The sequence below is a fragment of the Rhyacophila brunnea genome, unplaced genomic scaffold (genome assembly GCF_057557595.1).
Source record: "Rhyacophila brunnea isolate RB1 unplaced genomic scaffold, BYU_Rbru_1.0 scaffold_10, whole genome shotgun sequence".
NCBI classification, from domain to species: Eukaryota; Metazoa; Arthropoda; class Insecta; order Trichoptera; family Rhyacophilidae; genus Rhyacophila; species Rhyacophila brunnea.
Genome location: NW_028232752.1, coordinates 26,663,335 through 26,722,627, shown reverse-complemented (window position 1 = coordinate 26,722,627; position 59,293 = coordinate 26,663,335). Strand labels below are relative to the sequence as shown.

The 59,293-nt window shown below is 33.6% G+C and overlaps 2 protein-coding genes across 4 annotated transcripts; one reads left to right on the top strand and one right to left on the bottom strand.

The window, feature by feature from the left end:
- Window positions 1–10,565: 10,565 nt before the first annotated feature.
- dgt2 (dim gamma-tubulin 2) lies at window positions 10,566–13,897 on the bottom strand. The gene is made up of 3 exons (XM_085948778.1): window positions 13,289–13,897; window positions 11,813–12,185; window positions 10,566–11,190 (listed from the first exon to the last, which is right to left on the bottom strand). Exons 1-3 carry the CDS (start codon window positions 13,503–13,505, stop codon window positions 11,013–11,015), a joined length of 768 nt encoding a protein of 255 aa, XP_085804904.1. The 5' UTR covers window positions 13,506–13,897; the 3' UTR covers window positions 10,566–11,012.
- Window positions 13,898–17,259: 3,362 nt separating this feature from the next.
- Herc4 (HECT and RLD domain containing E3 ubiquitin ligase 4) lies at window positions 17,260–56,491 on the top strand. 3 transcript variants are annotated; one of them, XM_085952720.1, is made up of 18 exons: window positions 17,260–17,576; window positions 20,458–20,620; window positions 22,276–22,338; window positions 30,308–30,544; window positions 30,898–31,054; window positions 33,843–33,951; window positions 34,545–34,676; window positions 35,519–35,698; window positions 36,399–36,587; window positions 41,022–41,201; window positions 41,828–42,130; window positions 46,216–46,392; window positions 47,838–48,104; window positions 50,079–50,256; window positions 51,381–51,559; window positions 53,507–53,698; window positions 54,075–54,326; window positions 55,429–56,491. In XM_085952720.1, exons 1-18 carry the CDS (start codon window positions 17,514–17,516, stop codon window positions 55,579–55,581), a joined length of 3,174 nt encoding a protein of 1,057 aa, XP_085808846.1. In that variant the 5' UTR covers window positions 17,260–17,513; the 3' UTR covers window positions 55,582–56,491. The 3 variants fall into 3 exon arrangements, with proteins under 3 accessions (XP_085808846.1, XP_085808862.1, XP_085808855.1); XM_085952736.1 differs by lacking the exon at window positions 22,276–22,338; XM_085952729.1 differs by lacking the exon at window positions 22,276–22,338 and having other exon boundaries at window positions 20,458–20,635.
- Window positions 56,492–59,293: the final 2,802 nt, after the last annotated feature.

The window sequence follows — 59,293 nt, the reverse complement described above, 5'->3', positions numbered from 1 at the left end:
CCGTGGCTAAAGAAGTTTTAATTCAAAAATTGCATAACAGGTCATAGCCACTCGAGGGTCTTCTTCAACTAAAGAATTATCTAGGTAACGTGCGATAAAAAATGAAAGTGTTTTTACTATAAGAGTACGTTAGTAAGTAGTAAAAAAAAAAACTCGTCAAGTGCATGAAGCTGTACTTACATCAATAATACTAGCATGTAATTTGTAATAAGCCAGCGGCTGTATTCCACCATAGACTTGAAGATAATATTACTTAACGTTGCAATAATATTCCTTTCAAATCTGTAAGCCGGCAGTGGTTTTCAAACTTTTTCGTATCACGGCGACGTCGGTGTAAAAAAATCTTTTACAGCGCCCCAAATATGTAAGCTCTGAAAAGGCAATTTCGAAATCTTTTTATTTCCTTTTCCGATATGCATAAAATTTTCCTATCAGAATCCTTTTCCGGCCATATCCGATCCTAATAGGATCATATGGGCCTCCACAGAGTAGAGGTTTGTATTAACAGATTTTTGTTTTTTACGAGAAATGGATGTCAGCCACTTGCTCAACCTATTAGGTCCTTACCCTGACTCACACAAATTGAAAAAGAATATGTGTACTTGCCAGACCCAGGATTCGAACCTGGGACCCACGACGTTATAGTCCAACGCTTAAGCCGCGCGGCCACCTTGGGTGTATCAGAATCAATCTTAGAGATTTTTCTCTGTATATGTGCACAGTATTTTGACGTAGAACTACGTTTTTGTGTTAAAATAACGTATAACAAATTGAAAAAAATTAACATATTAAAACTAAAAATATACAAACACAGTAAATAGCTTTAAACCGCTCTAATACTCAATGCCGGCTAGTAGAGTAAGGAAAATAGACACGATCGTTGCGTTCCAGCAGTCATTTTATGCGAACAGTTCCATAAGATCTCTACCTACCTATCCGGTCGTTTACATCATACTTTGTAAACATTTCATTCATTCTTTTTTGATTCACTCAATAAACAAAATAAATTATAAAACCATTATTTTCTACGAATTTCTAGAAATAAGACAAATGTAGTTTTATGAAAGAAAAAATAATCTTAAGGACACAACGCTAAAATAAAATAACGGTCATATAAAATAACGGGCTTATAATGTCTTGTGAAATCCACATATTGTTTTTAAATGTGTGTTTGAAGTCAGAGTATGGACCTAATAGGTTGAGGAGGTGGCTAACATCCATTTCTCGTAAAAACAAAAATCTGTTAATACAAACCTCCACTCCGTGGAGGCCCATACCTAATGTGATCTTATTAGGATAGGACATGGTCAAAAAAATAATGGACACTTGGTCACCGTAGCGATAAGCGAAGATAAATTTAAATTGAGTATGTTGTCGTCCGAACAAAAACCCCATCAAAGCATACAAATCTATCAACATGATATATCAGCGGCAAGTTCGGAGCTATTAGCGATACCTACATTTAAAAAAAAAAAATTTAGTACTCCATTTTCACCGACATTGTATGACAAAATGCCCGTTACAAAAAAAAAATATTAGGTAGGTTGTGTGTTGATTCTCGTAATTGGATTAAATTTGCTGGCATAATATTACGAAGTATTTCTGTATAGAAACGCTCCATCGGTGTATTTAACTTAAATTAAGATTAAGTACCTATATGGAATTAATGTTTTATTCGAATAGACTGCCGTGCCTCTGGGAAGTTCTAACATCGCAGTGCGGCGCCCCAGTGCGCCGCGGTACAAACTTTAAGCATCGCTGCTGTATGGCAAAGCGATGAAGATAGTGTGCGTGTTCTCGTGCCCCCAATTTCGCAAAGCGTTGACTTGCTATTGGGCCCTCCTGTAGTAGGTATGCTCATAAGATGGAAGGAGTACTCAAATATTTCCAATAATAATGATTATTGCCAACTAATAGGTACTAGTCATTTTTATATGGCGAACGAAGCAGTTATTTAGTAATAACCGTTTGCATACTTCGGTGGATGGTGGTATTTCAAAATCTCTGCGTCCTTGTTGTTTTACAATCATTCCAAATTTCACAAAGCTTAAATTTATTATTGTAATATTGTAAACAAACCTACACAACCGTAACGTAAGGCCCGCTCTAATCGTGCGATATCCAAAAACCGCCCTCTCTTCGATTCCATTAAAAATATGCAAATTTTAGGAACGAAAAGTCAAATTTAAAATTTGTAAATTCATCTTCTTCTCCGTTAAGTATTACGTTTACGTATGATTATGTATCTGACATCCACCGGCAGTAAAGATTCGGGAGGCGGCAGGGAACTCAGAAATAATGGGAACTGAAATACCTAACGGGTAAGGAGTGGCAGGCAACCGATCTCGAGTAAGGAAGAACCGAGATAAACTTAAACACGTGTCAAGAATACGCCATACGTCGAATACTGACAACTGCTCTCGGTTTATGCATTGACGCTCATTTAATATTGGTGTATTACACACACTATTGCACGTGCATAATGCGTATTTCATTTTCGTAGGACACTCACATATTCAAAACCCTGCATCAAAATGTAGTGTATTGAATATAGCCTATCGGGAGGGTTCTGTGGGAGGCGGGTATTTTGCGTAGGTATGTCATGCGCTGTTCAGGGGCGGAAAACTAAGGAAGATAATTGGAACATAAACCCTCACCTCTCCATTTGCGAAACGCTGCGAATATAGTGTCGCGCGACCATTTTCCATACACACGTCAGCGAACAATGCGATAAGTTTTGTTTTCAATTTCGTGATGATTTGTGAACACCTTATAGTCATGGTAATACTAAACCAGCATCCACAATATTACGTCGCAGTGTCACACAACACCAGAGAAATTCTGCAATAGGTATAAAGCTGTCCGTCCGATACATTATTGCGTCAAGGAAATGATAACAGACCCAGCTCTCGAATTGTAACGAAGTATGAACCGGAATACCTGGCTAGATTACTGATATAGAACTTGATAACACATGTAAATAGTTTACTACACTAAACCCAGGGTGCCAATAATTTCATCAACTGGTAGAGTAGTTTACTAATCGACCGATGTGCAAAATTAAACCATGACGTCTTCTGTATTCACAGTGGTTCTTGAAATCGGCTTCAATTTTCTATTTGTAGTATTTTTGTATTGAAAGAATCCATCTGCTTATTTAACTTAATCTGAGACCCTAACAATGCATATCACGCTATAGTATCGTGGTTGGAACTAAAATTCACTAAGAAGTATGTACTTACTTACTTATACTCTGGCATTGATAGGATGAGCATTGTCATATTAATGATCGCAGGATGGTATGAAAAGTCACTAGGTATATTTTGTTAAAATGATTATACGAATGGCAAACAAGCAGTCTTCGTAAAGTCGCTGTTAAGATGCCTAGATAACTCCACATTACGACAGCCCGTGGGCATTATCCGTACTCTTGAAACGGAGATGGTGATTTACCTTAAATATCTGCCTAGATAGGTACACAAGAAAAAGTGTTTTTGAACAAATTACCGTAATAATGTGGATATTCGCGTGTCCCGACCCAACGCTACTTCTGTTGGTTTATATAATACATATTTTAATAATAGTTTTGAAACCGGTTCCATTTCGATCACTGATCACTAAAATAGTATTGATAATCGATGCAATTCTGAGTAAATTAATCGACTGAGAGATAAAGACCTTTTAAATTGTCATTTTTCTCGCGAGGGAAGTATTGGAGATATTCAATACACACAATTATTGCTATTTATTAATGTGATGTTTATGTGTTTAGTTTATTGTGAATTATAGATACAAACTATTGGCAAAAAGTTTTCTATAATTATATTATACATAATAATTTTATTAAGCACCTACCTAACTATGTAGTATTATTATAAAAATAGTCTTTGTTGGTCATAAAAGAAATTTTAATTTAGTGTTTTTCTTACACATTCAATGTTATAGGAATCACCGAACAGATAGTATACCTCTCCCAACCATTTGCGATATATAATAGACGATAGCTCAACTAATGAAACATCTTCTGGTGAAGATTTTGACAATGGACAAGGATTTGGGTGGGCATCCCCTATGCGCTTATATTTAGATAGATTAAGCTTCAGCTGGGGCATGGTTTAAAACGATTGTGACTACGCGACGCGAAGATTGCGCAAATGACACGTGCAGAACAAAACATAATTTGTCATAAAAAGTCAACATGCGTCCATTTCATGTTATGTTTATTGTTCTATTACTAATAATGATAGTATATTCATTGACATGTTTTCTTTTTCAAGTAAATGGGTAACGTTTTTAGTCATCTTTACACGATTTATGAATTAATTCCCCCGTCGCCATCACAAAACAAATTGACGTGTTCACAGCTCTACTTTCGCTTTCCGATTGCCAGCCAGTCCGAAATTTCGTCGCACCTATATGTAGTTGAAAATTATTTGCCGTTTCACTGAAGTACCGTCTTAATCTATCGTATACCTACCCAACTGATAACTTTTAAAATAGTGCCTGTAAATTTACTGACTGTGAATTAGTTACATAATATTATTATATTGTGCATTGTAAGTGAGATAAATCATTGAAGTGAACATTTAAAACTTATTAATTACTCACAGATTAGAAAATGATTTAAAATAGTATGTACTTACACTATATTCATTATTCAATTAGGTATATACGAACGGCAATATCGAAATCATATATAAATAATAAAACACTATGGTATATATATATAATAATATATAATAAATGTATGTATATAATATGGTATGTATTCTGTATATACACTAATATATAATAAATGTATGTATTCTGTATATACACTAAAATATGGTTTCAAATATGGTATCCTATTCTTTTATATCCATAAAATAATAAAATGTCGCACAATCCAAGGAGGGAAAAAGACAATGCTACTGCAGTGAAACCCCGATTCTACGGTTTTCAATGGGCCGTAGAAAAACGATAAATGCGGGATATACAAAAAAAAAACTCGTTTTTCTTCTGGATTTTTTCGACGTCTTGAATTATTTTCTGTTTCTCTTTCTCAATTTTCTTGTCATTTGCTCCTGCAATGACAATGCGAGTTTCCGCATCCTGGTCTCAATCAGCGCTTCCATAAGTTCGCTGTTACTGGTTGCGGCGGGGCTGTGGGTGTTATCGTATCCTCTCAGCATTGTCTTGAATATGTTGAATTTGCGGTTGCGTGGAACGTCGGGTTCACCACTGTAGGGAGTCGTCGATGTGAGAGCCAATGGTGTTGTGACGAGGAGAGATGAGAAGTCGTTGTCGTGATTATTCGATTTAAGTTTTCGACCGAAGCACATCGCTCTGTGCCGGGATTCACATTATTGTAACAATTATACACCTGTACTTACGCACTTTAAATAAACTCACACCCTTCATAATCACGACAACGACTTCTCATCTCTCCTCGCCACAACACCATTGGCCCTCACATCGACGACCCCCTACAAATATATATCCACATTATGAAAAGCTTAAAACTAAACAAAATTTAATTTCCGTTTTCGTTTTCCAATTCACCCCTGTCATGTGAAAGTTTACGACATCATACGGGATGCAGGTACGGGCTGTGAAATGCACGTAAATTAAAATATTTGCGAGTTAAGTAATAAATTCCTATTAATTAAATTTAATAATATAATAAACGAGAAATTTTTATTGTTAGATACCTTCTCGTAATATGCTAAATACACAAATTAAGATACCAAAAAAGCATTTTTTTTTGCAAAATTTGCAAAACTGAATTTTGCAAACAAACGCGCATTCAGGTACCTACAGATGGCGCAACTATGAATCCCTCCCTCCTTCCCCATTTACGTAAAACCGACAGCAGACAAAAATATTACAGAAACCCTTCCTAAACCAGGTCGCACATTGAAAATCGTCAATCGACGTTGCAAGAATTGCAACTTCCGCGCGCACAGGCGAGGCCTGCCGGGACAATGACGTCACACGGTTAGCCGAAACAAAATGAAAAAGCAGCTTCTGCACTGCACCGAAGCAACATTTTGCTATTATATCTACACATGCCCATGTCGAGTGAAATATTTTACAAACAGAAGTTTTTTTCCACCAAAAATGTCCCAACTACATGTATTTTGTGAATGACAAAATCACATCGACATGTTGCAGTCTGGATGAGTTAACACGTATTGCAATGCGGCAAAAAAAAAACCCTTCAGACCACTAACTTTCATACAATCCTTACAAATTAGTAAGTAGATACCTACTTCTGTATTTTATGCATACAACAATGGCACTTACAGCAAACGATATACTTATATATTTAAAATTGAAGGCACCCCCCCCCCTGAACAATGATAAGCGGCACATAATATTTCGCATATTGAGTTATATGTATAGAATAATGATAAGTAGATCCCAGTGAATGTTTTAATGTATCGAAAAGGTTTATCATTCACTCCTAGATGATGCTGTAAGGTTTTGAAAACTGCTTAACCCAAGAACGATAAGTAGAACATAGATGGCGGATGTTAGTGGTGTGAGCTTGTAAAATAAATGAAGAGCAGTAGGTATTCATATCATATTATTAACCTCGCACTCTCTTGAAGCTTGTAGGTCACTTCTGCTCTTAAAACATTATTCCCTGATCACACATGCTATAATTTCTAATTTTGATAATCAGGAAAATTTTAATTTACACCCGACAATTACATGCATGGTCAGCCATGACCTCTTTTCGATGATAACTGTTTCCTCGTGTCAGGCTAACCAGGCACCAATATCAAGAGCTACACGGTTGGTCAATACGCTTCCTAGAGACATTAACATTTTTAGTGATGCGCTATGTATTTTATTTTTAAAATTCTACTTTATTGTTTAATTTGTTTTTTACTAGAATTATTTTTATTTAGAAAAATCATTTTCATTGTTCATTTTTTTTGGCTTGTTTTTCTATTAAAATGATTTACCTGTAATTGATGTTCATTGTAAATGTAATGTTGTGAACCTCTTGAATTAATAATTTGTAATGTGAAGCGCCTAGTTTCAAAAGTCCCTAAAACGATTTTAGGTAGTTCTGAGAAAAATAATTTAGGTAGTTTTGAGAAAAATGAGAAAAACTCATCTATTAAATCTGTGAACTTTATGTATTTATTTTTTAATTCGTTACATTCTAAATAGTATTTTGGCTTTCCATTTTACGGGTACTTGAAAAGCACACCCATCCATTTTACCAGGTTTTGAAATTTACCCTAATTTTTCATCATTCGTATTCATGGTTTCTTTTTTTTCTAAAGTTAAATCTTTGGCCATCATACTGGTAACAAAATTTCTATTTAACTCAAAAATTTTCAAAAACCATCTTAGAGGAATTTGAAACTAGGCGCTTCATGTACCTATCTAATCATTTTTTTTTCAAAATAAATTAATATTCATTAATAAATAATAAATTTAAGATGTCAAATATTAGTATATAATTATTCGAATAACCATTTTCATTTTGTAGGTTTCTTTTTGGTCGTTCCCCCATGGTCGAGGATCGTGCCACCTTGAAATTCCGATCCGCACCGAACAATAATATGTCTAAAAAACTGTAGAATGTGTCTCAAACATATTGTCGAAGTATCAAGCTCCAAATTAATAAATTTATAATTGGTTTCAAGTTCGAAACTATCACTTGCTCTCATTCATGACTCAATATATAAAAAATATATTATTGCTTATGACTTTCATGGTTAGTCGGTACTTATTGTATTTGATTTTTGGGATATCACAATATATTCTACCTTCTTCTTTCCTGGATGCCTCAGGCAAATTTAAGAGACTATTCTCATGTTAAAAGATTATATTTTTTGTTCAGTAAACATTTGATTTCCAGAGAAAGTGAAAAAACTAAACGCAGCAGGTTCTGGCAATTCAGGCTTGCACTACAGAATTTTACCGATAAACATCTTCTATAGTTTATCATTAATTCTACAATATTTGAGTAATTTATGTTGACAGCTGTTTTGGGTTATATACCTATCTTCAGAATGACCATAAGATAACTAATTTTCAAAACTCACATTAAACGTTTGCAAATTCTATCTCCAGATTCATGACAGAGAGTAGATTTACTTATACTGACTTTGATGAAATATCTTTGGGCATTAAAACAGCTTTAAGGTAGGACTATTAAACAAGTTTAAAACCAAAGCGTTGGAGTGGAGCTTGGAGCAGGAGCACGGAGCAGTGGAGCAATGGGGTTTTACCCGGAGCAGGAGCACCGAAAATTTGTAGTGCTCCACTGCTCTGGATGTTTTTTTTTTATTAGAATTTCGTCCTGTAATCCGATGAAAATATTATATTTGACACTTTACAACACTGGAATTATTTGAAATACTGCAACACTGCCGAGTGATAAATAACCTTACTTTTTTTGAAAGAAGAAGCAATGAAAGACGATTTGATGTTGGAAATTTTGTTTAATAGAATTAATAATGAAAAGTATGAATAGTAAACCTTATTTCAAAACTAATTTTGTATACATATAACACCTATTAAAACTTTTAACCCGGAGCTGGAGCGGAGCAACTCAAAAAAGGGTCTGCTCCAACGCTCTGTTTAAAACAAAATTAATTGGGTCATCTCTGGAATTTTTGCATTTATTTATCTTGACTCGATGTTAAGTAGAAATATAGATACATAATATACAATGAAAATTCATCACAGCATCTTTCTGCTTGTTTGCTTAAAGGTATACAGGAGGACCTCGACTTTCGCACATAATTGGTTCCTGAAAAGGTGTGCGAATGTTGAATGTTCGAAAGTAGAGGGAAGTAAAAAAAAATTTAATTGTGTGTATTTTGATATATGTATTTATCAAGTAAATATAAGATGTTTAAGAGACATGTTTAAGTGGGGTATGCGGGTGTTTCCATTAAAAAGTTATCAAGAGTTAACTGTTTGCCACTCTTCTTTTTCTTATTTAAAATAAAATATTTTAAATGGTAAATCATTAACTTTACAATATTGCTTAACTGCTGGCACGAAATGTAAAGTGAACCAATCTTTTAATATTAACGCAGTAAACCCAGGCTTTTTTATTTGATTACTGGAAGCAATTCTTTATCCTTCCCTTTCAATGCTCTGGGATTTTCTGGTTGATAAATTAACATTTGCATCAATTTTAAATCACCAGCCAAGTTTCCACCAAGAAGCAATGTCAATCGGTTTTTAGAAGGTTTATGCCCAGGGGCAACTGATTCTTCCTTAGATAAGAATGTACGACTAGGCATTTTTTCCAAAATAAACCTGTGTCATCTACATTAAATATTTGGCTAGAGGAATATTCTCCATCTTCAATAATTTTGGATAATGAGGAAATAAATTCTTTTGCAGCATCTTTATCCGCATCAGCCGATTCTCCAGTGAATTTAATATAAACCAACCGTTACTTGCTTGAAAAATCGTGTTAGAATCTTCTTTTTCTAGCCTTCCAATCTTTGTACAAACTAAGAGCCTTCGCTTGAATAATTGAAATATTCAGAGGGACATCTTTTTGATGTTGGTCGTCGATCCATGATGACAAATATTTTTCCATTTCATCCATAACTATGCCGTGTCTTTTGGAAACAACCTTTAAAGATAATATATTTCCACAATTTTGAACGTATTCCTTAAGTTCATTTTTATTTTTCAAAATTGAACATATCGTAGTAGACCTATTTGTATCATACGAACGTCCGATTGAAGCAAAAGATTCACCGCAATCAGAACGTCATGTGAAGTTTATATGTCCTTGATTTCTTTTTGTTCGTATCAACACTGCAGTTTTTCCGTTTCTCACTCATGTTTATAAATTTTTAGGGTGAAATATTTCAAATGAAGAAAATTAGCAAAACGCACAACACGACAACGCCCGCACGCGCTCCTGCCGAAACCTATCCTAGCTAGCTCACAAGCAAAGTGACGGGTGCGAGCAGGATGCAAGTGACGCAAGAAATGCACTTGCTTGTGAGCGAGCGAGAAAAGGATATCTTAACCCCCACGGCCAGCGCGACGTTTTAAAAAAACGATTTTTTTGAAATGTGCGAAATAGCGAATTGTGCGAAAGTCGAACGTTCGTAAGTCGAGGTCCGCCTGTATTTTCAAACACCACCAAGTATTTTTGGTTTATGAAAAGGGGGCAACAGGCCAAATAAGTTTAGAATTTTAGAAGTCTCTGTTCAAAGATAATGGTGTTTGAAAATAATGCACAGATTCTCATTTTACACAGATTTTTTAAAATGTTACATTGATATGAGCGGCTTACGCGTCGGTTTATAATGTCGCAGGTCCCAGGTTCAAGTATGTACTGGGTCTGGAAAATTCACATATTGTTTTTCAATTTGTGTTTCGAGTTAGAGTATGAACCTAATAGGTTGAACAAGTGGCTAACATACATATCTCATAAAAAAACATTTATATAAAATTGAATTTTACAGATCAATAAGTAATCAATACAAACATTCCTATGTAGAATATATTAAAATAATAATTAATGCCAGAAAAAAATTATTTCATATAATGACATATTGAAGAAATTTTTGATATTTTTTTTTACTGAATTATAAAGAGAAAATCTATATCAATCGGCATCATTTACTCATAACCCTGCAACTTTGAGTTGTTTTCGTATGTAGACCATCAACTATAACTTGAAGCATGGCACTAGTGTCGTGATGTAAATATTGCCGGTGGAATGCAAGCTGTTAATTCTTCAAATCACCACATCTAAAGTTATAGTTGTCGGTCTATAGAACAGGGTATCACATTTCAATATACTTCATTTTGATTTACGGACAAGAGTTGAGTGTATTGCCTTCTAATGTTTTAATGAATTTTCTTGCTGCCAGTTTTCCATATTCATCCAAGGTGCCATATCTCTATCAATGAAAGTTTGTCATTTTTAGACTGAATAGTGAATAATGGATACTTTGTGTATTCACAACAAACTATCAACAAAAACCATCCTCGATCATGTCACACGCAAAAAATATTATATTAGTTCATTCCATACGAGCACTATCATGTCCATCTGGCTTTTCAACAATATTTTTATACACTGAGATCTCTCCTTTGAGTTTTTCAATACTTTTTGTTATATCTTCGTGAATTTTCATATAGGCATTTACTGTATTATTGTTTTGACTATATATGGTGTGAGAGAGTTGATTGTTGACGATTCTGAAATAAACAATGAATAAAATATGAGTGTTGACAGTGCTGAAAAAGAAAAACTTTTCCGGACATGGGTACTACTATTGTTTGTGCTACAATCACCACCTGTCTTGTCTCCATACCTCATCAGGCATATATCATAGTGTAACCGACCAGATGGTGGAAGAGAAGAAGAGCGAACATCTTCTCCTACCCCTCCCCTGGGGCTTTCCAAAGATTCAATCCTCTTCATGCTGTTATAAATCCTAAATATTTCACCAATCATCAGCTGCTCGTTACATATGTGTAAATAACATTTTAATAATGTCCTTGCTACTAACAACATTTTGGTTGCCGTAAAAAAGGCCTCGGCAGTACCTAACAGGCCAAATATAATTTGCAAAAAAAAAATCAAAAAACTACTAAGTACATCTCTAAACAATCAGTCGTAACACTTGACAAAATTCAAGGTAAATCGATGGTAAAATCATTATCTAATATGGTAAAATGTTTTAGGAACATTCAGATAGATGTCAGTACGTGTTCTATTTTGAAATTATTTGTTTTGACCGAATTATTAGTACTACCGAAATATCTCATATCTGGCAGTGATCGGGCAACTTGAACAATGAACTTTACAACAACTTACTTAGCCTTTAATTCCAAGAGTTTATTTTTGGCATCCAATATCTCCACAGATTTTTCTCCATTAGTTACCACAGGACCCAACCGTATTTCAACCCATTCCTTCATAAGTTTATAAAACTCAACATTCATCATCATAGACTTCGACATGCTAGTATGGTACGTATTGAAAAGGTCAACGAGTAAAACTTGTTCTTGCGTGAGGCCATCATTGAACGGTGGAGGTTTCTTTAACAACTTCTCTATAAGCCCATCTGTGATGCTATCATATTTCTGCAGAGTCTTCGGATAAATTGCGGTGATGTGTTTTTCTAATTCTGCCTGCAATGTCTTTTGTTCGTTGTATGATAGTTTCTCAATTTCGAGAGGAGCGAGTCCTGCAACAAGAAGACGATCATTTAATTTTATTTATCAGTCTCAGCTAAGATTTATTTAACTGTACACTAGAGCCTCGAATTGCATCATTAATGCGTTCCACGAGAAGGCGACGCATCTAGAAATGACTTAACTCGAAATTCCATTTTGGATACATTGAAATAAAAATAAAAAATAAATTCTTACTGATTAGGAATTAGAAAATAATGTTTATTGTAATAATTATGAAAACAAAAAAATAACAACATAAATATGTAATTAATACTTCAAAACACCAAAAACATCTTTTTCTTTAGAAAACATTAGGAAACCAATCCCCGAAAAATTTGGGTTAAAGTTTCACTATATCGAGGGAAAACCCCGAAAAATTTGAGATAGACCACTTTTTTTACTTGCGTCAGAAAACGACGCAACTCGAGGCTCTAGTGTAAAATGATGTAAATAACAATCAAAAATGTCAGTAACAAGTGACTGTAACATACGACCCAAAACGGGGAATGATAGAATACAGTGGACCACCGTGGTTAAAGCAATCAATCGCGTTGTGTAAACTTGGGCTTGGAGACTGTAGACGCATCTACAAAAAGAATTGCTCACATGTATCAGTACATTAATATTCATTTCAATGATTGCCATCCATCTCTGTAATTAAACATTCTTAAAATAAATTTAATTGTTAATTCTAATTGAATTTTGAATATGTATTTCAGACATAAATTTAAATGTAAAACTGAGTATTAATGTACTAAAATAAAACGGTACTGAAGAAACTACACACAACAAGCGTGAAAATGTGAATTCTCGGCGCGTAAAATTGGGGTTCCACTGTAATATTACATTTTGCCATCAAATTATAATTTATAGTTGAATACACAAAAACGTCTTTAGTGGTTCTCAACATTTCAATATTAAGTGTTTAATATTGAGTTATTTATAGCATTTTACAAATTAGTTGTGCCGTGAGTGAATACAGTCGACATGTTGCAGTCGGGCGAGTTTAGTGTGCGACCCGGCTTAGATTAGGTAAAAAGATTGGTAGATAATTTTAGACACAATAATGTTTAGTAAGTACCTATATTTATATATTTCCACAAAATTTACTTACCAAAGATATTACTAGAACGATGATCAATATCGTTTCTCTCGTCTTTACTCATATATAGAGACAATTCGACATCGGCTTGATTTTTTGTTACTTTTTTCTTCAATAATTCGGATAAATTTGAATGGTTTGAACAAACTTGTGAGATTGCTTCCATGAAAAGGTTTTTTTTGTAATACAATACATCAAGATCTGCAGCTTTTTTAACATTACTATCCATTTCTATTTAAATTGTAAATGGTGGAAAATTCGTTAAATTATATTAGGTACCTACAAAAAGTATAAACAGCTAGTAAAATAATAATATAAACCATCAGCAACCAGCACCAACTATTATTATTCAAACGAATATGACAGTTACTACGAGACGAGTGCTGCCATAAGTCATAACCATAGGGAATAGACTATAGACAATAGATAGTATTTGTCTATGGTATACTAATTTCACTTTCGTTTTTTTCACTAACAAAAGAATACAAATACCTACCTACATTTGAATAATTCTTTATCGTTGACCTTTTATTTTATACCAGACATATTATATGAGCACCATCTAACCCCTTTGCGTAGCTTTATGTATGTATATACTAGCTGACCCGGCGAACTTCGTACCGCCTCAGAATCAATAAGCTTGTATTAACTTATTAGCTGAATTAAATTCAGTTTTTTATTAAGTTAAAATGAATACTCAAAATGAATTAAGTTCAATAAATGTGCAAAAATTAAATCAAAATGAAATAGATTACATAGTTTTGGTTGGTTCAGATTTCGAAGCATGATGACTACCGAGCCAACCTTCAGTTGAAAATTGTGCGGTGGCAAGCCAGGCCAATGCAGATCCAATGAGTTTAAAAATTCAGTTGGATAGTTGATTGCTTGGTCTTCGTTTGTTACACAGTCGATAGATTTTAAGAAATGCAGTGGACAAACGATTTGATTTTGAATTGTGAAATTAAAGTGATCCACATCTTTGATGTTCGGTAACACTTTGTTGATGAGGTCGTCCTTTGCTGAGACGAAATTGCAAAAATTCAGCGGAAACGAAATCAATCCGTTCGATTTGTCGACAGGAACACGGCCGTTACCGATAGTCAGCAATTGCTTAGAGAAATCTTCGGCAGATGGATCGTTTAACAATGCAACTCGCATGTTTGTCGTCAACTGAAGTTTCTTCACATAGTCTATGATTTGAGGCAAGCGCTTATATTTCATCGGCAGCCAGCGGTCTATCTTGAAATGAATGGTAGTGTTTGGCAGAAATCGCCAGATAGTAGAATCATTGCGCCTCCAAAACATCTTGAGTCATTGCATCTTTCATAGTTCGATTGAGTGCTTCCAATGCTCGTTTGTGCGCCATTGTGCATTCATCCCAGGTCATGATTTTACTTGCTACCAAAACTTTGGCCATTGCTGAGTGTTTCGCATTGTTGCATGTCGGTTTTTCAGTCGTTTGAAGGTTTAACGGCAATTTCAACGCTGAATGAGCCATTCGGCATCCTTCTAGCAACGTAGCCGCTATCCTAGAAGAAGCAACCGCTACAGCAATTTCGGATCTCGCACGAACAGTGGCCAAAATCAATGACATGATGAATGTCTTCCCAGTTCCACCGGGCGCATCGAGAAAAAATAAGCCACCATTTCCATCATCAATTATTGCCTTCATTAACGTATCGTACACTTCCTGTTGGGGGTTTAACATTGGTACATTCGTTTGAACTGATTGGTTCAATGCATCTCGATCATATTCACGTTCACGTTCAAATTCTCGAATAAAAGCGTCATTCATTCTACGATGTGGCGTTGGCATTCCTAACTTGACTAACAAACTGCCGCACATGAGGTAACACATTTCTTCGATCAAAAGCAAAGCTTGGTTATGTATCTCCTCATTCACCTCGAGATCGGGATTCCCTGGACTGACACGAATTCGATGCAATATGTCTTCTGACATAATGTCCTTGTACTTGTTCCACAGTTCAGGTGGATTCGATGGGAAGCATGTCGAAATAATGAAAGCAAATAATATGTGTATCTGACTTGGAGATGCAGAAACAATTGCTTTAGCGATTTTCATGTCCCAATGAGTATCGTTTTCAAGAAAATTGAGCTATTGACATGCAGCACGAAATGTTGGGCACACTACACCATTGACAGTTCAAAGTGATTCAAATGATGTCGGCCCACGAACATTTACCAGTAACAACCGCAAGTAGAAGCATTCGTCATTCTTCGGATGAACCGCATCGCCTTGCTTACGACGTTGAAATTTCTTCGATGAAGCGTTCCAAGTGTAATAACGTGGCATCTCAGAGTAGAGCAACATTCGTGCAAACGGATCGCTTTGGCAAATCGAAAAGAAACTGGTCAATGTTCTCGCTGGAGGTGTTTCATCAAGTTGAGCAACATTTGATGCGTTGAAATAAACTCGTTGACCATTCTCCAGGTGCACCGCCAAATGTACAGCAGTGGGATGACGTTTATAAATGGGGAATGAGAAAATACGCCAAATCGCTTCATTGCAGCTCACATATCGACCAACTTGATAGTGCGTGATTTCATCGTTGGTATTGGGAGTTTGAATGCCAAAAACCACAATATCGCTGTCTTTGGTAACATATTTGCAGATGTATTTGATGGATTTCACTGAATTGCAAAACTCCACGTTGCAATGCGCCTTGAATATTTTGGAAAGAAGTGGCGAATTAAGGAACAATCCAAGTGTTGTCGACCAGTCGACCAGTCGATGGCAGTGATAGTCTCCGCCGTCAACTTTCGTGGATAACGCTTGGAACACTTGCCGTCGACCATGCACGGTGATTGGGGGTTGATGGGCGCCACGCGGTCCGTGAATCATGTTAGTAATTACAACATCATGCAGGTCTTGATCGGTTTCTGGATCAGGAATCTCGGCACATAATATGATGTCATATATTTGGTCTGGTCGAATTGTTTCGACTAACCAAATAAGAATGTGTGCATGCGGCAAGCCTCGTTTTTGCCATTCAATCGAGAACATCCCGCATCGAGTATCCCCAAAGACGCGATGCTTAACAAAGTAGTTCATCAGCGACAGGATTTTTTGTTTGAAGACACGTGTAGTGATGTCGAGCCGATCACTTGATGATTATCCGGGGAGTAGCAGTTGAACAATTTCTCTCCATTTCGGATTGCACGTAAAGGTGATGAATAGATCTGGACGACCGTAATGATAAACATATGTTATTGTATCTTGCGCATATTCATACATATGACGCGGGCTGCCAATGTACATCGCCGGTAGAATAGTCAATCGATCAACATTATCTGCACCTCCTTCGGTGCTGATTACATCGCGTAAATGAAAAATAATATACTCCTCCGAACGCAGTTTATTATTAGTTGTATACGGATATATTAGTTGTACCTAAACGGATTTAAATTTGTTGTGATTTTCTTACTTTTCCACAATGCGCGAGAAAACTTCTCGAGGCCGAGAAGAAAAAAAAAATTATCCAAATCAGTCAATCGGTTCTCGAGATATAATAAAAAAAGCCGTTCCATACGAAATGTTTGAGAAAATGAATTTTCTTCATATTTTTTTCCGTGATTTTTTCGGATGTTTTAATAGTTATTCTGCTATTCGGGGCTGAGACAAATCCAACAAATCAAAGATCGTAAAAATCGGTCCAGCCGTTCTCGAGTTATAAATGGTGTAACTAACCCGACTTTCTTTTATATATATAGATTAATATAATGGAGTAGGTAAGTACATAGGTGGATTCAATAATTATTATTGTTCTCTACTTGAAATCTATTTAATTTTATTAGTTACTTTTATTGTAAATAATCCAATAATATTTTATAAAGCAACTATTTAAGAAAGTCGATACAAATTCCGCATCGACGTATTTCAAATTTATGGAATTTTATAAAAATATTTTAATTGTTACTGTCCGAATAAATCACACGAGTAACAGCCAAAAAAACTCTTAATTGACATAAAATATGTCAGTCAAAGTCAGATGCAGATGTCAGTTGTATTTTGTTTTGTATTCGATTGTTCTAGATTCATGTTAAGAAATTTATGTGAAACAAAAGTTAGATTAAATTTAGACGTCATATAAATCTTTGGGTTACTAAATGATTCTGAAAGATAATGCTTTAATAATCTTTTTTAATTTGAACGATCTTTTCGTTTCTTCACGAATTTTCATTGACAATAACAAGGTTATGACAAAATAGTGAAAACATGTACTGCTGGGGAAGTAGCGCTCACGGCGAACTTGGCTTAGGAGGCATAGAAGAAGAACAGGTATTTCTTTCCCTAACAGAATAATAATGAGTACTTTCCACCATATTTACAGTGCTAGATACCAGTGGCGAAGGGTGGAGGTAGGCTGTTAAGATCCGCCATAAACAGTGCACATTAAACTTTTTCAGACATACCTATTTGTTTTCATCGAAATAAAACTACAATTTACAGATAGTGTTGGTTAGTTTTTAAAATTCAATTAAACCCTGAGAAACCAAGCCATTATAGATAATAGTCAAAAAATACATGTCTATCTATAAAATATCTAAAATTATGCAATTAAATCATACATAACTTTGAATGTTTTATAAATAGAGTAATATTTTTTATTTATTATAGTTTGGTTTAGGCAGGGCTTAATGAATTAAAAAAATTAACCAACAATATTATGTGTAATATGTATTTTTAATCCAACGAAAACAAATAACTATGAATGAAAAAATGTGCACAATTTTGTCGTATTGCCCAAATTAGACCAAAACTATTATGGTTTCGTTTAGGCAGGCTTTAATTGATTTTTAAAAACTAACTAACACCATCTGTAAATTGTAGTCTTAGTTCAATAAAAACAAATATATATGACTAAAAAAGTTTAGTGTGCACTATTTATAGCGAATCTTAACAGCCTACCTCCACCCTTCGCCACTGCTAGATACCTACCTATTATAAACTCTAAAATCATTAGGCCTTCTGGATATATCATTTCTTAAAGCCCTAAAGGGGCCTGCGAACGGGCAACATTTTTTGGCAATGTGTGAAAATGTTGATGCAACATGTCCGTATGGCCCCGCAATGTATCTGAATATAGTCGAGAGTTGCATATACTGGCCGACGAATGACAGTGATGTTGATTTTCCATTCTGCCAACGTGTCTGACATGCCATAGATAATATAGGCAAGAGTACATGTTATTAAACTGTTCTCTCTCTCTCGTTAACTTTGGTGTTTGGATATAAACCTTTAAAAATGATTAAAAACATTCTTGTTAAACAACATTAACAATGACTAGGTACTTACTTAAATGGTCAAACGAAAAAGTTATTGACCTTATCAATGAAGTTCATGTACATCATCCTGAATTACGGGATGTGGAGACCAATATAAGCAAGAGAGCGCTAGAGTGCTGAACACGCAACACCCACTCAATTTATGCGAAAAGAAAATATTTTTTTTTAAATATTTAATTTATTAAAAGTGTTGATGACGATGTTTATGACATTTGAATGGTCAAAGACATAGCTTATAATCAGTATCTTTAAATGTGTAAATCTTGCCCATTTTTTGAATAATAAAATGCCTAATTCTTGTCAAATTTGGGATCACAGAGATTATCAATATAATTTTTTATTGTAAATATTTCACTATAATAATGTCGACATAAATTTTACTAATGGTTAAATGCTTTTAAAAATTAATAAATATAAAAAATCTTAACACCACTTCATATGGACGTACTGAAATATGACTATATTCTAAAACATTAGAGCGAGAGGTTTAAAAGAATACTATTTATGTAATAAAAATACTTTATGCAGTCATCAAATGTGTAAAATAAATATAAAGGATAATAAGGCTTCAAAATTATGTAAATAGATTATCTACAACGTTTAAGGAATGTCCAGGATCATGCTTTGAAAATAGCATAAAAGCTCCATTTTGACGTACGCTGAGCATGTCCCCCTTAAGTTATATAACCTATCATAAGATATTGGCTTTAAAATTACAGATTGCTTTTATTGTGATAGCTTTATGATTACATATTACTTAGACAGCTGATGTTAGGCTCGAATCTTTTTTATATATTAAAGTAAATTTTTTTTGTATTAAATTTGGTAGATTTTAGTAGGGCTGCTTCTAAAATTAATCTACTTATGTGAAAATCCATATATATTGTATTAATAACTAAAAAAAATTCTATGCAACTTTTGATGTTAAAAGTTGTAAAAAGGTGACTATAACCTTGCTGATATTTATGAGTCCCCCAATAATGGTTACGGGCTCTTTAGGGTTCTATAGGAGTTGGATCCTTAGGGATGACACCCTTTGACGGTGTTACTATCCACTTTCTTTTTATTTGGTTAGTGTACGTATAAAATACTTCGGCTACAGCAATGTTGCCTAGATATACTCTGCTCGATATTGTATCAGTATTGCCGTAAATGTTGCCTGGCTATAGGTTTCAGAAATATTTCCGGTAATGTGCAATTTCTATGGCCTCCTTTAAGAGGAATCATGAGGAAAATACAAACAATCTCAGGGTTACGAGATACCATACTTGTAAGAAATAACTTAAGAATAAAACGATGATGATACGGAATACTGTATAACACCGGACATCAGTTAGCATCAAATCAAATTCTTCATACGTTTGATAGTAATTGTAGTAGTAAAATTATAAAAGCATGATTAAAAACTCTATGCTTGCATTCGAAAAAGAAAGCATTCCGACGAATATAATGTCCCAGTACTGCTGTTCCATCATATCCTCTTTTTATTATTTTTATATAAAAGGCTTGTATCCACCAGTCGATCCTGATGTGTAAGTAACAAAGTCTCGATAACTAGTCAAAGCCGCGTGGTACCTTGGGTGGTTAAATATCTGTGTACACAGAGATATTGAAGAAATTTTTTCAAGCATTTCTAATGTGGTTAAATTGGTCGGTAGCCACAGAAAAAAATAATATTCTGTACATTGGTGCATAAATAACTATAGTTTGTAGCTGATTTCTTTGGCAGGTGTTTTAATTTTTCTGTTTTATGTGTATATATGTGATTTTTGGATTTGTTTGTCTAAATATTCTAAATTGGGATTGTTCGGTGTATTTGGCCGGCTGCACAATAGTATAATGTCACAGGCGATCATAGCTACATTTGCTTTTAGATCTTTACGCCGATCGCATCGACATGGAGTCAGGCGAGTGGAGTGGTGTCAGTGGCGTGCGGCGAGAACCACTCGCTGATCGTCACTAACGACGGAAAGATTTACTCGTGCGGAAACAACGACCACGGGCAGCTGGGTCACGATAAGCCTAGAAAAAGGCCACGTATGTCTTGCTTTAGTATGTGTGCTTTACAAAATCCACTCTTTATTATTTATTTTACCTATACCCTTCATTCTGCTTTCAATTCATGATCGTTTTTTGTATCTTTCGTCATTTTCTACTGTCAATCACTAAAAAAACCATTACCAAAATATCAATCACTCATGAGAAATGAATCCAATTTCGGGATTCAATTTATATACTTAATCCCATTATCAGTTCTTAGATTGGGAAGTTCTCGTTTGCTCATTAATATAACAGTATCTGCCCAAATATTAAGCGGCCTCAAATAATAACGAGACCCATATATTTTGGACAGGTAATAAAAAGAAAGCCTTTGTTTTAATCATCACCTGTGTTATTTACCTCTTGTAAAATATTATCTTCACTCCCATCGGGATTGTTAACAATGTATCATTGATTCTTAAAACATTTTTCGATAGACAGTGCTAAAACTAATTTTCTATTTTCGACTTTGAATATAATGCGAATGCTTTTACAGAAAAATATTTTTTTGTAAAAAACATCGCATTACATTTGGTATATTTATAAATTTACAAGTAAGTAATTAAGGTAGTCTGTGCCCGACATGGGTTAGTGGTCGTGTCCGTCTCTGAAGCTGTGGGTCACGGGTTCGAATCATGCATCTTTAATGCACATGTGTTTTTTTCGTTGATTCAGAGGAAGGACTTGCTGTATTGAGATAACGATTAATAATTATTTCTCATAAAAAGCCTGTTAAGATAACCACCACCCTGCGGAGGCTCATATTCTCCGGTTAAATAGCGATAATAGTAATCCATCTTTTCTAAGTAAGATAACAAAAATAGTAATTTGAATGTGAAACAATTTTATTATTGGATGTGGATGCAATGTGTATCTCAAGTATTATCATGTCGGATGTTATTATTGTCAAAAAAAAAAATCAACCCTGAAAGTTTCAGATGTGATTAAATGATATACAGTATAACCCCTATTTTACGTTTTTTAAGGGACTGAAGAAAAAAAACCTAATCGGAGGGAAAATGTAAAAGGGGGGTATTGAAAAAAAGAACATTTAAATTTTATGTTTCTAAAAAAATAACGTTTTATTAAAAAACAACATTCAATTAAGTAAAATTTTTATTGAAAAATCGTTCGAATGTCACGACCCAATCATTGTCAAGTGCGCGTAACTCGCATTTTTGAATATTTCCGACGTAAATCGCGGGAAAGAAAAACGTAAATGCGGGTATTAAATGTACTGAAATACATCGGGACTGAAAAAAATACGCGCAATTGCCGGGAAAACGTGAATTCCGGGCACGTAAAAACGAGGTTATACTGTATAATATTTGGTAGTTTGACTGTTTTTTAACCAACCCTTTATTACGTATAAATATTATTTTATGAAACATATGTATATTTATTTCGTCATATTGTGTGTTTTTGAATAATATAGATTCATATTTAGATATCATCGTGTTTTTACCACAGTTTTACGTTATAATAATATAAAGGCACTTGTTGCATATTATTTTGTGGTAACATGTTTATGTTATTATTTTATTTTGTAAACCACATCACAAACACTTTTTATGATACATTCTCGTCGTTGGAGCATAATATAATGACTGTTATGTGGAATTTTTCACCTGTCTAACGCTTGTATATTTCAGAAGATGGGGAGAGATACCCTCTCGTGACCAATTCACAAGGGCCATTGCAGGCAGAGTGCTTTGGTGCGACATTTTCATTTGCGTATCATATTTTTTTTGTCATTTTGTTTGCCTGCACATTGTATTAACTGTGTTGTAGACTCTTGTGATTTACTGATGATTGGTCAATACCTCACGCATGCACAGTAGATTGTTTTATTATCCGGATCCACAAATTCTTGAATTGCTTTTTTTATGTGTCAATTTTAAGTCAGATTTTTAGAAATTGAACACTAAAAACTTATCCAGATGTAAATATATGAATAGTTAGTTTATGGTCAATCCGATCAAATCGGGTGTCGTCTACAGACTGCCTGATTTTGTCAGTTGATGTATCCTTCCTGAACAGAATGTATTCATCCATACGTCCAATTTTTATCGTAAAACAAAAAAAAATGGGAACATATTAGTGACTTTGTTAGCTATTTACTGTGTGTGCGAAAAAAAGAAATTGTTAAGTCTAAAATCGCTACTAATTAGGAGAAGAAAAATAAGATTGATTTTTTGACCATTTTGTATGAGAACTGCAATATTTATGTGTGGAATTTATTAATTCAGAGACGTTGTTTAATTTTTTTCTTATTTGAGTATATAATTTATGGTTCATTTGGCATATATATAAGATTTTTAAGACTTATCACCCATGAATTTAAAAATAATATAAATATGGACAAAAAATGAAAAAATACATCTATTATGTATCCACATGTACCTACTCGCAATGACGTTAAATCTTGACCGATGGGAAACCACCCACCATCCTGCCTATCTAAAGTAAATATAAAATCAAGATTTTTATAAGCTTTCAAAATTTCTTCAAAATCAAAGTTCATATGAATACGTTTGTTACTGATTAATATAAGTACTGAATATTTTGTCAATAAAATGTACAATTTATTTAATTGTATGTGTTATTTTATTAATGTTTTCTTGGGATGTTTTTAAAAGAGTTAAAAAACCCTACCATAGACACTCCTGTATTGACCGTCTTTGTCAAAGCATGAACTGTATTTTGCTGATGTCAACTAGATTGCATTATAAGTTTTGGTAGGGACTCAAGATTGCATGTGCGAACTCACTCAAATATTCTTTGATGATGTTATTTCGATTATTACAGAGTGTCAGCTGGTATAATCGACCTAGGTTCTTGATACTTTCCTTGGATATATTTATTTACCAAATTAAAATCATTATATCATCTCATTATTTTACTTTTGATAATATATCCTATAACAACTACAACGACAACGAGGTCAATAATATCACAACACACGGTAAAAATTCAAAGAATATTGCCAATGTATATATTAAATAGAAATGTGAAAGCTTGGTGATTCTAAAATGTTCTTAAAACTTATTAAATTTTGTAAAATCTGTGGCATGATATTTTTCATAATGATAAATATTAGAACTGGCTTAAAGTCTGTATGGAGAAATTATTTTAGCCATTAGAAAACAGATCACTATATGTAAACAGTTATCTCATCGCAGGCTACTTGTTGTGCAACATTATGCTGTGTCCACACTGGCAACAAGTTGCTGGCAACGTCATTAAATTTCACGATAATTATCAAAATTTGTTTGACCAAAAAATATTTAATTTAAATAATTAGCTATTTTTTGATAATGGCTAAGGCCGAGATGCATAGAATGTCACGAATCACTAAACACTATTTAACCGTTTATCGGATGAGACTAGAAATTAACTAAATAGTTTTCAATGTCGTTTACTTGTTTTTGACAAAGGAATATTAGTTTTAGTACTGAATACAGACTAGCAGTATTGAATATGTAAAATGTGTGCACCTAGCATGCATTTACAATAATGGAAGGCATCTATATCCGAAAACTAAACACAAAAAAAAACACTAAACACAAAATAAAAAAATCGGTGTGTGTACGCGCGTTAGAAGTTATACTTCTTTGGCGTAACAAAACAAAAAAAATATTCAACATTTATTAAGTAAGTAGGTACATAATACAATTATGATACATTAGGTATTATGAGGGTGGGTCAATAATTCCTTTGAAAAAAGCATTAAAACAGTTTTTATTTTTGTATTTTTTTTTATTTCTCAACATAATCTCCTTGGAGCTCAATACACTTGGTTAGACGTTTCTCAATTTTTTTTAAACCGTCAGAAAAATAAGTTTTCGGAAGGTCCTCAAAATAAGCATTTGTCCGATCGATGACTTCTTCATTTGAAAAAAACGTTGTCCACTTAGCCATTTTTTTAAGTTTGGGAAAAGGAAAAAGTCACTGGGGGCTAAATCTGGCGAATACGGTGGGTGGTCGACCAATTCGAACTTCAATTCTTCAATTTTAGCCATTGATCGTAAACATGTGTGAACACGGGCATTGTCCTGATGAAAGAGGATTTTTTTCCTGTTTAAATGAGGCCGTTTTTCTTCAATTTTGTTTTTTAGCTCGTCCAATAAAGATGCATAATAATCCCCTGTTATTGTTTTTCCTTTTTCCAAATAGTCAACAAAAATAATTCCACGTGCATCCCAAAATACAGTAGCCATAACCTTACCAGCTGATTTTACGGTTTTCGCCTTCTTTGGACATGGTTCGCCTTTCGCAATCCACTGCTTTGACTGTTCTTTCATCTCGGGAGTATAGTGGTGTATCCATGTTTCATCTACAGTCACAAAGCGACGAAAAAATTCATCCGGATTGCGTTGCATGAGCGACAACAGGGCTTTAGAGGCCACCACCCTATTGCGTTTATTGTCGACTGTGAGCAAACGCGGCACCCATCTTGCAGAAATATTTTTCATGCCCAATTTGTCATGTAAAATAGAAATGACGCTACCTTTTGAGATCCCTGTAACCTCAATTATCTCACTCAACTTTAATCTTCGGCCACTTAACACCATATCGTGGATTTTATTGATCATTTCTGGTGTAGTCACCTCTACAGGACGTCCTGAGCGTGGTTCATCCTTTGTTGATGTACGACCACGTTTAAATTCATTTAACCAGTTATAAATAGTTGCAAGTGAAGGAGCAGATGTGCCGTGAACTAAATCCAACTCATTTTTTATTTCCTTTGCTGTTAACCCTTTTATATTAAAATGTTTAATAACAGCTCTAAACTCAATTTTCTCCATTTTTGTAAACAAGCAAATTTTTTTTTTAAATGTACGAGAAACACACAACAACCCGACCAATCTGATTGAAACTTCGCAGCATACTGAATCGGTAGTGCCGCTGCATGAAAACAAACCGCTTACAGTACTAGTCGCGCCACCTGTCAGCTTTTCTAAGGACTTATTGACCCACCCTCGTATTATCAAATCAAAATTTGGAGCCCCGACCGCCGTACGGATTCCCTGTTAATGTTACCTAGGATTAAGGCTAATAATATTACCTCTACTATTTATATCGTGTATTATCTCTGTTGGACCGGCTTTATAAATTTAATAATTTGAATAGCGCAGCTTTAGTTCGCAAACCACTGCCACCTGTCGGAATCGTTGTCGTATTTATCCGAGACGCAACCCTGCCTACCAGGCTTCGATGGAATGTATTGATCTAAATAATATTTATCTTTTCTTTTCTTTCTAAGTTTGTTTCCCATGGCGATCTCTATAATTTAGTTATAATAAATAAATAAATAAAAACCCATGCCAACAGATGTTCATTTCAATTTTTATTCAATTACTGCAACTTACTGCGATGTTGTGAAATTAAATTTATTTATTGTGTAACCACTCCAGTTGGCAACCGTTCGCAGGTAATATTTATAACATAAATTTGTCAATATCGCCGCGGCAATCGATAGCACGAAGACAGCGCGTTCGGCTGCCAAGCTAAAGGTCGGCGGTTCGAATCCACTCGTGGACGCGTTTTTTTTCATGTGAAAAGAAATGATTATTAGCGGGGCGCAGTATATTATATACATCTTTTATCTAGGCAGCATATATATGCACGTTGGTATACCTTGATTACGCGGCCGACGTCATTTCCACTTCCGTAACGGTTTCTTAATACGGTTTCTCAATTTCACTACGTCCCAAGAAGAGGAATACCTTCAATAATAAAAAATTCAGTATTTTATGGTAAAATTTTCAGTGTTTTCCTCTATCCTGTAAAATTTTGGTTTTCATATATAGACCCCTTTTATAGGTTCAATTAAAACAATCTGAGAAAGTAACTATTAAGTTATTTAAAGTTTATATTATATAATATTAATTAAAAAATATTTGAATAATAATTATCTAGTGATCAAAATTTAAAAAATTGTAACAATTCTGACTGCGGAATGCGATGTTGCCTCACTAACTCACTACTATCGAAACTGTAATTTTATAATTGATCTATGTATGGCATTTTGTCATTATGCTGAATTAACGTAATTTGATGTTCTATGTACCTCTGCCTAAGCTTGCAGCTTCAATCAGACAAAACGTAATCTGTTTTTGCACTTTGGAGTGGCTTCTAAATTTATACAGTCTATCAAGCAATTCCAGTTGCATAAACTGTTGGGTCATCTGTTTACATTATGCAAGCTTAAATATTGCTTCATTACAGATAACATAATATTCCATTTAGTGCATATACAGGGGTCCTCGTTATCTGAGGGTAATTGGTATCGAAAAAATACCTCTTAAAGCGAAATCAGCTTAAAATGGGGACCAAAATTACTTAGTAAATGGGGAAAATCAGTTTAATTGGGACACGTTTAGAAAAATGAAACAATTTTTTATTATTGTAAGTTTATTTTTCATTAAAATTATAAACCTATGTTTTTGTTAAAACAAAATAAGAATCAAGAGTGGATTGCTTTTTTTATTGTTCTTTTTGCGTTAAAATTGACTTATTGCATGATACCTCATCCTTAACTTCCCTTTTGACCTTCGCTGAACTATCAAAATGTGAGTAGTATCAATTTTTCAAGTCATCAATCCTTTGATGACTTGAATCCTGGTGCAATCTTTTCTTTTTTCGAAATTTAGGTTTTTGATGGCATTCGCTTCCATTGCGGGACGGATTCATCAACATTAGATTTGCTTAGAACTGTCTCCACTTTATTTAACAAGCTTTTTAAATTCCACGGGAAATGTTTCAGCAGCATTTGTATCTGCACTAGCAGAATTTTTATACATATTTTTAAACTCATATCTCTTATGAAATCGGTGAAACCGTCCTTTGGAAGCAGCAAAATCTTTGGCATTACATCTTCTATTTCGTCGCAAATATCTTTGTATAAGCTTAATGCATTTCCTGGATGTGTGAAAGACTCACAGGTGTGTGTTGTTGATAGAGATCTTCTATCCATAATTTTTATAACATCATTCCTTTCACGAGTTAATTTAGCTTCAGATTGCCGTATTGTCATGTTAACCCTGTTTTCAATATCTGAATCCTTTCTCAATATGGTATGAATGGTGGTTTCAAGCATGCTAAGTGCACATGCGCTATCAATTATGCGTGAAAAAATTAACGATGACACATCCACGCCCTACAAAATCTCAGCAGCAAAAGACTTGGGCTCGATTCACACATGGCGGATTCCGCTTGGTTTACGTCCAATCCAGTCAATTCGTATTAGCTTCTATATCTGCTAGTCAACCACAAAAAAATGGATCCCGCGCGGAATCAGAAAGATAGTACAAATTGACTCCGCACGCTTAAAAACCGCGCGGAATCTGCCGTGTCTGAACCTGGCCTTAGAGGAGCGGGAGAACTGAGAGGAGGAGGGAGGCACGTGAGCAACAGAAAAATAGCGTAGGAGTGTGGGATTGAAAGATTGATAGTGACAGTTGACGACTGTGCGCTATTGTGCTTGTGTTTTATATTTTTTTTGCATTTGCCTGCAAATTCGTAACTATGGGGACGACTTATAACGAATACTCGGATAACTAGGCCTCCCTGTATTTACATTATCTATATAAGCTAAAATATTCATGTCAATGTTACAAGATGAGTATCTTTGATTAAATTAATATTGTCAATATTATCACTATTACAGATAAATACTGTTTACATTTATATCTTGTCTTATCTTAAAAGAAAGGTTAAAGGGATTTATCCCCTTTTTTCGGTGTTGATAAAAATGTGTTAGTATCTTTTAAGCATGAAACCTATATACATAATATGTAGTCCTGCTACTATAATAATATTACCAAATAGTTATTTATAATGTGGTTCTGTTTTATTAGTAGGATTAATCTTGTTTTTTTGTTATATATGTGAATTTGTTATATATGCAGAAGTATGCAAGCTACATAATATTATATTGTGTTATAGTAGAAATGTTTGTTATTATTTGCATAACTTGTTTATAAATGTTAAAAATAATATATATTCATTGAATATCATTATCATTCATTACGTATTTAGAATGAAACTTGTCGGATATAAAATAATCATTTGCGTTGGCATATTTTTTTTCATGTTGAATCAAAACATCACAGTACATTCATAAAATCATCATTATTTAAAGATCTTATGTATGCATAATCTTCCTTCATGTTTAAATGAATTGGTTTTCTAACATCATCATCGAATTTATTTCTACACAATAACATTATGCATTATCAACTTGTACTCCACCTCATATTTTCATTATGGTATTGTTATATATCTACTATTTATTATTCATACAATATTCCTCATTTGTATCCTGCTCCCAATTTCTTTGTATTTCTTTTCCTTGCTTCGTAAGCGGATAAATTAATTTGAATAAGTAATATGAAATTATGAGACCTGTAACTTCATTTTGAAATCACCTGCAGTGATTAAGTAATATATGTTGGTTTTATTAAATATAAGTTAAATATTTTTGCAGAACATTAGCATGTCCTGAACTGTGAACTGGATTCTGCTTTGTTACAATTTGTGAATTAGACTGATGCCATATAGCAGGGATGGCCAGTGCGTCGATCGCGGACATAATAATATATTGTACCATTACTTGTTCAAATGAGTCAAAACTACGTTGCTAACGGAGTTTAACGTGAGATTTAAGGATTTTTCTAAATTAGAAGATGTTGCTACATTTATGCCGTTCCCATTTAATGTTAGTATAAATGCGGAAGAAATAGCCATAAAAATTTCTGTTTTATTAGATATCGATTCTACACTCCTTGTCACACTTGAAGAAGAAATATTGACACTAAAATGCGATGTGCTCCTGAAAGCCATAGCTTTAAGTCTTGATAAATTTTGGAGCCTAATTTGTGAAAACAAATATCCACATCTTTGGAAAGTTGCAGCATATTTAACATGTTTTTTTGGTTCTACATATCTGTGCGAATCGGCTTTCTCTTCAATGAATGCAATCAAAACGAAGCATCGCTCACGGTTGACTAATGATAATTTGACTGCGTGCTTACGTCTAGCGGTAACTTCATATCACGTACAATACGACAAAATTGCTGAAAATATGCAATGCAAAGTTTCGTATGAAAAAAATAAATTTTAAGATTTCTAATATTCGATATAAGTACAGGTAAATTGTGTAACTATATCGAAATTACAGTTTATGTGTACTTATATTTTTTTAAAAGTGAAATAGGTACATAATAATTATATTATTGTCGTTAATTTGATTTTTTCGTATTATTATTTTTTATATATATAAAATATCTGTTTTCAAAATACATAAATACGTGTTTGAATTATAAAAATTGGGTTTTTATTGTTCTCACATGATATGATTACAAGCGATATCATTCAATCGCCATAAATAATTTTATCTACTAGTCAATCCTAGAACAAAAAAGTGTGGCCAGCCCTGCCATATAGTTTCAAAGGTGCTTTCATTTATGAACCACACAATCTTTACCGATCGACTACTGGCATACAGATCTTAGTACATTTGTCAGCAGTATCAAAAATACTGACATTCTTTGCATTCGCTGCGGGAACGTAAGTGACGTGGGAATTTTAAGTTCTGATATAAATTTCATCACATCGGTGTAGGTATGTAAACTTGTAAGTATCGTTAATCAAATATTGCCGACGTCATGTTGTTTTCAGAGCCGGTATCGACTCTGGACGCATACCACATGAGTCTGGTGGCGTGCGGCATGACCCATTCTCTGGCGGTGAACGCGTGGGGGCAGACTTTCAGTTGGGGCTCCAATTCTCACAAGCAGCTGGGATTGGCAGCCGGACAGCCCGAGCAACCCACACCCAAGATCGTGCGGCCCCTTGCCACTCACTGTGTCGTACAGATCGCTTGCGGCAGTTACCACTCTCTCGCCCTCATGAGCAGTAACTTGACACACTTATTATTTTGAGTATTAGACAGATGGGGGGGGGGGGGATCCCAAAGAAAGAGACTTTCTCTCTGCTCTCTTCGATGAATGAAATATTATTATACATGGATACCAAAGACATTAAACTCTTAGACGGAGCCGAAATATATGAAAGTATTTAGGATCCTATCCATCCATCACTATTTATGATATTTAGATAAAAAATTATACGGAGAATCAACTTTTCTATATTTACCAATTCAATTACGCCGAAATTATTTTAAAATTGCTGTCTAATGTTGTAATTCCAAAAGTTCGCATGGATCCTTTCTAAACTCTGGGTCTAATTAATGATCATTGTAATTTCAGACGGCGATCTATATTCATGGGGTGCGAATTCCTTTGGTCAGCTGGGTTTGGGAAAGTTTTCAGTGTATGAGGACAAGCCCACTTTGGTTTCTTCGTTAGCCGGCGTGCCTTTTGCTCACATCGCATGCGGGGGTTATCACACGTTTGCCTTATCAAAGTAAGTACCCACCTACTCATCTCCCCTAGTTTCTTTTGTAGGTGCGATCAGCCATGCTGACTTGCCGGTTATTCATGATAAGTTTAATGTAATTTAACAGTAAATTTGCGTTTACCACATGACATTCATATATTTGTATGACTCATATTTCATCTACATATCTATAGTATTCATTTTGAATGTTTTGTCCTGATTATTCCTCCTTCAAAATAATATAATTTTAAAAATTTCAGAACCACCATTAAACAATCATTGAATTTTGTGTATATTCATTATTGAATAAAAAAAATAGTGTGATTTATAATATTTACCACAAAGTCGTTTAAATCCTATCTACACCAATTGAAAATGTCCATTGCAGTCTGGTGTTGTGTTATAAGTACAAAATAAATTATAACTTATCATGTAGGTATTATTCAAGAGTGTCTGTTTTTATACCATATCTCTTCATAAAGTTTTAATATGAAATTAATCCCTAATTATAATTAATTAACCCATTATAATATATGAATATTTTATAATGGATTATTTGAGAGCTTTAGAGAATGCTTCATTTACAGAATGTTGAAAACATTTATGTGGGGGTAACAATTTAATATTTCGATTTACTCAATTTGGTTGCAAAACATCAAAAAGTGTATTTTATAATATTTTGGACAATGAGGACATAAATTATCTTCACTGGCAACTTCTCCAATGAATTAAATATTATGTAAAGAATACCTCAGTTTAAATTGGTCAAACCAACCTTTATTTTCTTGAAATTCCATGTTAGAATCTTCTTTTAGTCGAGTCTTCCAATCTTCATGCAAACTAAGAGCCTTCCTTAGCATGAATAATTGAAAAACTCAGAGGGACATCTTTTTGATGTTGATTATCAATTCGTGATGACAAAGATCCGTCCATTTCATCCATCACAATGCCATGTCTTTTGGAAACAATCTTTGAAGATATATTTCCATCATAGACTGGCTGAAGTCCTACGAAAGGCCTATTGAAACTAAAGATTCGCCGCTTTCGGAGCTCTTAATTATTTCCATTTTTGTCTTGATAGTATGAAGAGAGTCCTTAATTTTTTATGTCGGTATCAACCATAGAGGTTTTAAATAAAAAGAGGGGCAAGGAATCGGCTTTCTCATACAACTGAATGAAGCAGGCCGACAATAGCTGACAACTTACGAGAAATAGTCACGTGATAAAAAAAATGCAAGGCATCACGGAGGATTTACTTTGGTCATTATAACGTACCCATATAATATCATCACTGTTCTGGCAGAAGACACTAATTCGAAAAAATTACATATTGAGTTAGTTATACCAAAATGTTCTTTATTTCAAACTTTACAGTCTGGAAACCTTTTTAATAAATAAACAGTCTTTATTTTAAAGTCATCCTTTTTACGATTACTTAATAAACTCACATGATAGACTATTTCAAACATTTTAACAACTTCAAAGTCAAATTACTCAAAACTAGTATTCTCTAGTTAGTGTGTTCTGCCAGAACAAAGATGATATAATGTTAACATGGAAATTTTGCCGTAAATCGATTACCAGCCTTCCTCACCATACTTTTTCACCATACTTGCCTGCTTCACCATACTTTCATAATATAACCTGCCGTCCCTAGGTATCAACACTGCAGTTTCTTCATTTCTCACTCATGTTTATAAATTTACTAGCAGTATCACCCGGCGCTGCCCTGGAGTGGAATGGTTTAATATTTGAAAATTGCACATAGGGTGAGTACCGCTGAGCCTTCTTGAATTGGAGTCATTAGAAAATTTGGCAGCACTGCGTCGCCCAAGCCGCGCTGGCTTGGTTGGCTCCCTACCGATTAGCGATTCTAATAACACAATAATTTGCATCTAACATTGCCATTTGACCTCCGAAAGTTTCATTGCAATCGGATAAAATGGTATAGAAACACATACGAATAGAAGAAGAAGAAGAAGAAGATGGTTGTACTAATTCAGAAACCTTCGCGGGTGTGGGCACAACAACTGACGAAAGTTTCATTGCAATCAGATGAGTGGTATAGAAACCATACGAATAAAAGAAGATAGAATGAAGAAGAAGAAGAAGAAGAAGAAGGTTGTACTAAATCAGAAACCTTCGTGGGCGTGAACACAAAAACTCACCAAAGTGTCATTGCAATTGGATAAAATGGTATAGAAACACATACGAATAGAAGAAGCAGAAGAAGATGGTTGTACTAATTCAGAAACCTTTGCGGGTGGGCACAACAACTCACCAAAGTTTCATTGCAATCGGATGAAATGGTATAGAAACACATACAAATAGAAGAAGATAGAATAGATGAAGAAGAAGAAGATTGTTGTACTAATTCAGAAACATTCGCAGGCGTGAGCACAACTCACCAAAGTTTCAATGCAATTGGATGAACGCATACGGAACAGACAGACAGATATATACTAAAATTCGAAATCCCAATCACGCACTCCGGCTCGTCGGCCTCCGTCTACCCTCCAAATTTTGTCGAAATCCGACTGCACGTGTGAGTTTGTATAAAGAAAAACCGACGCGACGGTGGCCACATCCAAATATATTCTTCAAATTATAGTATAGATAGGGGTGAAATATTTTGGGGAGCAACTGCATGGAAGCGTACAGTTTTTGCAGTATCGACAAAAGTCTAATTTTTAAGAAATGTGCGAAATATCGAATCGTATGAAAGTAGAACATACAAAAGTCGAGAACCACCTGTAATTGTATATTATTATGACTTCGATAATTATATTTTGAATGTGTTTTAATGTTTCAAAAGGTCAGGTGCCGTATACGGTTGGGGTAAAAACACATGTGGACAACTTGGTCTCAACGATGCCGAGGATCGCTACTACCCTTCACATTTAAAAAGCCTGCGTAGCATAAAGGTATAAACCTCGCTCGATTTTATTTCAACTATTTAGTGTTAAATTCTAATTCTATCAAGAACTTCCATCGGTCGATAGTATTAATATTTAGTGTTAATTTAATACAGTTATATACAGTAAAACCATCATTTTACATTTTTGAACATTTATAAAAAAACGAATTTGGTTTTCATTAAATTTAATATAACAAGTAATCGTAAAATTTATGTATTTGTCAACGTAAGTACTGATATAATAAATTTACATACATGGTTATCAATTGTTTGCAATCACGTTTGTACCCAGTTGCACTGGTCACTTGAGTTCAGCTTGTAACGTTTAGTAATTGAAAATTTTCACCCTTAGTTTTAAATTACCTACATTTTATTGATGACTTCAAATGAACAATATTTTTCAATGTAAAAATATACAGACATTGTTTTTTCAAAACTTTTTTTCATTATAAAAAGCAAAAGCCTTACTCGACTATCATTTACATGAATTGACGAGAGCCAATTTCAAAGCATTTTAGTTTTACTGTTCACGTTTACTAATTCAAAATTTATTGAGGGAATAATGTGGAGACTTAAGGAGTTTGATTTGGTTGTATATAGATCTGCCAAATATCGTGCGGGGAAGAATTCACCGTTTTCCTCACGCTGGATGGCGGAGTGTTCACTTGCGGGGCAGGGAGGTATGGACAGCTCGGCCACGGAGACCAGAAAAATGAAATGTTGCCAAGAAAGGTAAATTTTGATGACAGTTTGACAGTGTTGTCTGGTTTTTTGACTCACTTGATTTTAACATTAAATTTGATGGTACCTTTGCCCACTCTCGTGAGATAATAATTCTATTACAAAAGTCAAATTGAATTACGTATTGTCGGTTATACCATCAATGATTCTTCATAATATGTGTATAAAACCATATTGTTTAGAAGACAATCTAAAATGTACTGTTAACAATAGGTATGTATGGGTTATTTCCTTTTTCTTCTGAGATTAATATTTGCTTTATATTTTTATTATAATCAGTTCATTTTAAATTTGAATGTCCTGTTGTAAAATGTCCTGAATCCGTAATTATAACAAATTTGTACAATTTTTTTTTTAATAAATAATTAGATTAATCGAATTAGAAAATTTCCAATTGAAAGAATGAAGGAATGGCAAGAATTGCAATTCTGTACCCTCGAAAAAAATTGGTAGGATAACATGTTATAATAATCACATTTAACAAAGTATATTATAGAGTGAGCACACTGGTTGAGCGGGAACTGCCGCTACTAGGAAGAGAATGACACCATCAGAGTTTCAAGGCAATAGCCAATTTTTTTCAATGTTGATTATTAAAAGTCAAACGGGGTGTTGAATCATTAAAACCAATTACGCAGCATAATAATGAATCCATTCATAATAATTCATATCTTTATTATCATAACAATTATTATCATGTTGGTGTTCGAGAGGTGGAAAGTCTTGGTCTCTCAAAATATGACAAAATTCGTAGGTGGTCACGATCCTCAGCCATGAGAGAACGACCAAGAAGAAGAATAGTACATACATATTTATCATAATGTATTTGATAGGTTATGGAGTTGATGGGCTCGGCCGTGGTGCAGGTGGCTTGTGGCCGACGTCATCTAGTCATAGTATCTGAGGGAGGACGCGTGCAGGCTTGCGGACTGGCCGCCTCCGGACAGTTGGGAACCGCCTGCCCCTACATTCCTTATGTTAGCTTACCCAGGATTGTGAGCGCCTCTTGGTTGGTAAGCTAATTGACTAATTCATTTATAATTTTAATGTTGATGTGTTTCAAACTAAGAGACGATGACTGCTGTCGATGTGATGGCAACACCTCCCAAACAGTGTGGCATGTCATTAATGACTGCCTTATACTGAAAAAGGAGTGATGGAATATTGACAACACAGTTACGAAATTTACATAATTACCTCCAAAAATCCTCATAAACAACAAAATTATACAAGAACACTACACAAAATATCTAATTTTGGCCATTAAAAAAAATCAAAGAAATATACGGAGGAACATAATAATGATATAAGTTACCTATTACACACTCCATCTAAAATTTCTATGTAATAAACAGAAACACCTTGTACGAAAAAGCAAGGTTATGTATGGGTTCTTCTTAGAATTATTAATAACCATGTCCTTGCTTTTTCGTACAAGGTGGTTGTTAGTAATTTTGAACAATCACAAACACCCAGGCTTTGAGAAAAATACATAAATGTTTTTGTCATGACCGGGAATCGAACCCAGGAACTCTCGGGTGGAAGGCGAGCGCCTTACCAACTGCACCTGTATGGGTTCATAATATATATATATATATTTTTTAAATGACGTGATCTACTAACATGCAACTTTCGAAAGTGCACGTATATTAGTCGATAACTTGATTCTTTCTGTAAATATAAATCAGCGCATTGTTTTTTTTCTCTTTATAGAATAGCGGCAGTGAAAATTATGTATGGAGAGTGTTTGTGGGCGGCGACAGATGCTTTGCTACCGTTACGTCTACCTCTGAAAATCCTTATGACAGCCGCCATCCAAAATCATCTCTACAAATCCACACCATCGACTCGCAAAAGCTCACCCCTTGCCTGGAGTTTGCCGAGGCGGATCGAGTAGACCAGGTAATGTCACATAATTAATTATGTTTGTCAACCAATTTGAATGCGATAAAATTATAATCACACTTATGTAGCAACGTAAATCATCCACTAACCGAGTGTACAGCACTAAGTATCACGTGAGGAATATTGTCATATTGTTTATTTCAATTTTGTTATATTACTCAGGCATTTCCACGAACCGTTGTTGAAATACATAATTGGCAATGCCGACAATACTTATTTCTACAGTATTTTTAATCATAAAACTATATCTAAACTCCTATATGCCAGCATAGTGACGCAAGGCCATCGGTTTGGCAGTCGCTATGAAAAATTCTCTATATAGAATTAAACTGTTCAAAATCCCTTTTTTTTAGGAAAGATGTAGTAACTGATTTTTTCATCATTAATTATTAATGTAGATAACTTCTAATATGAAGAAAGTAACGTTAAGGTGAATGCGCCGCTTAACAGTGGCACCTAGCGGGTAAATACGAAACTTGCAAAAAGCAGAAGTAAAATAAGTAAGGAATCTACTTCATATTAAAAGGCGAGTGATGATCAATCTCCACTGATGTTTATGACGTCAAGTATCTAGATACAGGCAGAGGACCATCTTTTCTCACACCTTGCACATGAAAGAGATGGGGTATATTGTTTTTACCTCACCGGCTGACAGGTCTTGTCAGTTTAACGACAATTGCCAAGATTGATAGAATGGTTGGCCGCGCTTATAAATATTGTTCATAAACCTGATAAAGAAATAGCTTAAAAATATGTGTTAAATATTAAGCATACCAGTGTATAAATTCTGGAGGGATACACATATTTATTATGATAAAAGTATCGAAGAAGATTTACTCATGTACGAATATTTACATGGACAAACTACAGGAGAAGTTATATTCAACGGTATTAATGATTACATTACAAATAAAGAGATAGGTTGGGAGAAGTGTATTGATATGTGTACAGATGGTGGTCGAGCAATGGTAGGAAAGATGAAAAGTGTTGTATCACGTATCCAGAAAGTAGCTACAAGAGCCACCGGCAGTCATTGTATTTTGTGAATTAAATTTTAAAGTAGATGAAGAAGTTACCAAAGTATTTTTAGAACACCTCCATAACTTGAAAACAAATCTTTTGCAATATTTTCAGAAAACTAATAAGAACGATTCCTGGGTGCAATCCTTTTTCCGTAACAGCTAAACCAGTAGGCTTAAGCGCAAGTGAATATGAAAATCTAATTGATTTAATTAGTGACTCTGATTTGAAACAAAAATACAAAGATCAGCCTTTAAAAGATTTCAGGGCGAGTTTGTCAGAAGAATACCCCAATTTTTCTAAACAAGCTATTATTGTTTTACTTCCGTTTTCTACAATCTATTTATGCGAAGCGGAATTCTCTTTTTATGCTGCAACAAAGTCAGAGTGCAGGAACAGGGTCGACGTCACACCAGATATTAGAATGCAACTTATCAATATTGTGCATGATATCAAGAAGATATGCAATTCAAGAACTCAAAATCATCAAAGTCATTAAGTGCTTTATTTATTCATATTTTTATGTTTGTGTCGCTACATTTCAAAACCAGCCATGTCCATAATGGATGAAAAGGAGAAAAACAGCTTTTTTGTTTCCTTGTGTACACGGTCATAAAGATGAAAGTTTATATTATTGCGATTATAGAATGTTTAAAACTAATAAGTTCCAGATTATTAGTTTTCGTGTAATTTTCATAGATTCTTCAAAAAATGGATTTTTTATATGGACATGGCTTAGTTTGTCACAAAATCAACCAAGTCCATGCGGACTTGGCTTATTTTGATATTTTCGTGGCAGCCATTTTATTAGCTATAATGGTCTCATTCTTCTGGGCTGGACTTAGGAAATGGAAAATGGCGAAATAATAAATAAATGTTGATGATAACATAAATTTATTTTCAAAAAAAATTTTCAATATAATAATATTATTAATTTAGATAAAAAATTAGGAAAATGTGATTACGACGGAAAAAATATGGTTACTAATTTTAAAACATAAAAAATCGATATAAAAGTGACTTCATGCTCGGCAACACAAAAACCTAAAAAAACCTTCAAGAATTGTTATAATTATAGTTTGTATTAAAAATTAAATTTTACAAATGGTCAAAATGGATAATAATTAAGGTGACGCATCAGTGAAACGCCAAATAATTTTCAACTGTACGCGCGACGAAATTTTGGACTCGCTGCCATTCACTGAGAGAATGTTGACCCGGGAACACGTCACTTTGCTGCGTGATGGCGACGGGTCAATTAATTCTAAAATCGTGTAAAGATGACTAAAAACGTTACCTACCCATTTACTTTAAAAAGAAAACATGTCAATGAATATATTATTATTGTTACTAATAGAACAATAAACAGAACATAAAATGGACGTATGTTGGATTTATATGACAATTAATATTTCGTTTGACAGGCGTCATTTTCACCCGCCACCCGCAATCCGTGCATCGCCTAGCGACGATCTTTTTAGACCGTGCCTCAACTAATGCATGGCCTTAATATAAATGGTTGAAGCCCTCAGCTGGATACAATTCTAGGAAATGCGTTGGTTTTAATAATAATTAAAAGCCAATTATATCTCAGGGTATGGATATTCAATAATTCTAACAATTTTATTTTGTTCAGTTTAGTCAGTCAATATCACAATTTTAAATGTTTTAAATACTGGTACACATTTTTCTATTTGATACCTATAACTTGGTAATCATAAAATAATTATAAAATATATTCTTAATAGGATGTATATTACCTATTTAATTCAGTAAAGCATGTACGTATAATTATTATTAAAATCTTTAAATTAATTAAGGAGTAGGTACGGTGTGTGTTTTTTTAAGAACTGCAAAGGGTTCTATAAGTCTCGTAAATAAGAATTGTGTAAAACCAAATTTATATTCTCAGTACTATGACTAAAATATCAAATGCGACCCTGCTTGACACCGGTTGCTTTTTAGGATGCAGGTTAAGCAGAATAAAACTTACCGATTTTCCTTATCTTTGGCGCGTTTTGTCTCTGCCTTAATTATTCGTTTTCTCGCCTTATCGGGGGTCACTTCTGATATTTGAAACCTTATTTTTATTAATTATTTCTATTAAAAAATGTTGAAAAAGATACTATTGACACTCACTCACTCAACGGTTCGTAAACAACTGACGGCCATGTTGTTGTAATCGCCTTCAGTGATTGGCCTGAATGGACATGGCTGAGTGTTTACTTCATGTTAATTACTTCAGTGGATATGGGTGAGTCTGAAAAAACTGTTCATCTTTGACTTCCATTTACTTATTATACAGACGGATTTGGATGGTTTTGATAATACAAAAATGTTAGAAAGCATTAGTTCTTCATAGATTCACAAAAAAGTCAAAAATACCTAAAGGTGGACTTGGCTGAGTTTGAAATGTAGCGACACGTTTATGTTATATTATAGTTTTATATTTAAAAATAATTACTAAATAAATAATGTGTCTTAACATGTAACATTTTTTTAAATTTTTAGTAGTAGGAATTACCCAACCTAAAAAATAAACTTAGTGTTCCGTTAAACTTTTCGGGTTTGCGAAGTGTTCCATTGCAGAAAAATTTTGGGTTATAATAATTATTGACGTCAGAATAAGGTAGTATTTTTTTTAAATACGCCATTTCTATTGGCATTTCCCAGTGGTTAAGCTACAAGATATGGCGGTAGCCATAAATTGACAAACGATAACTGACATAGGGAGTAAGATCATGTTAACACGCGTGTTTGAACATGGACCTAACCAAAAAAAAAACGATTTTTTTTCTTAGGTTAATAATTATTATAAAACAATCATTATTCGTAGGATGTTTTATCACATTTGAATGGTCAAATACATAGCTTGTAATCAGTATCTTTAGAATTATCTTCAAATGTATTAATCGTGTCTATTTTTTGAATAATAAAATCCCTAATTCTTGTCAAATTTGGGATCACAGAGATTATAAATATAATTTTATATCGTAATTATTTCACTATAATGTTAACGTTAATTTTACTAATGGTTTTATAAATGCGTTTAAAAATTAACAAATCTAAAAAATCTTAACACCACTGCACATGGATGTACTGAAATATGACTATATTCTGAAACATTAGATCGAGAGGTTTAAAAGAATACTATTTTATGTAATAAAAATACTTTATGCAATCACCAAATGTTTAAAATAAATATAAAGGATAATAAGGCTTCAAAATTATATAAATAGATTATCTACAACGCTTAAGGAATGTCCAGGGTTATGCTCTGAAAATACCATAAAATACTCCATTTTGACCTACGTGGGGCATGTGGGTCCTTAAGTATGTCTTTGCATATAAATGATGTTTTGTTTGACTGTTATACAGTTCACATAGTTCATTATAAATATTTTATTACAGGATACATTATGTTATTTGGAGACAGTATTTAAGTCATTGGCATCCCTCAACGCTTCATTCCTGATGAAAGATAATTTGCACTACTGTTGCAATTCAAAAAACAGTGGAGTGGATCAGTCGCTGGCCGAAGAGGCATTTGGAATCATAAGTAGAATTGAGAATACCACCATCAAAGATGTTGTGAGTACTTTTCACTTTTTCATGCTAAATTAATTTGTTCCATAAAGAGTGCAGTCATAGCCATGTTTATTTCAACAAGCTAGGCAGGTCAATCTAGTGTTTAGTACCTCTTTAGTGTGAATTTTGTAGCTATTACTGCGGTAGTAGAGTGCCCATATCCAAAACCGTGTGTGCGGTATCAAATCCGTATCTGTCAAAAATCACATGTCATATGTCAACATTCGTTTGATCCAGAGCAAGGACCCAATGGATTGCGCGAAATGTCACTTGGGAGTAAAAACGGTACAATGTACTTGTAGTATTATGTATTTTCCTTCAGAATGACCTTCACAACAAGCTTTGATTTTTGTTGAGATCGGATGATGATAAATTCACGGTGAAAGTTCAATCATCAGATTATTGTGTTGGATTTTTTTTTTTGAAACTTGATCAAATTATTCAATAGAGTGATATGCGTGTTACTTACCTCTTCACGTTTCTTCGTAGTGAACGTATCTTTAAGACTCTTTCTGTTTTTATCACATTGCAATGGATTCATGTGCAACACAATTTTATTCATCATATTATATACAATACTTTCTAGCATTCTTAAATTCTTGTGAACGATTAAGATTTTGTATTTTCAGATTTTACAAAGTATCACTGGACCCGGTGGGCTATTAGAATCGCTGAAACGGACCCCGCCTGATGCCGAAGCTCTCCGCTGCTTGGTGACACTGCCCTTCTATCACGAGATGTCGAACCCACGGAGTTGGACCCAGCTGCAGACACCCTTCGCCGCCGTCATCGCTCGCCTGCGGCCTCCCTCCGACAAGCTACTGGCCGCCTGGTGCCACGCCATGTCCAGAGCATCCTTTGAGAGATTCATAGACATTTTTAAAAATGTTCTTTGCTATTATCTCAAGTGTCCCGCCGTCGTAGAGGGAAAGGTTTTTATGTTTCCCCTTGACATTCATAATTTATTTGAATCACTTTAACACAATCACTGCTAACCTTTTAATTACCTTTTAATTACCACATTTAAATAATACGTTAATTACATCTAATGGCCAACGACTCCAAACGCGCCAGTCTCGGTGTTAGCACTAAATGAGTTAATTGTGTATTTAAACATTTATTATATGTACCTTTCGCAGATTTTAAAATTACGTGTAGACTATGTACATATTTTTTGTTAGATTTTGACTATATTATGTGGACTTGGTTGTTTATTTGATGCCAGGGAACTCAGAAATAATGGGAACTGAAATACCCAACGGTTAAGGCGATGGCAGGTAACTGTCTCGAGTAAGGAAGAATCCGGGTTAAACTTACACACGTGTCAAGAATACGTTGTACGTCTAATACTGAAAACTGCTCTCGGTTTATGCATTTACGCTCATTTAATGTTGGTGTATTACACACACTATTGCACGTGCATAATGCGTGCTTCATTTTCGTAGGACACTCACACATTCAAAAACCCTGCTTCAACGTGCGGCGTATTGAATATAGCCTATTGGTATTCTATTTATTATCAGTTCTGTGGTTGATGCCATAAAGCTTCTCCTGAATTGAAGCCTTTGTTTGCACATTTGGTACTCGTGCAAATGCATGTCTCGGATCCTTTTCTTAGGCTGTCAGTACTATCATTTAGTTTTTTTCTTCAAAAACTAAATACAGTAAAACCTCGTTAACCCGATCGGCGCGTTAAGTTTCCATACAAAAGATGTGCTGTCCGCGGTAGGTTTTTCGAAATGTTATTCTTCGCTGTATTATAATAAATACGGCAGTTAAAAATTGTGGCTACAACTGTTATCATGCCTAGATACATAAAAGTGCGGCCACACCGAAAACAAGTCGCGCGACAACTCGTTAAATTTTACGATAAGCATGATAATTATCGTAAAATTTCTTAAGCAATTATGATAATAATCGTAAAATTTAATGAGTTGTCGCGCGACTTGTTGCCGGTGTGGACCAGGCATAAGGATCCAAGTGCCACACTAAAACACATAATAGAGTGTTGAATTTAGCTGTGTTTACTTTAACAAAACTACCGTATTGCTTTGTTCTGATAAACTCTGTAGCCATTTTCGATGACAAAGCACTCGACTTCAAAACAAGTGCGCCGATGAAGACAATCAATCACTGACTAATTTTATTTTACTCGTGTTAAAAACACTTAAAAATGCCATAAAAATTATTGAAAATAATAGCTTTTATTGGTGACTTATGAATTATTGTTAATTAGTGTAAGTTTTATTGATGACAAATCCATTAAAATTGGATGGTAGTCACCAGTTTTATTTCGTGGCATAGATTGTGTCAGCATTTTACATGTTTTATGGGCCATTCTAATTTAAGCGTAAAGGTGAGTCCACACTGGTTGAAAATATTATAATAATTTTTTTGTTTTTTTTTTTTAGTGAAACTTGGATTTTGTAGATTACTTTTCAGTTTTATTGAGCATTGTGTTATGTTAGTGATTGTCATTTTATGTTTTGTAAAAAAAACAATATTTATTTTTTAAATTGCGTAAATTTGAAAAAAGTGCTATAAAATTTTTTTTTTGGGTAAGGTTTTAAAAATTTATAAGCATTAAATTGTACGCGAAGATAATATGTAATATAGTTGAAAAGTCAATATTCCATGATTTATATTTTATACCTACCCGTGTGTTTTTTTAGCAAAAATTTATACGTTTTATATATTCCTTCATAGTAATTCGTAATTTATTGGTAAAACTTGCAATCCTCTAAAATATAATAATATATATTTTTTCATTCCGTGTGGACGCATCTTTACTAAATATTTACGACTTTCAATAATGAGCTCGATTTATGACTTTGAAACAATTAGGAAGACACATGAGTAATAAATGACATAATCCAGAACACAAGTTCAAGTACATTTTTAGAAATATTACGACAAATTTCTTTTCGTTTTTTGGTTGTCTTTTTCGTATTCCCGCACATGATGTAAAAATCGCGGTGAATTCAACTTTACACGGTAAATACTCGGCGCACACTCAACTCGAATGAAATATATTTTGTATACCTACTGCGCAGCTGCGAAAAATACCGCGTAGATTTGAACTGATGCAATCGTACCGGCGAATCTCGATAGATCGAGGGGGTTCGAAAGATCGATGTTTATGAAATTAAAACAACATATTTTTGACAAAGTTATCGATATGGCGGTACGAACACGAATCAGAGCATTTTTCAATACAAAAATTAATACCATGCGTGAAGTATTTCCTACTTTACCGACATTTCAATTTTCGATATCAACAGTTGCGACATCCGCCCAGTATCAGAGCTTATGTAAAAAACAACATATGTCCCATCCGCGGCGATCGGGTTAATACGAATTCCACGGGACCGAAAATCGAAAAAAAATTCGAATTACGAATTATGAAATGTATGAGGGAAAAAATAGATACTAAAATTTTGAAAAAAAAGATTTTTCATTCATTTTGTTTCCGATCATAAATGTCCCAGCCAAATTTCCGATTCAATTATCTCAAATTAAAATCTGTGCTAAATACTAAGTGTCATTAATCCATTGCCTGTAGGGACCAAAAGAATGTATTAAGTTAATGTAGGTAGGTATTTACTAACTTATTTTGAGCTAGAATTGTAAAAATTCCATAAGAAAAAAAAGTTAAATGATGTTATACCTAAATAGAAAAATAATATGGCTTTTTGGTTTGAGACACCAAAAACATTATTGCCTTCATAACAAGAAAGCTAAGATATAATTTATTACACGTTTCTGTTAGGTACTTACCTACAATTTCTATTTAATTCTCACTAAATAAATATGTTCATTAAACATATAAAATAAGTTTCATTAATGTTCTACAACCATTATAATTTATTGTTTCTGAGAAAGTAATTAATTCATTTCTAAAATGGTTTAAAAACATCACGGAAAAATTCTCTAAGCTTTTAGCGATAGCGCTCACAGAACGCGTCGAGCGGGCGTGCAGTGTTTATTCATAACCATAATCACACGTCTCTTCCCGCGCATTACCCTTCACCTATGTAATATGCGGCCCAAGCAGCACAAAATAAATATTAATTACAGCGCCTCTCATAACAAAGCAATAAAAATATTATATTATTTCGGGCTTGTATTAAAATTTACGACGACATTTTTCAACCAGCGAAATATAATGACACGAATAAAATAAAACAATGGGTCTCTGTTATTAAGTAATTGCTTTTCGCCCGTCCATCGACAACGCCACGAGCGGCGTAATTTTGGTAGCCGTATTCAATGAATGGACTCTATTGTATTTTCTTTCATTCGTATCGCCGAGACGCGGTGATTCGCGAAAAAAACGATGATTCATGCGGCGCGCGCGTATAATGCGTCGCCATATCCAGTGGGCGCTGGCGTATTTGATTACGTTGTATTTTCAATGATTTATGCGCCACTTGTAGAAATTTTGCGCGAGTGCGGCGCCTGACGCGTTCTGTGGGCACCATCGCTTAGTTTCGTATTTTTTATTTCTGTCTTTATGTAGGTAACAAAAAAAATAAACAAAATAAAAGTAGGTATGTGAATACAATGAACAATGAATTATTGTTTTGAATGAGTGCTGTTAGCAATGAATAGGTCTTATTTTTATGAGACTGTACCCTCATAAATAAGTAAGTTAATGATGTTTTAAAAAGTTCTATCTTATTATTGACTCATTTCATTCTACTTGCATACATAATATATTATATTTTATGACTTGGGTCAGGGCCATATTAAGCAATTACTATTGGAATAATCTTATTTATTTTATTTCTCACTGTATAAATAAATACCTACAGAAAAAATTGAATGTTGCTTTCGGAAAATAGGATAAAGTTTTTTCAACTACATAATATGATTAAAACTTAATAATTTTTCAAATGAATTATTCATTGGACGATTTATAATATCATACGTAGGTATGTATTTGTAAGATGTGTTTTTTTTTAAATTTAATGATATATTTGAAATAAAATTGTTCTTACGATCATGTCTTTTTTAGAGAATAGACTATGATACCAGAATCGAACACATACTGAATGCACTGGAGAAACTTAACAAGATAAATAATTGTAATCCGGCGCCCGGGAAGGCTCCCCCGGAAACCTTCTACATTCATGAGTTGGGAGAAATGGTCGACATCAGAAGTGACTACGTTTGTTTCTTGACTGGCGGTCAGGTAAACTATTCCATTCTTTCAAGCGTTTTATGACTTATTCTGGATTCTCTAATGGCCATATTACACTTTGAGACTCTGGGCGATGATAAAATATCATAATACATATTATAATGTAATCTTGGATTATTGGAAATTGGAATTGTCTAAAGGAGTAAATCTAATGTAATAATTTTGCTATTTTTCTAAATAACATGTGAAGTGAATAATATTGTTATTTGAATAAATATGCCAATTTGTATGTACCAATTACTGCCTATTTAGTACCTTACCATCTTAGCTGGTGACTTCATTTGAATCTTTCTGAATCTTTTGTATTTAAATTATGTCGAGTTGACACTGTAGGTGAAATTTGGCCTTAAAAATGTTTTAAATTTGCTTATCTTTTCAATAGCAGACTCGTAGACCGATCCATAGGCGAAAAAAACCGGTATAAAGAACAATACATAATCTTGTTTTGGATTTGATTTCATCACAATGCTAATTGATACACACCCTTGATTTTTTTATTTCGGTTATTTTTTGCCTTGATTTATTTGTTTTCTGAAGATCAATTCAGGTTTTTTTAATGAAATTATCCATAAAATATAATACTTCCGTTTGATCTGTTTATTTTTTTAATTCTAAATAATTAATACACTCTTGGAATCACTTGCAGAACGATCACAGACGTTTTTGTTTTTATCGATTGGATTGATTCTCTTGTTTTCTTCCACAGTGTGCGATTGCTAAGATGCACCTAGTTATTTAGGCACCATGCATAAAGATATTGATTCGAGGTGATCCCAACGAATTCAGAAAAGCAACAAATCCGTTGTCACGGTCGCTCACACATACACGATTTATTCCATAAAATGAAAACGTCAGATGAAGAAGCACTCATTAGGCGTATTGGGTGCATCCATCAAATAAAAACGCACTGATGTAGTGTGGCCATTGTTTGAAGGATATTTATAATCTCTTTCATGAAAAAGATGTTACTACACTCGCAGGACATTGGCATTGTCATGCTGTGCAGTTTGACAGGCTGGGGCGGCAAATACATGATTCATAACCGAAACCGACACGTATGCCTGGTCACTACAAATTTTCTGCGATTTGATGAGCCCACGATGGCAATTATTATATCAATGATAGCTGAAAGCGACAAGGTGGATCTAATCTAGTTGCAAGTGCACATGATTTTTTTCCAACCAACTATGCTGTGTCAACGCTGTGTGCATGTGCAAGATGCATTTGTTTAGTGAATTTTAACATAATATAATACATAGTTTTAGCGAGTTGTGGTCGCCTCGAGTTTATCTATGCGAGGTGGCTTAGAAATACAGTGTTAAGAGTTTGAATGAGTATCTGATATACATAATATTATAACTATAAAATTTTATATTGATCAAAAGTTGATCTTTTGACTTTGTATTGAAATTTATATTCGTTTTTGTTGCTTCCAGTCTTCCATCTACCTATGCAATTATCCATTTCTGCTGGATGCTCACTGCAAAACTAGTATATTAGAAGTCGACCAGGAGCTTCAAATGAGGGCCGCAATGAACCAAGCGGTTACGCAAGCCATAATCACGAATCTCCTCATCCAGGGAATCGCCAACGTCACCGACCAGCAGTTCATTACTCTCACCGTGTCCAGAGATCATATTGTGGCTGACACTTTGAGGGAATTGGCCCAGTATGGAACTAGTGATCTCAAAAAGCCATTAAAAGTAGGTCATTTACACCTTAGGAATATCTATATTAGTCAATTTATTAATTACAATTTATGTCAGTGGCTCCCACGTGACATTTAACTGTGGCCGCACAATTGACATTGACAGTTCTATGGAAACATCTGGTGGCCGCACCAAATTTCACTTTTATTGTGATTGAAAAAAATGAAGCTAAATTATAGTTACTAAAAAAAATAGATCAATTTATTTACAGACAAGTCCATTTAATAAAAGACATTTGAACATTTAAGTACATAATATCTATTTATTTAAAAATAATGCAAATGGAAATTCCTCAATACTCTTTGCCATTGCGAGCCGCATGGCTGCTTCTAAGTGTACATCTGTCAAATGGCTTCGATACTTATTTTTTATCAAGTGCATTATACTGAATGATCTTTCACAGTATACAGTAGTAGGAAAAATTGACAATATTAATAAATCAATTGCTGCCACTTCTTTAAAATACAGATGTTTTCCTAAAAAAAAATAAAAGTACTCACTGTAAAACTGAACGTCTTTAGATAAACTCTTACTGAAGATAATCACGCGATTACAACATGAATAAGCGTAGGTTATCGGGCAACTGACTGAAATATCGCTCTAATCAGACTAAATGCAGCTCGAAGAGTCCAACAAAAACAAATTTAAAAATAGTATTACCTCATCTCTCTCTCTCTCCAATACGATAAGTACTAAGTACTAAATAAAATGGTGATGACTCTTTCCATATTTGGTCCCACACTAAAACAAATGCGTGAAATTGTATACTGGCAGAAATTTCGTTAAATCAGAAACGGACTATTTCACACATGATCTCATCACAAGAACACATTATGGATCATTTAAACGTGGAAAGAAATTTAAGACAAGTCGTGTGTATTCAACCAATTTCATAATTTTATAAATAAATTTTTGAAATATTATTCTGTAAAGCACTGGTGGCTGCAGCAAAATCCTCTGATGGCCGCACATGAGAACCACTGATCTATATATATTTATATATTATGTTACGCCGAATGTGCGAAATTGACTATTACATGAAATGGGCAAAATTTTGCCTAAATCATGAAAAATGCATGCCCGTTGCCTTATTCATGAATTAGACAAAATATCTGGCGAGTTCGTGAATTCGGCAGTAATTTTTCTGCCTAGTTCATGCATTGGACAAATTAGATAGCGCTACGGTGGTATTTTTTGCAACTAAACTAAATGTGTCAAATGCTCATCCATTGGTCAAAATGTACGTATATTATCTATGGTGAAAATAGATGGTCGCGCTCCGGTGGTGTTTTTTGCAACTAATCAAACTAACCAAATGTGTCAAATGTCATTGATAATAATATAAAAATATACCAATCAATAACTACAATGATGTTCATATCCATTTACTATGCGCAAAAAAAATCTAGAACTATAATATGATAACGGAAGAATTTTATTGAAAGGTATTTTCGCGATTTGATTCGTGCTTGGGTATCAATCGTGCAATCGTCGATTGTATGTTTGTGATAGTTTGTTGACACTTGTTAGCTAACCTCAAAATGGACATTCAGTTGAATAATTCAGAATTACAAAACCTAACCTAACCTAACCTAATAATAATAATATTATATTATGTCCAATTATAAATAATAAAACCAACCGTATTAAATTCACTTTTTCTACTGTCATGTTGACAGTTTAAGAATTTCATACCCTGGCGAATTCACGTACTCAAGCAGAAAATTTACCCAATTCATGAATAAGGCAACAGGCTTGACTATTACATGAATTAGTCAAAATTTTGCCCATTTCATGTAATAGTCAATTTTGCACATTCGGCGTAACATATACATATCACAGTTTCCTCAGGCTACTGCCCTCATTTAGACTATATATTTTCCTCGGTGCCTATAAAGTCAGTCAATCACAAATCTTTGATGATTTTATTTTCTTATGTTATTGACGTGTCTCGTTATTTTGTTTCAGGTTAAGTTTCACGGGGAAGAGGCTGAGGATGGAGGCGGAGTTAGAAAAGAATTTTTCATGTTACTTCTCCGGGAGATCTTGGATCCGAAGTACGGAATGTTCCGTCATTACTCCGATACTCGCTGTGTGTGGTTTTCAGAGGATTCTTTTGAAGAGGAAGACATGTACCGTTTAATAGGTGAGACGAAATGATGAACTCTCTATTATTTTATATTATGTAGAATTAATAAGGTATGAATATCTACAGTGAATTACACTGAATACATTATGTATGCGTATCTACAACCGTAGAGAATGAAAGTTTGAAAATATTTAAATTACGAATTACGCAATATATCAGAAAGATGCAGTAATTTTAGTGCTAATGTTACATAAAAATGCTATATTCAAAGACAGAATAATATAAAATATCTCTATATAGGAGCCAAAATTTTTAATGTAGTGCTGGGAAGAAGGTTACTAAGGCTGATTAATTTAGCTGCAATTCATTTCGCATCGCAGATTAATTTGTAGCAAACTTGACACTGTTGTTTCTCGTATCTGTTGGAAGCTGCAAGTATTCCGACACAGTTTTAGATACACACAGATTATTAAATATGCAGACATTGCCGAGATAAATCTTGATACTTGAAATTATGATGAATAGCTGGTGTTGTTCTATTTAAAACAGTAAAACCCTGTTAATACAAACACGGTTAATTCGAAAATCGCTGTGGATCGAAATATTTGCTAAAATTCATAAAATCTATTTATAGTGATGTTCACTAGTTTTATTGAATAATGATAATCACTGATATTAATATGAAAAAAAAATGTATCGGAACAGTGTTAGAACATTTTTTCAATGTTTTACTGTTTTTTTGCCACATTTCGTAATTGGATTTTTTGTCCTGTCGTTTTCGAACTAACGGGGTTTTAATGTAATGCATTGACCATTCCGAACATGTTATATGCCCGATTCGCACTGCAAATATAGCATTGAATACAAATGTAGCTACAATTGCCTGTGAAAGGCCATTAAATTGCCTGTCAATAAATTATTATATCTATATAAATCGGCATTATTAACTATTATTATTTTGAATATTTAGATAAATAATCACGACACAGACTGAAAATACTATGTAAATATTACTTTTCGGTGGCTACCAATTCAAGCAAAATTCACATTCTCTGGAATCGCCGTCAAATGTTGCAATACAAAAAGTTCATATGACTGACTATTATTTTCTAGTTATAGTACAAACTCTTAGTTGTATTAAAATATTATTTCCAATTATAAAATAACTTCCTCTCTTTTAGGTGTTATTTGTGGCTTAGCCATTTATAACTTTACCATAATAAATGTTCCTTTTCCGTTGGCCTTGTACAAGAAACTGTTAAATGCTCCCGTCAGTCTTGGAGACCTTGCCGATCTAAGTCCTGTGCTTAGTAATTCTCTACAGAGCCTGTTGGACTACGACAGGAATGACGTTGAGGACGTATGTATTTATTTGATTTTGTTTTTATACAAAATACATATATTATTCTCTTTGTGTAATTCAATACATGATCTGAAATGTGTAATATGATCATTTTAATTATTTTAATATTTTGAGAAGGTCTCATAAATGAAAATTTAGTTAACTGTATTTTTCTTTGTTGAATCTGTCTATAAGTATTGATTTATTGTGGAAACTATTACATTACATTACCATGTTCTTGATCCCATATTTTGGGCCTCCACAGAGTGAACGTTAAACAGATTTTTGATTTTACAAGAAATGGATATTAGCCTCTTGATCAACCTATTAGGTTCATACATAAATGGGTTAAATTGGGACACGTTTAGAAAAGAAAAAAGACATATGAGCAATGATACCACCCCAATAAAGTATTAGACTAGCTCGGTGGTTTATTGGGTGTAATATCAAACTTAATATTAATTCATCGTTTGATTGAAATTTTATTACTTAAGTAACTTTAGTGGTGGATTGAAATGTCTAAACGAATATGGGTGAACAGGTCGAAATAATTAACGAATGTTGACTGGTATTAATTTTAATTTATTTCACTCTTTGTTCTTAGATATAAACAGGACAATCATTACGTAGGTTTTAGTATCTCTTATTTTTATACTCTTTAGACAGCGCAATTATAACGCACTACCCTTATTAAAGCGAGCGGTATCACGCATTTTTGTTTTTGAACACAGGTTTATTTTCAGAGTTAATTAATTATGTTGGCAGACCGCCCATGGAAATTACAGACCATGCACGGCCTTTTTATTTAAAACCAGATTCTCACAGACATGCTTACACAAAGGCGAAATAGTCCCGACTGCTATGGATTTCTTGAAGGGAAATTAACATACATTCCTTTCTCGGTGCTAATCGGAGCACTTCACCCACAAGAGGCCTCCGTGAACAATCGCTCCTTGTTATAAACTTGGATGCGGTCATCGATGTCGAGTCGAATCGAGTCCGTGATTTGAAAATGACACATTTCTTAAATGGGTGATTCCTTTTAGCGCATTCGCATAATTATATTATAACAAATTATGATTTTACTTATTTAAATAGAAACTTATCATCTAACATACTGTTTACATGGTAATCCTTTAAGAATTCATTTCACTTTCATTTGGCACAATCCACACGTCATTATATTTAAAGCGCTTACGTGCTAGGTACATATTAAAATTTTTATAAACTAGGTACATAGTTATTTATTTATTTATATAATACTAATTACATTAATTCTCAAATCTTACATCGCCATTCATGCTTTTAACTACCTAAAATATAAACATTTTGACGAAAAATATAATCAAAGAATTTAAGATGTGTGTTCTGTTAGTCATCGTATATTATGCAATTAGGGATATGCTTACACCTAATAATAAAGTAATTTGGACTATTGGGAGAGGCCCAATAGATAATCAGGGATGTAACAGCAAGACAGAAATAGCGTAGGCGTTTGGGATTGAAAGATAGAAAGATTGCATTTGTGTTTTTTATGTATCTTTATAGTTTTTTTTGCATTTCCTGCAAATTCGTAACTATGGGGACTCGGATAATGAGGACCCCCTGTATGTCACCGGTCTGCCATCGCTGGTTGTATTATTTAACTGTTTTTTTTATTTGTCAAATAAACAATCAAATTTTGATGTGTCAAAAAATTATCATAACAGAAATTTAATTGCAACTAGAGGTGTTAGAGTCCTTACACATAAAATTTTTAGAAGAGCTCCAAAGGCTCGTGACATATGCAAGTGGATAACAACATTCATTTCTCGTATAACAAAAATCTGTTACGAAACCTCTTCGTGAGGAAGCAAAGATCCATATCGGATTGTGGAGCCAATTAAAATTATTATTGATTGGTAACGTATTCATTTTGTGTGATTTAATTCGTTGTGTGTTGATCAATTATATTATTTTTTGTAGGTATTTTGTTTAACATTTGAATTATCTCGTGAGATTTTCGGTGAAGTTAGAACCCATCCTCTCAAAGACGACGGTGGAAATATTACCGTGACCAAGGAGAACAAAGCGGAGTATGTGGAGCTTTACCTCGACTTCATTTTCAATAAGTCGATAGAGAAGAAATTTTTAGCCTTCAATGAAGGATTTTACAAAGTAAGTCTGGTTTGATCATTATTGTAAATTATGTGTAAATATTTTTAAAATTGAAATGTTAACACTGAATCTTCCATAAAAATTTTTTTTTTGAAATCCCATGACTGCCAAATATGCTAAAGGTTTACATTTAAACTGAAATTAATACTATCGACTGAGGGTACCTACTTTATGGAATTTGAATTTAAATTCTAATTATTGATTTAAGTTTTGTGCTATTCCATTTGAGTAATTTTTTGTGACTGGTTTTTGCCTTTTGGCATCTTCATGGAATTTCCTCACTCACAAATTGTAAATGCATATGTGACAAAAAATACAGTTAATTCTCGGTTCCTTGAATGTTGACGCATTTCTTTATTTTCATGTTGATTTGTAGGTATGCGGGGGCCGCTTGTTGAAACTTTTCCAACCACACGAGTTGATGGCGGTGGTGGTAGGCAATGAACAGTATGACTGGAAGGCTTTAGAGGACGCAGCCGAATACCGAGGAGAATACAAGTCGTCTCACCCAGCCATCAGATCTTTCTGGGAAGTTCTCCAAGAGCTCACCGAACAGGAGAAGAAGAACTTCTTACTCTTCCTCACTGGCAGTGATAGGATACCTATCCAAGGAATGAAGGCAATTAAAGTAAGTCCAGTCATGAAAGCACTACTCAAAGGCGTAGAAAATAATCGATCTTAGATTGCTCACACTTGGATTCATGCTTATTTTGATTTCAACTGTTAAGTTAATAATTTGCTACCACTTCTGGGGTACACCATATATGCAAAAATCATACTTTCACCACCATCAGTTTGCTCATACATAGGGTAAGAATGCACACCTGTCATATCATTTGGGTTAAATGTCAGATTCGATTAGAAAATTGGAAGACTCAATTAAAAGAAAATTCTAACATGGAATTTCATGCAAGTGTAGGCTGGTTCGACAAATACAGTTTTTGATTTTTTTTACATTGCTCTACTTTTGTACATTCAGCATTTGTACACATTTTCAACAACCAATTATGTACATACGAAAGTCGAGGACCGCCTATAAATAAAAATTGTCACTCACCCCTATGGTAAAGTTTTACGGATCGATCCCACCTGGTGCCTTTGTTTATTATTTCATTGTCGAGTAAATCATGATGTGTTTATCACCACAGATTAGTGGGATTCACTGTTTTCGAATTTTTTTCTGTATCGCCTAAAAAAACCTTTCACCTAAAAAATATTAATAATTCAACATATCATTATTCAATACCTTTGAATAAAAACGACTTGCATTGATGTTTTATGCATTTTTTACTTGATAATATGTATTTTTGAAAACTATAATATGTAGCAAGTAAAAAAATTATTGAATTTAATCAAAGTTATGTGCCTATTCAAGAATCGTTTTAACAAAAAAATATTCGCTCATTAAATTTTTTAAATTTTTTGCCTCCCGTAAAATTTGCAAGAAAGACTGTCAGTTTTGAAGATGCAATGGCGATATGTTAAATTGTTAATTGATTGATTAAACATATTAAAAACAAACAAACAGAAGTTGCTCTGAGTCAAAAACTGTGCGACAAATGTCTATGTGAAATGACCTACATAATAATAGCACCGACTCCTGTATGATTTCTCTGTCTCAAGGATTTCAATATATGTTTCGTTTGTTCCTATTTACCTGCTAAGATAAATATATCAACGCATATTATTGAGAGAGAAAAACTAATTATTTGAATATTTTCCTTTTTCAGATAACAATTCAGCCAACCTCCGATGATAGATTCCTGCCCGTCGCTCACACTTGTTTTAACCTTTTAGACTTGCCTAAATACTCAACCAAAGAAAAATTAAAATATAAGCTACTCCAAGCGATCCAACAAACTGAAGGTTTTTCTTTGGTTTGATGTTCGTTGCTGTTCTTTCGTCTCTTGTTTTTTGATTTTTATTTTTACATTTTTGAATGTGTTTAATTTTTTATCATTTTATCGTACATTCAAATTTTTGGTTGAAGGTTTTTTTGCATTCGTGTTACATAAGTTGATCACTTTTAGTACAAATCATCTGTTATTTGTAATTCTTTGTAGTCTTTTATGAAACATTAATTTATAGAACTGGAAAATTGGCACTCGCTTCAATCTTCTCAAAGAACCGTGCATACATATATATATTTTAATCAGTTTGATTTAAAAAAAAAAAATTTAAGTTGTACCAGTTATAATTTATTACTCACTTTTCAGATATTATATTGAGTAATCAGTCAATACATAACGTGTTTCAATTACAATTCTATTTTAAGAGATATTTTTATTATGTAAGAATGTCTCTTACTCATGTAACTATTTTATAATATGTTAACAAATTTGTCTAACACGGTAAATTATAATTTATAACCGAAATAAATTCAAATTACGAGTCATTAAATATACTTATCCAATTTTAAAAAAATTAAGAAAATATTTTTGATTTATTTTAAATATGAAAAAGTGTTATCACAGTAAAACCTTTTTAATATGACACGGTTTATTAGAAATTCAATGTGAATCGAAATATTCGCCTAAATTCATAAAATCTATTTATAGCAATTTCCATCAATTTGATAAATGAACCCATAAGTCATGACTAATATTGTTTCAGCAACGGAAACAATGTTTTGTATTTCATAATTCGAATTTTTTTTTAATTTTCGATCAATTCGATTTTGACTTAACGAGGTTTTACTGTATTTAAAGGTTAAGAATGAGTTGAACAGACAATGTCATTCATACTTCAGTCGAAAAGAGTCCACAGCGCTGGAAGCACGTAATTTTAAATCAAATTTACAAAAAACCCATAGTCATCGAAGATTTTATTTTAAAAACATAATAATTATTCCATTCATTGCAATAATTTATTAGGTATCCGTCAACGCTTCCGCCGGCCGACCGAATGTAAAACAGGGCTGTCAAAATAATATATTAATATTTTTAGGACATTTCATTAATCATAATTAAGTAATGATTTTCGTGTTAGTTTTATCAACCCAAAAGCTACATTTTAAAGAGTTACAATTTGAAAGTTAAAAATAGCTTACTATACAGCTGGAATAATTACACATTTCTATGCGTCAAACGCCATACAAAAGACTAGCTGCTAATGTTATGTTATTTTTGTATTGTTCTTATTTGCTTATCAAAATATTTCACATACAGTACACTCTCAGTAATCCGCCGCTCGATTATCCGACAACTACTATAATCCGCCGTTATTGTTACTAGTTGAAAGAACAAAATCAAGATCTATAATTCGCCGGTATTCGATTGTCAAATTCAGTAGTCCGCCGCGTACAAACAACGCAGATGAGACGGGTTTATTTTGGAAACTTCTCCTTCGTAAAACGTACATTCATCACAAAGAAAGTAATGTACCAGGTAGGAAAGTGCCCAAGGACCGCATCACTTATGCCGTGCTCCAATGTAACCGGGACACACAAAATGAAGCTTTTGGTCATAGGGAAAGCCAGGAATCCTAAGCTATTCAAGAATATCTGCCTCACTGGTTGTGTCATGTGATTTACTGTTTATTATTTAGTTAATAAACTTAGTTATATGTATAATTTAGTAAATACTTGATTTTGATTATAAATAAAACCATAATTTGCTAGTACAAACTTCTCAAAAATACTATTTTTACGAAATACCGGTTTTAATTTTTACCATATTTTGTATGTATGCACTATAATCCGCCGCTTTCACTAATTGGACACTTGTCTAGTTTATGAGATGGCGGATTACTGAGATAAAATTGCTATTAACATAGGAAAATCTGTAAATCGTTAAAATGTTAATTTCATCATAGTTTTTAATTAAACCTGTGCAATTACATTATTAGATTTAAACACTGTTGACAGCCCTGATGTGAATGAATAATATACTATTGTATTGTAAGTAATATGTTGACCGGCTTCGAATAAAAAATAGTTTGTGTGGGGTGACTGCACATTTAATTATTTTTAGGCAGTCATGATATAAATTATTTCGTGCATTGACTTTATACAATAATGGTACCTACTTATTGTTTCACTAGTATAAAAGTAAACTTACGTTACTAGTTTGTAAAAGTGTCAGACTAATCTTGAACCAATCGGGCAAGTAATAAAAAATCACTTTCTTTTTATAATAAACAGACATCACTATATTCTACATTTTAAAAATATACATTAGAATTAAACAATACCTATTTTATTATTAGAAAACACTAACTCGAAAAAATGACATATTGAGTTAGTACCAAAATGTTCCTTATTTCAAACTTTACCGTCTGGAAATCTTCTTAATAAATAAACAGTCTTTATTTTAAAGTCATCCTTTTCACGATTACTTAGTAAACTCACATGATAGACCATTATTTCAAACATTTTAACAACTTCAAAGTCAAATTACTCAAAACTAGTATTCTCCAGTTAGTGTGTTCTTCCAGAACAGAGACGATATGTAATAGGTCCTACACATTAAAAATAAATACTATTCATTAATAATGTTTTTTGGATAGCACATGAAATAAAAATGTAGGTAGATATGTATTTCAACATCCTTCGTATGTTTAGTTCTCGGACAATTTCAGGTTAAAAAGTTATTAATATCTTATTAAGTTTATATTGTGGCTACCACATAATTGAAAACGTCACCATATCCATCATATTGGTTGCAATACTTCCCACCAAACAGCTGATTAACATATTGAATTTAGTAACAAGTATATAAGAAGATACTATTTATTGGTCACCCCACACTCGCTAGCATGTTTATGTTTTAAATTTAATTTAGTGACTATTTACTTTTGAGGCAAGCATCGGCGGCAACTCTTTTATATTACTAGTAGACCAACTATTTTGGACCACATATAAAAAAAATCATATTATGTTCAATGCTCAAGGGCATTTCTGTAGAGCGTCCCCTTAATCATAGATTTTGATGAAAAGAAATTGAATATATCACACATGTAAGAAGTTGCTCATTATTTCGATCCTTTTAACTCGGTAGTATTAATTAATTTAATGTGTAGTCTGATTTTTCTATTTATTTTTTATTGTAAACCATTTTTTTAACATTATTATTGAAAAACAATCGGAGAGCATTGTTTTTTTGCTACTGTTTTGTTTAAATGTATCATAATTATATGTTACGAATAAATGGATAGGTATTTCACGAATTTAAGAAAAAATAATCTCAAATTATTAAATTCAATAGTATATACTCGATGGTAATATATGTCTCTATTGTTCTGGATCACTTATATATTAGGTGGGTGTCTAATATATATGTAATATTATAATTCAAAGTTCTCATTTTATTCCAAGAATGAGTTACAGTATAATTAGGTAGTTCATTTATATTATAACTGTTGATTGAAGTGAATTTAATTTTTCGTAAAATAACTCATAATCCAAGTTAACAATCGCACTCACAATAATGTCGTAATGAATAGTTTTAAACGTGCCTCGTTTTAATTTTCAGGCCTAATGTCTACAGACCACCAGAGAAAATGTGATTGTAGGTTTTAATAAAATAAATATGTAAATTGTTAAAATATTTTTTCTCGTGTACAGTGTTTTAGATAGTGAAGCGAGATTCTGTAAAT

Bases quoted from the DNA above. Each gene is read 5' to 3' on its own strand.
- dgt2 (XM_085948778.1), bottom strand. From the start codon at position 13,505: ATGGATAGTAATGTTAAAAAAGCTGCAGATCTTGATGTATTGTATTAC. The intron at 12,186-13,288 runs GTAAGTAAATTT...TTCTTGTTGCAG, and splicing joins TCGTTCTAGTAATATCTTTG to GACTCGCTCCTCTCGAAATT. The intron at 11,191-11,812 runs GTAAGTTGTTGT...TGTTTATTTCAG, and splicing joins CTCTTGGAATTAAAGGCTAA to AATCGTCAACAATCAACTCT.
- Herc4 (XM_085952720.1), top strand. From the start codon at position 17,514: ATGTACTGCTGGGGAAGTAGCGCTCACGGCGAACTTGGCTTAGGAGGC. The intron at 31,055-33,842 runs GTAAGTACCCAC...ATGTTTCAAAAG, and splicing joins CACACGTTTGCCTTATCAAA to GTCAGGTGCCGTATACGGTT. The intron at 34,677-35,518 runs GTAAATTTTGAT...TGTATTTGATAG, and splicing joins ATGAAATGTTGCCAAGAAAG to GTTATGGAGTTGATGGGCTC.